General features: G+C 40.9%; 2 protein-coding genes across 5 annotated transcripts; one reads left to right on the forward strand and one right to left on the reverse strand.

The window, feature by feature from the left end:
- Positions 1-23,580: 23,580 nt before the first annotated feature.
- CEP44 (centrosomal protein 44) lies at positions 23,581-34,928 on the reverse strand. Of its 3 annotated transcripts, none has more exons than XM_035114069.3 (11): positions 34,809-34,928; positions 33,882-34,025; positions 32,995-33,142; positions 31,440-31,586; positions 30,277-30,429; positions 28,604-28,753; positions 27,654-27,866; positions 26,586-26,661; positions 24,895-25,019; positions 24,640-24,677; positions 23,581-23,792 (listed from the first exon to the last, which is right to left on the reverse strand). In XM_035114069.3, exons 2-11 carry the CDS (start codon positions 33,968-33,970, stop codon positions 23,744-23,746), a joined length of 1,188 nt encoding a protein of 395 aa, XP_034969960.3. In that variant the 5' UTR covers positions 33,971-34,025; positions 34,809-34,928; the 3' UTR covers positions 23,581-23,743. The 3 variants fall into 3 exon arrangements, with proteins under 3 accessions (XP_034969960.3, XP_088515876.1, XP_034969959.3); XM_088659750.1 differs by having other exon boundaries at positions 34,823-34,915; XM_035114068.3 differs by having other exon boundaries at positions 34,562-34,853.
- A 244-nt stretch (positions 34,929-35,172) lies between these two features.
- On the forward strand, positions 35,173-52,014 carry FBXO8 (F-box protein 8). Of its 2 annotated transcripts, XM_060278710.2 has the most exons (7): positions 35,173-35,420; positions 38,369-38,496; positions 41,935-42,271; positions 46,160-46,286; positions 48,451-48,569; positions 50,397-50,593; positions 51,378-52,014. In XM_060278710.2, exons 3-7 carry the CDS (start codon positions 41,943-41,945, stop codon positions 51,563-51,565), a joined length of 960 nt encoding a protein of 319 aa, XP_060134693.2. In that variant the 5' UTR covers positions 35,173-35,420; positions 38,369-38,496; positions 41,935-41,942; the 3' UTR covers positions 51,566-52,014. The 2 variants fall into 2 exon arrangements, with proteins under 2 accessions (XP_060134693.2, XP_034969305.2); XM_035113414.3 differs by lacking the exon at positions 38,369-38,496 and having other exon boundaries at positions 35,256-35,420.
- The last annotated feature ends 20,075 nt before the right edge of the window (positions 52,015-72,089 follow it).

A 72,089-nucleotide genomic window follows, 5' to 3' on the forward strand; every position in this document is an offset into this window, starting at 1 on the left:
CTTTCTTTCTTTCTTTCTTTCTTTCTTTCTTTCTTTCTTTCGGTGAAGAGAGACCTCTCCAAAGATGATTGAACTACATTTACCAAAGCACTGCTCAGCTCCTACCAGCAGATCAAGGTTCTGGCAGAAGATGACTCTTGTCCTCCTTCATCCATTGGGCAGCTTTTAGAAATGATTTGCCTACTATTGAGAGCAATGAGAAGAAAATCAGAGGGAGAGATTCAGACCAGCTCCTGTAGTGGTCTAAATTTCTGCCCCGTCGGGGTGTGCCACTCATTTGAGATTGCTTTGCATCCAAGTCATTACCCCGTCTCTCCTGGTATTTCCCACCCCACCCCACTTTAGGCCCTAAGACATTGAAGCTCCGATGTCAGTTCTGCCAGGATATCAGAGGTTCCCATGGCAACGGAAAGGTGGTGTCCAGTTTTGAATGTCCCTCAGCAACACCAGAGTGCTTGCTCTCTCTCTCTCTCTCTCTCTCTCTCTCTCTCTCTCTCTCTCTCTCTCTCTCTCTCTCTCTCTCACATATATATATCCTATGTCCCTTGGAGTGCTCTTCCAGGGCTCAAAGGATTGCATCACAGAAAGCCTGGTTCCAGCCCAGCAAAATGCTGACATTTCCTGGATTCCATTTATCTTTAATTTATTTTAGAAGATTTTCAGGCCACTTTTCAGTAAAACTTCCATGGTGACTACAGTTCCCTACTCAGTTTGCCATGTTGCATCAGCTGCTCTTTGCATAGGGGCAGGAGATAAGTTGGGCCCCTTTCGGGTCTCTTTGGGTCCTGATCTGTATTTCCTTGCTGATTTTGCTATCTCTTAAGCCAGCTAGCCAACACAATGCATTTGAATTAATACATCAGAAGAAATCACATGCTGGCAACTGCCTCTGACATAGAGCTGACCTTTGTTCTTTCCTGCTTTATGTTTATCTTTCAAGTAAAGAATAGTGAAGGGAGAACTTTTTTTCCAAATCAGTCAGGAAAGTGAAGTAACTAGTTGTATTTCACAAACAGGAAAGCTACTTATCTTAATTGAATCTCTAGAGTACTCTGGGTGTAAATGTCAGCTGGGCACACAGATTAAATGGATTTCAGAGGGATAGCAATGTTAGTTGCAGCAATTTTTTTTTAAAAAAAAAGTCTTGTGCCACTTTAAAGATAAACGCTGCAATCCTATGCATTTTTAGTTGGGAGTATATTCCATTGATCTCAGTGGGAATCACTTCTGACTATGCATGCATAGGATCGAGCTGTAATTGATTGTGGCAGAAGCTTAAATAGATAATCTTGTTTTCTATTAAAGTTGAAATATTTGTCAGCATGGATATCTAAAGGGGTATTTAAATCACATAAATGAAAATAATTTGGACTTGTCATTTTAAGAAAAGGGAAACCTCAGCAGATTTGAACATAACTTTGCAGCTAATTCACAGCATTTTATTTATACTTCACAATTTCTTACATCAGCTGCATGTAGAGCACGTCAGCATTTCCCCTTGTTATTTTTGAAGAATCGTGCATAGTTTTTTATGCAAGTCAGAAACCAAATGGAGGGCAAAAGTGAGATGGAGGGAACAAAATGTACTTTTACATGAACCACAGCAAAGTGCCTTACCTCTTAACCTCCTCATTTTCAGGCTGCTTAAATTTAGCTTTGGGAGGATGAAGGGGGGGAGGAATTAACAATTCACACTCTAAAAAATGATAAGATGTTACATTTAGAGCTCTGTAGTTAATGGAAGAGTAACTTTTGTTGGTGATTTAATCACAAACCCCTCTCGGTCAGCACTAACACTCTATGGGAAAGAATATGGACAGGTAAATGCCTTGCTCAGCATCTTGCTATTAAAAGCAGAGCAATAAATTTAAAATATCTTTAAAGCACACATACACAGACATTTGGGTATCTGCTGTACCACTGTACAGGGAAAGTGAACAACAGGGATAGGGAAGCTATGTCTCTCGGCGCATTGCTGAACACCAACTCTAATCAGCCCCTGTCAACATGGCCAATGGTGAGGTTGATAGCTGCACAAAAGCAAGAGGGTTGCAAGTTCCCCATCCATGCTTCAGGGATAACTGAAGTATACCTGAAGGAGTGTCTCCACCCCCATCCTTCTGCCCAGACACTGAGGTCCAGCGCCAAGGGCCTTCTGGCAGTTCCCTTGTTGCGAGAAGCCAAGTTGCAGGGAACCAGGCAGAGGGCCTTCTCGGTAGTGGCACCCACCGTGTGGAACGCCTTCCCATCAGATGCCAAAGAGAAAAACAACTACCAGACTTTTAGAAGACATCTGAAGGCAGCCCTGTTTAGGGAAGCTTTTAATGTTTGATAGACTATTATATTTTAATATTCTGTTGGAAGCTGCCCAGAGTGGCTAGGGAAACCCAGCCAGATGGGCGGGGTATAAATAATAAATTATTATTATTAGACCAAAGAGGTAGCTTTATTTATGTTAACTTTTAAAAACTGAACTCACAAACAGAGCTTCTAAATGCATGTACAGAGGTGGGAGGAGGTCTCTTTTGTCCATTTCATAGAGCCCTCAACACAGAGACTTTTTAAATTATAGGGAGATGGTCCATTCCCATTTGGAAGTATGGAACCCTGAGTTGGTGTAAGCACATTACAATGCTGCACGTGATGCACCCAATTCTACGGCTTATTTGCTGGCTCAGTGGATGAAAGATGCGGCCTCGAGGACAATAAAGGCATGAGTAAGACTTTCCCAACATCTCCTCTGATTAATCATAATTAGCTCGGAGATTATTAAGCACTGAAACAGCTCCCTGAAACTCTCCCCTGAAACTCAGTAATCACCTCAGTAAATGGTCAAATCTATTACTATGTGAATCACATTTCATAATACCTGTAATACTTTTCAATTAAGCACTTACACCATATAAAATAAGCATGATTATGTGATATAAAAATGTGACATTGTGGGTGCTATAAATCTTTAATTGCCATTAGCTTGCCACAAGACACGTGGCAGAGCTCTAAGTGACTCATGGGGCCTTCATAAACACTCTAATAAAAACTTTTGGAAGGTTTGTTTTGTCAATTTGTCCTACTTTTATCCTTTAGCCTCTCCACTTTTCCACCTTTGAAGTTGCTTAATGACTGTGGAAATGATGATGTCATAATTCTGGGCAAAGCTACATTAGGTAAATCTATAACTGCATTGAGTCCACTTAGGTAACATTTTTATTTTATTTTTTATCATTTCATTTCTTTTCAGATTAGGGTCAGAGAGGACTCTGTATTGCTAGTGGGGTTTATAATGCATGTTGGCTACATCAGTAGAATGAACAATAACTGGTTTTATTTCTTGGTACACGTTTTTTAGGTTGGCACCCATCTTGAAACAACTCCAAAGAACACAGGCCTTGAGCATGCTCAGTTCCAACTATTTTCCTCTCAAAAACACTTTTGCCTTTTATCCTGTAGGAGGCAAACACATAACCCGGAAGTGTGCAGGAAAAAACGAGACATCCTGTTTTCTCGTACGAGAGCACAGTGGCCATTTTGGGTGCCATGTTCTTGCATGATTTCGCACCAAGTTCTTGACCTGAAAAAGAATGCCTCCCTCCCCCCAGGAAAGCACTGGGGGGGGGCTGTGATCTCATGCAGCACCCCAAAGCACATCTTTAGGACTCCATAATCTCAAACAGGACCACGGGCAGGAAGACTTCACTTCTTCTAAAGCAATCCAGGTGGTGGTCATCACCGCCTCTTGTGGGAGCAACTTCCATAGTTTAACTGTGAAGAAATACTTTCTTTAACCCGTCCTGAATGTTCTAGTATGCACCTTGAGGGAATTTTACCCGACTCTATAATATCCTTTTTGAGGTTAAGCAACCAGAACCTTACGCAGTATTCCACATGCGGTCACACCATACATTTGTATAACGGCATCCAAGTTCTAGTCGTGAAAATATCTGTGGTTTCTGCACATGCACACCTCTGCCTCTGTCTAGATAAGCCTGAGGCATTCTCACACTTCGAGGAAAAGCCCATTGGGCAGATCGCCGAAGAATTGATGCTTTTGAATTATGGTGCTGGAGGAGACTCTTGAGAGTCCCATGGACTGCAAGAAGATCAAACCTATCCATTCTGAAGGAAATCAGCCCTGAGTGCTCACTGGAAGGACAGATCGTGGAGCTGAGGCTCCAATACTTTGGCCACCTCACGAGAAGAGAAGAATCCTTGGAAAAGACCCTGATGTTGGGAAAGATGGAGGGCACAAGGAGAAGGGGACGACAGAGGATGAGATGGTTGAACAGTGTTCTTGAAGTTTGACCAAACATGAACATGAACATGAGACTGACCAAACTGCAGGAGGCAGTGCAAGACAGGAGTGCCTGGCGTGCTATGGTCCATGGGGTCACAAAGAGTCGGACACGACTAAATGACTAAACAACAACAACAAAAGCCCTTAAGGAGGATGGGGCTGAGGGGCATGGCTTTGCAAGAGGGATGTGTCATCTGGGTAGGGTGAGTACAGAAAGAAGAGTTCTGGAAGGTCAGATAAAGAAGTGTGAAGAGCCACATTTGGCCCCTGGACCGAATGTTTTCTGCACTTGATCTAAAATTACCTGATTACACCACTGACCAAATTTGCATAGCATTCCTTTCATCCTTTTGAGGCATGATGGTCTAAAGAGATAGCTGTAGGCAATTACTCTTGCTTGCTTGCTTGCTTCTAATATGCAGTTAGATGTAAGAATGGAGAACAGTCACATTTTTTGGCCCTGTCCTAACAGCCATTTCATTTTTACATTGTCTCTTGTTTGAGTGAAGGGGCAAGGCCATTGGGCAGGTCCTCTGCAAAAGCCCCACTGAATTGAGGACTTACATGAGAAAGTGGAGCAGGGCGAGGCTTTGCCTACAGTCGATTAAAAAAAAAACCTTTGCAAAAAGATAAAACAGTACAATCAAGAAAAATTCACAATCCTACTTTAAAACATAGAAAAGTTAAAATACTAAAACAGATTAAAAAATACCTCAGCCTTCTAAGCATCTGGGTCAACTGGCTTAAACAAGAATATTTGTAGCAGGTGCCTAAAAAGAACAGTGAAGGTGCCTGCTACATCTCCATAGACAGGGAGTTCCAAAGTTTAGGTGCTGCCACAGTAAACAATCAAGTTCTCATATGCTGTTATATGCTGACAACGCCTCACTCCTCTCAGCAATTGTACTGCAGCGTTCTGCACTAACTGCAGTTTCCGAATCAAGCACGAGGGAAGCACCACATAGAGCGCATTGCAGTAATCCAGGCTTGAAGCAACCAACGCATGAACTACTGTGGCAAGGCTTTCCCAGTTCGGGAATGGCCATAGCTGTCAAACCAGCTGCAGCTGGTAAAATAGCACTTCTAGTCATGGAGTCTACCTGAGTCTCCAATGACAAAGCAGGATTCAAAAGTACCCCCGACTGCAAACCTATTCCTTCAGGGGAGTGCAACTGACCAATTTCTCAGGCACAGGAGTAACTCACCCACAGTGCCTCTGTCTTGCCAAGAGCCAAGCTCAGCTTGATTTTCCTCATCCATTTCACCACTGCATTCAGGCAGTGGCCAGGGACTGCACAGCCTCTTCTGATTCAGATGTTATGAGAAGTAGTGCTGAGTGTCATCAGCCTGCTGATGGCACCTTGCCCTGGAATTCCTAATGACCTCTCCCAATGCCTTCATGTGGATATTAAATAGCACTGGAGATAAGATAGTCCCCTGTGGCACCCCAGCTGCCTGGGGGCCAAAATACACTCTCTCCGTGCTACTCTCTTGACTCAGTCCTGAAAGCAGAATTGGAACTATTATAATACCTTCCCAGCTTCAGCCCTCTGCAGCCTCTGAACTATACCCTTCTGCAAACCACTGTTCTAAATCTATACTGTCCTCCAGTTCTCAGGAAGGTTCAGGAGAAGGGGGAGGTGGTCCCCACCATTCCTCCTCAGTCCAGCCCTTGACAAGCACACTGTAAAGGAAGGAAGGCAATAAATGCAATAAATAGTAATAAATACCTTGAAGGAGTAGAATGTCCAGTGTTTTGGTATTTTTTCACTCTAGCCTCTTAAAGTGTTTGGTTTTCTTGTTTGGCTTGGCATCTCAGCCCCTTCTTTTGAAACTCCTGACTTCATGCTACAAAGATGCTCAGATAAGCAACAGGCATGGGTGACCTAACACTACTTCAAGGTTTCTTTGTTTTTTGTTTTTTTTTAAGGTGCAAAGAGATCTGCATTCACTTTTTTAAACTCAGGATCCGCCCGTATACATATATATATTGTGCCATCTAATAGCAAACACAGATGACGCGTGCCGACAGAATCCAAAGACAGAGTCCAGAGGAAGGTATTTCTACTGAAGTTTTCTGTAGAAGAAAAAGAAAGAAAGAGGGTACAGGAGGGAGAGGGGGAGAAAAGCAAGAAATAAAATAACCCAAAACAGCTCCCTGAAGACTGAGGGTGCTTATTAGCCACAGAATGCTTACTATCAGCTGGAAAAGAAAGATGGGAAAAAATTTGAGGGGGCGAGCAGTATTTGCATGCACAAACACATGACATGCTTCATAACTTGACCCTGAATAAGAAATTGCCCACACATAAAGAGGAACAAACTGGTTTGACATTTAAAAGAAAAGAAAAACCCCAAACCAGATCCTCAGTCTGTAAAAAACCAACAACACCTCAGAGCAGAAAGAAAAAAATGATTGCTGGCTGCCAAGCAAGAGGCACAGGAGGCTATTTAAATGTTTATCAGACTTTGATACAGTCATACCTCGGTTTAAGTACGCTTCAGGTTAAGTACGCTTCAGTTTAAGTACTCTGCGGACCCGTCTGGAACAGATTAATCCACTTTCTATTACTTTCAATGGGAAAGTTCACTTCAGGTTAAGTACGCTTCAGGTTAAGTACAGACTTCCGGAACCAATTGTGTACTTAAACCAAGGTACCACTGTACTGACTTAGCCTTCAGAAATTTAGCTGCTATGTAGGTCTCTTACTTAGTTATAAAGATTCCTCTATTGCCACCTAGTGGCACTGTTCATATATGTAGCCAATATATTCCCCTTGCCAACTGTTATTAAACTACCCAAAAGGAATTCTTCGTTTTTCTCCAAAGTTTTCTTCTAATGCCTTCCTCTCTTTTAAGGTTTAGACAATGTGCAGTTGCCAACTAATTAAAATATTTATTTTAGTAGACTATGTTGCTTTTCTACAACGGGTTTCTGAGTTAAAGCCAGGGGCGTTTGCTGGTTCGTTTAGCAGGGGAGTTTAAGGGGTAGGCCCCCGAGTTCTGTCTCTTGGTGTGCATAGGACAGGGGAACACCTGGCTTACTCACAGTACATGTGAAAAGGATCTAGGGGTCTTGGTGGACCACAAGCTGAACACGAGACAACAGTGTGATGCAGCTGCAAAAACAAAAAACAAAAAACCTAATGTTATTCTAGGCTGCATCAACAGCCTAGTGTTGTGTCCAGAAGTATAGTGTCCAGATCAAGGGAAGTAATAGTACCACTTTATTATGCCTTAGTCAGACCATACTTGGAAGACTGTGTCCAATTCTGGGCACCAAAATTTAAGAAGGATGTTGGCAAGCTGGAATGTGTGCAGAGGAGGGCAACCAAGATGATCAAGGTCTGGAAACTAAGCCTTATGAGGAACACTTGAAGGATCTGGGTATGTTTAGCCTGGAAAAGAGGAGACTGAAAAATATCTCAAGGGCTATCACATGGATGAGGGAACATGCTTCTTTTCTCCTGCTCTGGAGGGTAGGACTCGAACCAATGGCTTCAAGTTGCAAGAAAGGAGATTCCGAACAAACATTTGTAAAAACCTTGACAGTAAGAGCTGTTCAGCAATGGAACAGACTCCCACGAGAGGTAGTTTTTAAACAGAGGTTGGATGGCCATCTGTCATTGATGCTTTAGCTGAGATTCCTAGGTTGGACTAGATGACCCTTGAGGTACCTTCCAATTCTGATTCTACAATTCAATTACTCCTGTTTGAAACTCTATACAGGAGCAGATTTACTGCAACCTGAGCCAGCTTAAACAAAGGGAAAACAAGCCTTTAAAATCCTGATGGCTAAGCCAGGATGAGGAAGTTATGCCAGCATAGCCCCAGGGAAATAGCCCACAAACTGTCTATTCCAAACTTGTTCATCACAGTGGAGCTTGAGTTAGATTGCACTGTAACAGTGGCAGACCTTGGAGTCTAAAATTCCAGGGGTCCCCTTTGCAATTCCAAAATTTGGCACCCTCTGCCTCTCACACTCCATTCTAAATCACAGTTGCAGCATTCCCAGCAACACCTTCAAGGCTCCTTGTAGGCCCTCCAGATGTTTTGGCCTACAACTCCCATGATCCCTAGCTAACAGGACCAGTGGTCAGGGAAGATGGGAATTGTAGTCCAAAACATCTGGAGGGCCGAAGTTTGGGGATGCCTGGTTTAGACAGATCTTTATCATCAGTTTTCATTGACAAACACCCACACCTACAGTTTGTGATCATGCTCAAGACAAAACTGCAAAAGAGCTGTATCTTTTACAATCATGCCTCCCATCTACTCCATGATGCAGGGTATATCAAATCTATTCAAAGTTTCCTCCTGGACATGAACAAATTACAGTGCGTTGTATAATAAAATGGCTTATTTCCACATCACCAGTTCAAGCAGGCAGCAAGCAAATATGTATGCAGATCAGAGTGGCTAATTAATGCATCATGGGGGAAAACAAGAAGAAAATGCATCACACAAGAATAGGACACAGATTTGCATAAAGTTTGCCCTGGTTAATGTATACATATAGATGCAAATGACTGTAATTTTCAAAGAAGTATGATATATCTCATCACAGTGAAGAAGACTTTGACCAAGTGAGCTGTGTGCCTGCTCAGTCTCCTGTCCAGCTGTTAAATGCTGGTGGGCAACTTCAAGACCCCTGCTGATCTCACGTCATATGGTTCTTCATCTTTACACTGGGTGTGAAACAGACAGCCCTTCAAACAGAGAACTGTCCTCTGTATAGTAGGCTACGCTGCCATCCTAATGCAGATAGTATTGTCAGGGGTTACAATCCAGCACCTTTGGGTGTCATGGTACCTGCAAGGACCTTCCCTGGCATCCTCAGCCAGAGCCCCAGAATCTGAGCTTTCATTTCTATAGCCCTTGGAAAAATTACCAGTATTTGGATGAAATGGCAAACTGTGTTTCCTTGTTGGTTATGATCAGACATACATCTGCATGCAAAAGAGAGTGACGGGGGAGTACACAAGTTCAAGGTTCCCCGTGGAAGAATCTCATAAAAGCCAACCAACCAGCCATGGCTTGTAATTATGTCTTTAGGAAACATGTCCTTCTTTTGCAGCATACCATACTTCTGCTCTGATGCCGCAGGAAAACCTTGGCTAACTCGATGGCTTCCAGATATATTGGGCTACAATTCCCATTGGTTGTGCTTACTGGGGCTAATGGGAGTTGCTGTCCAAAACCTGGAGGTCAACTGTTTGTGAAAGGCCACCATCCTTCCTCATGTGGGTTCCGTTCTCTCTCAGGCTGTGAAGCAAAGCTGATACAGTACTGCTCGCTGTTCTCAGGGCGTCGTCTTCTGCTACTTTACAGTGTGGGCGACAGAGCTTCCCAGAAACAGAAGCACCTTCTGAAACTGAAAGCGGAAGGGAGAGAAAGAGAGAAGAAAGAGGAAAAGTGGAATGCTGAAAATGGCAGTTCTCACATCACAAGGAGGAACATGCTCCTACAGTAGAAAAGGTCACGCATCTCACCAGAAGATATAATACAATTTTTTAAAAAAGATATTACACAGCAATGCAAAGTTCTCCTGTCATGAATTTAAGTGAGTGCCACATTCTCCTGTCATGAGAAGAATGTGTTCCTACAGTGGAAAAGGTCATGCATCTTGCCACAAGATATTGTTGTGAGTTTGAGGGTAGGGGCAAGCTGTATGCCTGAGTTCCTTCCAGTTCCTGGCTCCAACAGAGAATCAATTGCTGGAATAGCCAGGCAAGTTTATTGGTAATGGCCCTCCCCCTAAGCATGGGTCCTTAAGGTAACAAAAGAAGTGGCTTTGGGCCAGAGAGCAAAAGGGTGGGGCAAGCACTTTAGTCAGACGACCCTCTGAAGTAGCATTCCTCAACCGTGGGTCCCCAGATGTTGTTGGACTACAACTCCCATCATCCCTAGCTAGCAGGACCAGCTAGCAGAATGATGGGAGCTGTAGTCCAACAACATCTGGGGATTCAGGGTTGAAAAAGACTGCTCTGGAGGATTCAATGTTGTGGGTGTGAAGGAATTCTCCCTCAGGCTGATGTTTCCGTCATCTGCCTTGTGAATGAACTGTTAATGGTAAATGATAGAGCAGAAAATAATGAGGATGAACTTTGTAACCATAGGAAACTGCCTCACACCAGGTCAGACGAATTGATCCACCAAGCTCAGTAATGTCTGCACTGACTGGCAGCAGCTCTTTAGGGTTTCAGGTAGGAATCTCTTAAAGCCCTACCTGGAGATTTTTTTGGGGGGGGTGGGAACTTCTGTGTGCAAGGAGGATGTTCTGTCACTGAGCCACATCCCTACCCCTTTAACTCTGTAAAATATTTCTATGTCCATTTGACTGGATATGCTTAAAATGGCTTTTTCAGCTGCATTCACATTCACCTGGAATTGCTCCAGCGTAGGTTTACCCTATCCCCCCATTAAAACAAATCAGTCTGGGTTTAAGTACACCCATCCTGCGAAATAGTCTTCAGGGAGCATAAGCAAAGCCACTGGTGATGAAATGTATGGAGATTTTTATTGCGACATTATCACATTATTGCCCACAGCAGAAAAAGTACTCAACTCTCATAGACATTAGAATGCTGCGAGGGAGCCATTTTGGAATTGTTCCAATTTTGTAAGCATCTCGGTCAAATATGAGACCATAGAGATTATTGGGAGGGGGGGAGCTGGGGGAGAGATATTAACATTGAGGCAAAGCTTGATTTACTTGAGAGAGACGACAGCGATGGCTGTTTAGAGACGCTCTCGCCAAGGAGGTGATGACTAAAAGGGGAGAAAACATAAAATTGAACATTGTTTTCCCTGCCGCATGGCAAAGTCTGCTTATCATCAGTAGAGGAAACAGAAACCAGGTTGCACTGTTTTCCAGAGAATGATAAAGATGCAACTGAGGTCATAAAATAAAATTAAAATGGTATATTACAACACACACACACACACATGTTAATAGCAGGAAAGCTTTATGGACTTTAGTAAGGTTGTGTGTATATGTGTGTGTGTGTGTGTGTGTGTGTGTGTGTGTGTGTGTACACACACACACACACACACACACACACACACACACACATTAATGTAAAAAGCAGACATTCTAAGCTTAGTAAACATTGTCCAAAAGCTCCTAAGTATCACACACACACATAATTTGACCCTTCGCCATGAAGAAACAGAATGCTTCTTCCCAAATGCTAAAACAGGTGTACTGATCAGAATCATACACGCAAAAGCAAAGGTGATTTATAGAAGTGCTAGACCTGGATTAATAAGAGTTTATTTCGCTACATTTGTGGCTATCAGATTCAGAGAAAGAAGAAAGAACCTGGTCTTTTAGAAAACAAGATAGGTTTATTTTATCCAAAAAAAATCAGCATTATTATTTTTTAAACACTGTTGTTATAAAGTGTAGTAATTAATTAAATAGGAGACTTTTTATAGCTGGCCATGGATTTATCTATTAAAAGGCTCACAAATGCTTTAACAGTGTCATGGTTTTTCATTCACTAGGGTCACAGTCACCCCATTCATTTAAAGTGCTATGATACCACTTAAAACAGTGGTGGCTTCTTCCAAAGAAATATGGGAACTGCAGTTTGCTAAGGGTGCTAAGAGTGATAGGAGACCTCTATTCCCTTTTCAGAGCTACAGTTGGGGGAAGGTGTGAGCACACTGTGGAAATAACAGAGAGAGTAAATTGGCAAATGTGTTCAGCCAAGATTCATACACAACAGGAGGCTTTGAAGATGCAGCTTGAAAGAGCAAGCAACTCTGGAATAAATTAAGAAAAGGTTAATCATTAATCCCGCACTATGTGTGTTGACGGCACCCTATAAATAATACATATCTTGAAGCTCCCACAAGATGGTCTTCAGGTAATGGATTAGCTACTTGAACAAACATCAGATTCTAAACCTGGCCATCTAATCGAGAAGTGAAGTCTCCTTGTAGAATATTGTAATCCAAACTGGATGCAGTTAGTAGTTCCCAGAGTTTTTACTGAAGAGTTTTCTTATCATTCAAGAACTCCCATTTTGCGTTTCAGTTCTCAATGCAGATGTGAAATTCCCGGTACCATCTGATAAGCAGAGAGGCAAAGTAATAAGGGTCTGTGATCCTTTGGGGAAAATGAGGCGCACTGTAGTCTACAGTGTCTTTGAAATATGATTTCTTTACACCAGAAACTTTCAAAGGAGAGAGATTTCACAGCATTCACATCTCAGAAGCAGCACATGTCCTCCACAGCAGCCCAGCATTGGATTCCCATACATCTCTATCCTTCTCTCCCAGTCTGCCAGCTTCAGCCAGCCTGCCAATATGGTTCTGACCTTGCACAGCAGCTCATTGAGTTATCTCCATCGTCCCCCAACCTCTAAATTTCAACAGGATATGTTTTTTCCTGTGTGACATCACCCCTCCTGGAACCTCACCTCCCCCAACTCAACTATTTACCCAGAGTTCAGGCAGAGGGTCAATGACTGGCCATTGCCTGGTAAGTACACCTTGAAGGCCCTTCTCCCCAAGGATTTCCTGGTTTAGCCTGCATTTTACACCTCATACCTGGCATCTTCGCTTTAATACTCCAAATATTGTCTAAATGCTACCATTTATTAATTTCTAACATCCCCTAACTCTACCAGCCCTTACACCCCCAAACATTGTTACCGGAGATCTGTAACAATATGATTGACCGAATGCAGAAAAGCTCCCCCACTGCCCAGAATAAGGCTGTGATGATGGAGAAAGTTTCACCTGCTGTAACATTATAATTATGTTATATTACAGTGGTACCTCTACTTACAAATAACTTTACTTACGAATGTTTCTACTTACGAACGGAGCTCCGTCCGCCATCTTGGATGCGGTTTAGATAGGATTTTTTCTACTTACGAATTTTTAGATAGGGTTGCTTAGACTTACGATTTTTTTCTCCCAATGCATTCCTATGGGATTCGACTTACAATTTTTTTCGACTTACGAATGTGCGTTCGGAACGCATTAAATTCGTATGTAGAGGTACCACTGTAGTAGGGGCAACTACCCTGCTCACTTCTTCCACAAACCCTACATACCTGCTCTTTGCCAACTCCCTGTCTCTTTACACCTGGTCAGCCCCCACTTTACACCTAGCCCCCCCCCAAACTTCCCTCCTTTACAGTTTGCCCCCCAAACCCACTCCACCCTCTTGGCCTCCCCTTGGCTTTACACTTTGCGCCCCCCCCCATTACACTTCACTGCTGCCATAGGCAGGGGGAGGGGAACCCTCCAAGAACTAAAACACATTTTCAGTTAAAATGCAGGCTTCCCCCTCCATATTTCCTATAGCAATTTGGGGGTGGGGTGGATGAAGGAGAGAAATAAGCCCCAGAGGAGGAGACAAGAGAGGGCTCGACCTCTTTCAATTGCAAATGCATTGTAGGTCTTTTAAATATATATATATTTATAATTTATCCTAATTTGTTAAGAGAAGGTGAGGAATCTTTCTGCAATACAGATTCATTAATAATTGTCATTCTGTCTGCGCTGTATGTTCTTTGCCAGAGCTCAGATAATTTTTCACTTCATAAATGGAGAGCATCAATGCTGTCACATTACCCGGAGCTGTGAGTCATTTGCATATAAACTATAAGCAGCTTTCGGTATTATATGCACAATTTTGGTTCCCCCTGGATTTAACTTCTGTAGCAGAACAAACAGGAGAAAACACTTAGTGCTTCATAGACAAATCACACTGGATTGATTTGGATCAGTCGGAGTTTAAAGGAAGAATTATTAATCTTCAAAGTTTTCAAAATATTTTACCCTCCCTGTCTAAATTGACTCTCAGCTTGTTCACAACATAAGAATAATGCAACATAATACTGGAGATTCAGCTGTGCATATTTAGACAGCATTTGGATAGGTGAGAACAGAAGTCGCTCACCCAAATTGATGGGCATTGCCATTCAAATGATGTGTGTGTGCTGTGTCTTGTGATCAATTAAGCAGGATGGGGCATACCTGCCCCTCCTAATACTTCGTTGAAGTTGGCACCCCAGTTACAGGTCTTCTCTTTTCCTCTGGAGTTCCTTGTCCTGTGTCTAATAACCTTTGGATGGGTGGTATCTTATACCCAAATTGCCCCTACTATTTATTATGCTGCAAAGGCATGAAAGTCTTATGTGCAAAGGATGCATAGACAGACACCTTGATCTGGGTCAGACTATTTGTCCAGCTTTGAAGACAAAGAACATGCATTGATGCAACACTGAATTCTAGATTCCCAGACTTCTAGCTCTATTGCTGCCTCTCTCTTTTCTCTCTCACATACTTGTCAGTCCACTTACTTTAGCTGGGGGTAGGGGGAGAAGGGAGTGTCATCTTCCTCAAGTTCTGATAGGTCTCTAATTCCTGACCATCTCCTAACCAGAGCTCCCACGGCAGAAATGTCATCAACTAACCACTCTAGACTACTCTTAACCAGCAGTCTGCCTAGGAGAAGAATGACAGGCCAAAATGCATAACACCAAGGTGCAAAGAAGACCTGTAACAGTAAGGGAAAATGTCTTTGCTGACCCACATCCTGCCCGACTTTAGTTTAGTATCACCTGGTCAAAGCAAATTGCATTGCCTCTTTGAAAGGCAGCCCCAAAGATTGCAGTATACAGAATCTGGGTGGCATTAAATGCTAATCCTACCCAGAGTAGATCCATTGAGGTTTATGGGCATGACCAATTTAGGTTTGTTAATTTCAGTGTGTTTACTCTGAGTAGGGCTTAGTTGAATACAACTGAAGTGCCTTCCTGGACATATATGCCCTCTCCAAAATGTCACTCATACGTAGTTGCATTTAATCTGCCACATGACTTTGTCATGCTATTAATGTTTAGACCACCACTGTCATGGAAATATAGTCATATCTTGTAATGCTTATTTAAGCATTTGCTTCAGCATTTATTTCAGAATTGATCCCAACACTGCAAACACACGGGTGGCACTGTGGTCTAAACCACCGAGCCTCTCGGGCTTGCTGATCAGAAGATCATCAGTTCAAATCTCTGCGACGGGGTGAGTTCCCATTGCTCTCTCCCAGCTCCTGCCAACCTAGCAGTTCAAAAGCATGCCAGTGCAAGTAGATAAATAGGTACCGCTGCAGCAGGAAGGTAAATCGCATTTCCGTGCACTCTGGTTTCCGTCACAGTGTTCCATTGCTCCAGAAGCGGTTTTGTCATGCTGGCCACATTACCCAGAAAGCTGTCTGTGGACAAATGGCAGCTCCCTTGGCCTGAAAGCGAGATGGGTGCCGCAACGCCATAGTCACCTTTGACTGAACTTAACCGTCCAGAGGTCTTTTACCTTTTACCTAAACATTTATTTCAGAATTGACCCCAACACGGCAAACAAATCGGAGGGATACCATGGAAATCAATCAATGAGCATTTGTGTTAGAAAGAAGAATACAAATGCTTGGACTGCTTGTACATAACAGTTGTGCTTCAGTTTACAGGTTTTCTTGGCTGTCACAGGCCAAAAGTCATACAAATGCTTGGACTGCTTGTACATAACAGTTGTGCTTCAGTTTACAGGTTTTCTTGGCTGTCACAGGCCAAAAGTCATACAAATGCTTGGACTGCTTGTACATAACAGTTGTGCTTCAGTTTACAGGTTTTCTTGGCTGTCACAGGCCAAAAGTCATACAAATGCTTGGACTGCTTGTACATAACAGTTGTGCTTCAGTTTACAGGTTTTCTTGGCTGTCACAGGCCAAAAGTCATACAAATGCTTGGACTGCTTGTACATAACAGTTGTGCTTCAGTTTACAGGTTTTCTTGGCTGTCACAGGCCAAAAGTCATACATTAAGTCTGGTTCTACAACAGAAGAAATCAAGAAATGTGTGCATAGTAGAATACCTGCTGATGGCAACAGGATTAGAAGAAAATATTTCCATTATTCAGAGTGAAATACACACAATGAAAGGATGAAAAATAAATTTGATTATTTCTAGTTGGAACCATTATTGAAATAAAAATGAATAGCATACTAAAAATGAACAAAGGATACCAAAGAATGACTTCATGTTTATTTTTCTACAAAAGTGAGTGCAAGCCTAATGTAATCACTATTTTTTTTAAAAAAAATGTTAATGAATCATTAAGGCATTTCTGACATTTTATTTTAAGCCTTTTTTGTTGAAGTTTTGTTCAGCAATACATTAACTCTTACACTAACAAGTGCTAATGTAGATCCTGCCCTCTCTCTAAAGAGCTATAAAACTCTAGAGCTTTCAGGATTTAAGCACAGTTATAAATCTCAAAGCCAGGTGTTTCTATATCATTTTCTGTAATCTGCAAATGATACTAGACTTTCTCAGCTCAAGCCAAATATGACTGTTGCACATGTTAGTATTAAACGTAACCCGCTTAAGAATGAATATGGAAAGCAAAACAAAAGGCACACAGACAGATTTCACCTTTGGGGAAAGAATGTCAAACGACCTTGAAAATCAGATTTGAAAAGCCAGCCTCAGAAAGGTATGCAAGAGTGATAAATGAAAGGTAAAACACCACAAACTAAGCTGGACAAAATACAGTGGGGACCTGATTGCCTACTTCAAGTAGCATTCCTCTTAATTTATGACCTACCAAATGTCTTCCAAGTTATGTCAGCATTGATGATGGTTTGAGCTGGATTGGGTTGCTTTTTAAGTTTCAAGCCACCTCCAACATTGTGAATGTAAACTGTGAGTGTTGTTTTTGTTTTTTTTAAAAAAACTGCTTCTGAAAAGCAAGCAGGGAAACTGTAAAAAGCTGCCAAGAGGCCAAAACTCACTCATTCCTCCTGCAAGCCCTGTATTCAGTTTTCATACGGTTCCATGCATTTCTCTGCCGCCATAGGAAAACCTTCCCTCATTACTCTGACTGATTACTTCAATTACCAACCGAGCAAGGCCTAATGTTCTAGGCTTCATTCCCAGGAATGCAAAAGGTTCAATGATATGCTTCAGATCCATCCAATTAGGAGGGAAATTAACGCTAAATGCTCCAAGAACACACGTGCAGTGCCAGCTTGTAAGTATTTGGCCAAATAATCTCCACGTACTATCTGCACACCTCTATGTTTTCAGTGACTATAGCTTTGTTTACTTTGTATATTTATTCCAGAATAAGTGCTGATGATTAATGGAGCTTTCCACTGGAAAGGGCGAAGAATTAAAGATGTGTGGATGGCAATAGGCCAAAGACTGGGACAGAAATGAGAAGAAACATTACAATTAGCACACTAATGCCACTACGATTTATACACAGGCTTAACTTTCCCAGCACAAAGAATTCTGTTGAAATAATTAGCTAAAAAGTATTTTACTGTGACAGGGTTGTAAAGATTAGAAGTCTGTGTCGGTGTAAGTTGGACAGCCTGCTCTATGCTACACAGAGGAGCAATTTGTTGTCCTTATTATTGATTTTATTGTCTGGTATTATTACCAGACAATTGATGCTTTTGAATTATGGTGCTGGAGGAGACTCTTGAGAGTCCCATGGACTGCAAGAAGATCAAACCTATCCATTCTGAAGGAAATCAGCCCTGAGCGCTCACTGGAAGGACAGAGCGTGAAGCTGAGGCTCCAATACTTTGGCCACCTCATGAGAAGAGAAGACTCCCTGGAAAAGACCCTGATGTTGGGAAAGATTGAGGGCACTACTGGTAGGAGAAGGGGACGACAGAGGACAAGGTGGTTGGACAGTGTTCTTGAAGCTACGAACATGAGTTTGACCAAACTGTGGGAGGCAGTGGAAGACAGGAGTGCCTGGCGTGCTATGGTCCATGGGGTCACAAAGAGTCAGACACAACTAAATGACTAAACGACAACATTATTACTTTGTTTAGAGCATTTTTAGCCCACATTTCAGACTCATTTTTAGCCCACATTTGTTTATGCAAAATAGAAGCTGAAAACTGGTACCATATCAAGTTACTAGAAAATTCAGCTAGAAGTTCACTTTCAAAACACAGGACACAAGTGGAGCTTCCTGACATCCTGTTTCTTGAGCATTTGTTTGGATACGTTTGATGCTGCTGCATTTTTTTTTTTTTAAAAAAAAGTGTTCTCGCACACTTTCCAGTTTCCATTTCCCCACCATTTTCCTTGTCACAAATCTTTCAGGGAACATTCAGAAAATTATACACCCAGCATTGGGAAACTTCTGTCTGCAACATGGATAGCATTTGTGTAGCCCAGCCTGCTAAATGCCTCAGGGCACCATGCATCTGTTTTCAGTCATAATCTTGTCTTATCTGACATTGGGCATCACGCAAATGCTGCAACACAATCCTACTGCATTCCTGGGAGCTCCGCTTCACAAGAGCCTTCCTACCCTGTTCAATGCACAAAGACAGCTGTTTGCATATACTGTAGTGTTGTCACACCCTCCCAGGTTTGACCAATGATGAAGGGAAAGCCTTGCTAACACAGCCTTGCTTTATGTGGTTTGTAGTGCTTCAGAATCTGGTTAGAGCATAGATTCATGTGGCCATGCATTTTCATTAGGAACAGCTAACTTTTTATAAAGAAAAAGAAAAATGCCACGTTTTCCCTTTGATAAATTACTTAAATCAACTAACTGCACTGACTAATTTATTAATGCTTTCAGACTCACCACAAGTATATAAAGACACATTTAAAAACCGACTGACATGAATATACTTATTGTGTAAAGCTACATTATTTTCAAGGCACGAGCACTTCACCGCAAGAGTATTTATTCCTTGGCACTTCCTCTCCCTCTCTCCAGCCTGATTTATAAGGTCCTGTAGTTAATTTGATGTTAACATACTGCCTTACAGCTATGCTGGTATTCTTCTTCAGGAAAACATTTTCCAGATTGTCACTTTAGTCATAAAGTACGATCAGAATATTTCAACTCCAAGTGCTGAAAGTCTAAAGGGAAACTTTTGGTGCCTCCATGTTTATTGAGAAAATTCTCTCACTGGTCTTGTATTTTCTGGTTTAAACCCAGAACTGTATTTCAGTAGACTCACTTAAGTGATACCAGTTACTTGACATTTATTCCCACCCCACTGTGAGTGCTATAAAATGATCACTAGAGTGTCGACATTCTTTCCAATATTTTAGACCATAGCTATGCAAGGTACTAAAATAATGGTGAATGAATTCAAATTTTATTTAATGGTTGAAATTTCAGGAGTTGGGATGATTTGAATTCAAACTCACTCAAGGACGTTAGGTACACTTTGAAACAGCAGCCAATGCCGTTGTGTGGGAGATCAATACAGATCAAAATGAGATCAATACAGATGAAACTAGACTGATGAGAGAACTTTTTCATTGTGTCCTTATTGAATTCACATCATTCCCTTCAGTTGTTTACTCTAAGCGTGGCAAGACAGAACAGGTAGAGTTCTGTATGCAGCTGCCTCATTGATTACTATTATTTATTGATATACCAATGAAGGTCAAAATAGGCTTCGAATACTCAAACTACTGCCATGAAAAATCAGAAAAAGAGATATGACCCATTGATTTCCTCATATGCAGTTCATTCTTACGCACTGTGCTACATCAGCTCATTGACAGTACACCCTCCAATGTGGTTTATCAAGAATCTATTTTTCTCAGTCAAATACTAGAATTTCCTGAGTTACTTTTTCCCTTAGGAATTCCTTAGATCAGGGAAGCTTTTAATTTGTTGGAAGCCACCCAGAGTGGCTGGGATAACCCGGTCAGATCGGGGGCATATTTATATTATTTATATTTATTATTTTTATTCCCAACTATAGGCCATGATGGCTGAGGCTGTTGGGAGTCCAACAACTTCCAAAGGGCCACAAGTTCCCCATCTCTACCCTAGAGCCTAAGAACACTTTTGCTTAGAAAGTTTAAATGCAATACAATCCTATGCATGTCAGTTCAGAGCTGAAGAGGTCAAAGGGCTGTGCCGGTGCCAGACATAGGCAAACTCAGCCCTCCAGATGTTTTGGGACTACAACTCCCATTATCCCTAGCTAACAGGACCAGTGGTCAGGGATGATGGGAATTGTAGTCTCAAAACATCTGGAGGGCCGAGTTTGCCTATGCCTATTGCCTATGTGAGACAGGCAAGTTATGAGAATGAACTGAAAGAGTTGCTGGCAGATTACTTTGGTGACCCAACATTACTTATGTTGCATGTGGATGAGAGACAAAAAAATTTTTCAGACACCACATTTAAAAGATTTGGGAACTACTGCTATTCCACAACAAAAATGATAGGAACTTTCCTTGTACCACAAGGTGGTGCCAAAATCTACTATATCTCACAGGTTTTCAATAAGATGCTCTTTTCCAGAAGAAATTAGTTATAGCTAAAATCAAAAGATCATTTACTTTTCAAGAACCCCCCTCCCCTTTCATTGCAGCCCATCACATTCCCTCAAGATACCTGAAAGATATGAGACTCTCCAGAGTGAGATTTAACCTGTTATTGAGACGATGCAGCTGACAGTAGAAATAAATAACTATATTCCTTAAGTCCCACCCTGCATCCTGAGCAGTCCAGAAGCACTTTCTGCTTGCACACAATTCATTTTTAAAAAAGAGAGTAGCCCACGGGTTCATACAAATAACAAACAGCAAAGCACCACCAGTTTAAAACCAGTTCAATGGCATGCTGATATGAAAAGGTCTTTACTTTGAGTACATGGCATAAGATACTTATCAGCAGGCATGCCATAGGGGTACTCCAGGTACTCTGCCTAACCTCAACAGGGGGACACATTGGGGGTCTCCAAATAAATCTATTAGGTAGGCTTGTGTGGGTAGCGATTATCTGTCAGATACCTATGCACGAATTTTGCTTAGGGTTCTTTGTATCCAAAGCCATACAGCAGCTGTTGCAAAAAGGGTATTCTATACAAACATGTACAATTCTAGGAATTATTTACATGCATAAATTTGTTTTTCTTTTTTTTTCTTTTAACTTGTTTTTAACGTTTGAAGTTGTTATTGTTTGGCTTTATGTTTTCATATGGTTGAAATGTAACTGTGATATATTTCCATGATACAGGGGCACAGAAATATTTGAAAGAAAGCAAGAAAGTTCTACTTTAAATAAGCACAACATCAAAATGACAATGTTTACTCATAGGATTCCTATTAGTGAAAATGCTGTTGGGGGGGGGAGAAGAGTAAGTGTCCTTAATGCAACAAGTTTCCAAACATGTTTTTAGAGGCAAAAGGACTCAGAACTGAAGAATACTATTTTAATATATTAATCATCACTTTTTAAATATTAATAACAATATTAATGGGTGGTTTTTACTGTCAATCACTTGAGTGGATGTCAACTCAGGTCATGACAACTGTTTATATAAAGTGCATGGTTGTCCCATATAGCACAATGAGAACTATACTAGAGACTTTTTAAAATGAAAATTCCCCAGGATTCAGTTTCCTTGAGCACTGGGAAGCCTATTTAAAAATGAGAAGAGAAGCTAACCATATTGCTTATGCAAATGAACATAAAATAGCCTCAAGGCCTAAGCTTCTTGCAGAGTTTCCCTGCCTGCAACCTTTCTGCTTCGGATTACCCACAAATGGCTGCCCTTCAAAACACATTTTGAACTGCGTAGAAGTATGTGGATGTAAGACAGAAATCCAGAGCAAATACATCTTTGGGCAGATAAAGTGTTAAGCGATCTCTCTTCCCTAATGGTAGGATGAAAGCCCACTTAGCTACTTTTTATTTTTTTGAAGGCTACAGGGAAAATGATTTAGCTAAAATTGGATACCTGGCTAGTTAATTTCCAGTAAACATCCCCTACCTTTTTCTCCTCCAAGCAATGCTCCACTCTTTCTCCAGTCCAAATTCCTAGTACCCAAAGCAGCTTCCCATTAACTAAAAAAAAGAGGATAATTTGGGCTTATGCTTATCGTAGATAGTTCATCCCAAACTCACATTCCATGAAATATAGGTCCAGGCGAACAAAGTATTCATTTTTATAAAGGGGTGAAATATTAAAAGAGGCAGCTGTCTTCATGCCACTTCATGTTGTGCAGTTCTAATCCCACACAACAGGCAAAGGTAGCAAATGGTAAAGGTGTGTAGTACAGATAGAAAAGGTGTTGACGAAAATCCAACTTTAGTTATTGACAAATATATATTCACATCTTCCTCATGAAAAACACTGAAACATCTAAAACCTTAGAAATGCAAAGTGCTGGGGCAATATTGACCTAAAAGAGAGTGAATAACTGGAGGTAGAAAGATTAACTCCCTAGCATAGTTTAGGAATTTTTATATTAAGATTTTTTTAAAGTTTATGGAATGGAAATCTGCTACACCAGTTGAGACATTTTCATTTAAATTTAACTTAAATCTGCTTTTTGAATTCCTACCCCAGCTCATTTCGTGGAGCTCACATATGCTTTGGAAAAAGACAAGAAAGCTTAAGAAATTAGCCATGTTTTACAACAAAAAGAGAAAAACTGATTTCTCATCATCCGCTAGCCACTCCATAACAAACCTGTGATGTCGAATGCTAATGCGATTTCACTGCGAGATCTTATCATAGGAAGTGGTGGAATTAAGGCTAATACTTTCTGATTAAATAGGTCCCTGTGCAGGACAGATAAGTATGTGGCAATTCTGAGATCCAAATATCTCAAGTTCCTTCCTGTCCCCCACCATCTACTTTTCACCCAAGTACATCATATTTATGTCTGCTTTACATGAACTTTCCTCTTCAAAGAGACATTTTATATGGCTTCAAAATCATAAAACTGTTGTGTATCTCTGTATACTGACTGGATGGCCTCCAGCTGTGCCAAGTCTTAAAATGTGTCAGGTAATACAGCACTAAAACGCTCAACACATTTCCCAGTCCAAGCCTGTAGACCTACTTACCGTACATATTTTAGTGTTTCAGACCAAAATGGCCTTCACTTTGTTAGTCTTAATGGGTGCTACAACGTGTTGGTGTTTTCTGACCAAGCATGAAAATGTATATTTTTCAAAAAGGCTTTAGAAAGTACACATTTACAATATGGTGTACTTGGAGTTTTCGTTAAGGCTTCTACAGCTTTACAGATGGAAGGCATGCAATTCTCTTGGGTGCAATATGAAAGCCCCAGCTGGAGCATTTCCAACAGGATGTAAACCATGGTCCTTTAGCTGCCCTTTCAAAAACATATTACTTAGGCCAGTGCTAGCAAATGTCAATACGAAAACAGAGTGCAAGTACTGGAACAACTCTGCCACGTGCACAGAGGGGGGGGTTGTGCAGAAAGTAATTAAGCACAGTTAGGTGAAAATTGCATCAATGACAAAGATATTACAAAATATTTATTTTCATAAAAATAAATAGCTTTAAATAATTTGAGTTACAAAATATCACAAAGAGATTCAGATAGCTCTAAAAATTTAAAGGCATACATAATTGCTTGCAGATATCTGCCTGTGTAGGACAGAACGTTCTCAAGAGGTGTTTCTTGAGGTCTTCAACAACTCTGAAGTTTCTTCAATTCTGAAAATATTATCCAAAGAGGTTAGATATGCCAAACAAAATAGTCTACTTGCAGAATGGTGACAGTGAATAAGCACCAATTGCATTTTCACAACTATATTGAAGGGGGGGAGGAGGGAATCAGACTAAAAGACAATATGGAAATATGGATTATAGAAAACACACATTCCAAAATATCAAGCACATATTCTTAATTTTCCAAATTAACTCAAAATATATTGAAAGGGGGGGAGGGAATCAGACTAAAAGACAATATGGATTATAGAAAACACACATTCCAAAATATCAAACACATATTCTTAATTTTCCTAATTAACTCAAAATTTTGCACATGTTATTTCTCAGTAGGAAATTATTTTAGAACAATACAAGTAGGGGTGGGTGTTAAAAAGGAAACCTGTTGAAATAGAATTATACTGAAGGAAAAAACAAACAAACAATGATAATGTAAAGTTTCACAATCAAGCATTACTACATCAAAGTACAATGCTCTTGGGTGTGAAAATGATCATGGTTTTCGTTTTGTTTTTTAAAAAGAGAAACTCCTTCAGCAAAACATTACCAAAAAAAATCTAATCACTAATAAACATATTTAGCACTCTAATCTCTAGCAGCCACCAGTAAATTCACTTAATGTTGTATTTCGGAAACAAAAATAGTGACTCATCCCACAAACATGGAACTGTAGCTCGATTTATTATCCAGTGCAGCCTTAAGGAAATGCCACACCTGATGCAAAGGCCTTTGAGGTTTGCAAAACACATGTACTTTCTAGATATGTTTTAAGCCAAAGCAATTCCCTGCAGAGAAATAAATTTGTCTCTCCCCCCCCCACCCCATTACTTACATTTTGCTTATTCTCTCCATTCTTTGTACTGTTGTCTCCTGCAATTTCAAAACAGGCTAAATTAATTCTTTGAAGTCCGCATTTTTCTAAGTTTAAAGGCATGAAGAGAGTAACTTTATACAAGCACTTAATTTTTATCAAAAGTGCTTTGAAAAAGTTTGCTGTTACCCACCCCCCAAATAATAATAAAAATCAACCAACATCTACAAGCTCTTCCAAAGCAAATCAGCTAGCATTTGCTGGTTTTTAAAGTACCTTTGAAACCTCTGACAGACCGTGGTTATTAACGGCCGTGGCTTTGGGAGATGGGTCTGCAGATAACTGTGAACTGTATCCAGACGACTGATGAAGAGTCTCTGGCAGCTCCGCCTTCTCCCTATCTGCAAAGAAATATTCATTTTAAACATCACCTTTGCCTTTTTGCTCTCTCATATCAGGTCAGCCATCACACAGTTTGATTTACAGAATATATTGACAAAGGAAACTGAGGGAGATGAATTTGCAAAGCTCCGAGATCTTACTCTCACGTTATTTCACAACCATATATTGCAATTATAACATAGACACTACCTGCTACGATTAACCAGGTATGCCATGATTCCTAGCAATGTAAGCTGTTGCAGATGCCATTACTCAAAAAGGTCATTACTTGAGAATAAACTCTTTCCTGAGAGCTAATGCTTATCCAGGGGGAAAAACCCCCAAAGTTTAACAACAACTTTACAGGCAACACAAATGGCATCAGGGTTCTTCCAAGCCCTTCTTAAATGCCACGCTGTTCGTGTCATTAGGATCTTGGCATTACCCTAGAGAGTTTTTATAGGCCAACAAAAAAAACTCTTTGCAGTGAGAAAACATCACATTGTATAAAATATCCTGTTGGTAGATCTCAGAGCCAACAGAGAGAGCAGCTGTACTTTATCATACAATTAATCAGTTCCAACTTACAGGGACTACAATGAGTTGATTGACAAGTATTCATACAGCAAACCAACCATATACCGGTAGTTAATATACATTTTAGATAAAATGAGAATGGGTGTGGAAAATTTCCTGTCTGTTCTGCAGTTCTAAGGCATGGTGAAGTTTTAAATGTGTCTCTTGCAATCATGGTCTATAATTTTTCAAAACAAGATGTTTTCCAAAACACTTTACACAAACATAAACATACAAATAAACTATATTACAATTTTAAGACAAGTCTAAAAATGTACATTTCAAAACACTACAAAATATTATTAAAACTAGCATGAACATGACCATAAAAAACAAAACATAAAACAATCATGACCCAAAACCAGTCATTTAAAAGGATCAGTAAAAAGATAGGCCTTGAAGGCTCATTTAAAGGTCCTGAGGGATGGAGCCTGCCTAACTTCAAGCAGAATTTAGTTTCTCAGTTGGGGGGCCAATGCTGTAAATGTACAAAGAGAGGACAAGGCAACACTCCCAAAAGTGACTATCCACTTTTGGTCTGGATCCCAAACTGGGCATCTCTCTGAGGGCTACCGTACTTTTGACAGGTGGGAAGATCTGCCTACCTGTCAATCACCTGATATCATAGGACATCAGGTGGCTCTATGTCCACCAAAACGCACCAAAACGCATTTGGTGTTATTTAAATTTGGTGCAGAATATAAGCCCCAAAGCCCCAATTGGAATCTTCCAGTTGGGTTAGGTTTTGGAATTGGGCCCAAATTTAAATAGCGTAGAATGCAAGCCCTGCTGCAATGGAACAATCAGGATTTCTTCCAGACAGCAGGTGACATTTGAGTGTGGTTGGCCAAAAAATGGCTGCATGGGCCAAACTGGTGGCCTTAATTTGACTCGCAGGCCAGAGGTTTCCAACCTCAACAGAAAATGAAATTTAAATAGACTGCATTTCAGTTTGCAACAACACATTTAAACTGACAGCATCACTGGAGAAAGCTACATCAAATACTCACCAGAAGAAACTGGAGTCATATTTCTGCTAGAGGTATTTTCTTCACTCACGTTATTAAAATCTGCAGATAAATCAGCCTGAAATTATAAGACATTTCCCCCCCTTTATAACGGTGCTCTTCAGCAAAATAGCTAGCATTTCCTACATCTGGTTAATGATCTCCTTCAGTACGTTTCAGTGAATAGGTTATAATACACTCCCTAAAACAACAGTATCAGCAGCATATAGACAACATCTCTTTTCAAGACACTACCTTTTAATTAGGAAGATACCATGGGTTCATGTATGCCAGTTCTATCCCTCGTTTCCTCCCATCACAATCATCCGAATTTGGCAAACAATGGTCTAAATTAAGCCACCAATGTTTCTTGCACATCACATTGGGCTGAATCCATTGCTGAAATTCTGATGATGCAACGGCCTTTCATGTGTACCAACAGAGCTCCCTCTCCCTCTCCTGTCCCTTCTAGCACTCCCTCGCAGCTTCAAAATTAGCTCTAAAGGACTGGGGACCATTCAGGAGGGAGATGAGAGAGGAAACAGAAGTCCCATTGCGCCAGTGGAACTAGCTCAATTGGTAGAGCATGAGACTCTTCATCTAAGCATCATGGGTTCAAGCCCCATATTAGGCAAAATATCCCTGCATTGCAGGGGATTGGACTCGATGATCCATGTGCTGCCTTTCCGCTCTACAATTCTATGACTCTATGATTCTATACACATGGTGTACATTGAATGAAGCGCAGTTTATTTCTTGCTAAAGTAATCAAGAGTTAATCTTTAGTTATATCTCACAATTGGAAATTTATGCCCTATACAATTGACATACAACAGAATAAAATTCAAGGTGCTGGAGGTAAGAATAAATAAAAAATAAATACAGTAAAATAAGTTAAGTTGGCTCATAAGAAGAAAGGCCACAGTTGAGCAACAGCTTTACTAGAAACAATCCAAAGGATACCCAGCTGGTAAGCTAAAACAAAACATTATTATTATTATTATTATTATTATTATTATTAAGCTCAAAGTGGCAAATACATCAACATAGCTGTAGGTGGTAAAAGCATACCTTTTTGGACTGCAGTAACAGTTGTGTTTCAAGTAGTAACACCCGGCTCAGTAAATTATTCCACTCCTTTTCATCTATAATAACCTTTCCCTGTAGTTTATCTTCTAACGCCTGTAACTTTTCTTCTACCCAGTCCAGTTTATTAAGCTTCTCCTGCAGTTCATCAAGTTGGCTCTTTAATTCTTGCATTTCATTGCTATTTTCCTCCAAGACCTGTAAATAATATTTCATTCATCCAAAGTTTTAGATAATCTTTTAGCCCCCTTTATGCCTTAATTCTCTCCGACAAGAGGCAGTGATGGCCACCAACCTGAAGTGCTTTAAAGAGGATTGAGGGTTAAAGAAATGAATGGAAGATAGCCATCATGGCTAGTGGCCATGGATAGTCTTGTGTTCCACCTCCACTTTATGCCTTTGATACCACTTGACGGGAATCACAGGTGACGGGAGTGCTATTGCTCCCAGGTTGTGCTTGAAAGCTTACCACAGGTATCTTTCTGGGCACTGTCAGACTGGAGTGCTAGACTATAGACTAGACAGGCGTTTGGCCTTATTCACAGGCTCTTATGTTCTTAAAGGATGGGTGCAGCCACACTTTGGGCCCTGCTGTTATGATGAATGGCTCAAGGGGGCTGCTGGCAGCATTATGTAGATTGTATTCCCACTAGCTGCTTTTGCTATTTAATCATGTGTCAAATTTATTACTATTTCCTGTACCATTGGAACCATCTTTCCTCTCCCTCCCCCACTGTTCTAGTGGTTCTTTCAACACCCCACCAGAGAAGATTTGGGGGTGCACAGGGGAAGAAAAGCCCTGATGTGCTAGCGGGACTCTTGCTGGCTCCCACTAGCACACCTCTTTAGCTGAATCCAGCCCATAATGATGCACAAGATGTATTAGCTGATTATTTCAACAGGCAGGTGAGTAAAGAAAATTTAAATGGTCCTACCCGTTCATATACACTGTCCGGACCATCAGCAATACAGACAATTTCATCCTGCTCCTCCTGCTCCTCCTCTTCTTCCTCCAGTGCTTCATTGATTATGTCTTGAGGGAGTCTTGCGCTTAACATACTTTTATGATGTTCTATTGGATGATTCTTTGCCATGTAAAAGACCCCACAAACAAAGTGATGCAGAGAATATTAATAAAGACCTTATAAGTAACAGCAGAGCACCTTTTAATTGAACCTGGCTATGTGCATGTATGTGCAGCATAAAATACTTGAGGCATAAAATACAAAAACTTAGAAGTGATTTTGAAAAGATGAAAACAAAACAAAAAACCACTCCCAGACAAGAAATCTCAAGTCTAAAGGCCCCACCCTCCTATTGGTTCAGCATTAGCCCCATTTTTAATAAGTTGTGAGAACCAGAAATTGAGTTTCTAATACAACTTCTGCAAACTGTTTTAAAGGACTGTTTTAAAGAGGACTGTTTTAGAAACCCTCTATCAATGGTATTTGATGCCTTATTAATACACAAATAGGGTCTGATAAATGTCGTAACTGTGGATTAAACAAAACAGATCACATACACATTTTCTGGAATTGTTCTCAAACAAAAATATTCTGGAAATTCATTCAGACTAGTATCTCTGATATGTTAATATACCCTTGGAACCTAAAGTATTTCGGCTTGGTTATCAAAAAGGTTTTGTTCTGTAAAATGATATAATGAAATAATGTTCAACTTTATTACTGTTGCTAAGATTATAAAAGCTAAAATTATCTGAATGGATTGAAAAACTTTGGTCCATAGTAGCTATGAGTAAGCTAATTTATTATAAAAGACTACATATAAACCAGCCTAACAGATTTATGGAAAAACTGGGGTTTCGTAATGTTTTTCGTAATGCTTTGGAACAAGTTCAATAATAATATCCAAGTTTATGCTGCTTTCAACCTGCTGTAATGATATTTCTTTATGTTATTTGAATTTTGTTTATTTTGTTTCATAAATTTCTTTTTAAAAAATATATTCCTACAGACACACCAAATTACTGAGAAATCCTCCCCAGTCATACTGATTCATGGAGATGGGATCCGTCAAGATTGCATACACTAGATCAGGCATCCCCAAACTTCAGCCCTCCAGATGTTTTGGACTACAATTCCCATCATCCCTGACCACTGGTCCTGTTAGCTAGGGATCATGGGAATTGTAGGCCAAAACATCTGGAGGGCCACGGTTTGGGGATGTCTGCACTAGATGAGGCCAGGAAACTTCTGTATTCAGTGGTTGAGAGCATGAGCACAAGCAAAGCAGGAGTTCACTGTAGGCAACTCCTTTACCCTGTCTACCAATCATGAGTTTGGCAGGATAAAGGCTCTTTAATGAGACCTCTGTTTCAAGTTACAATGCTGTAGAGGTTTGCTTTGACTAAGTACTAAACTATAAAGGGCGATTCTGAAAGGTAATCTTACAGTGCCAGGTTGACAAGCCTAGAAGGCAGTGGCACAAAGAATCAAAGAGCTATCTGAACCCAGTTTCTGGTGAGCATTTTCCAGACAACTTGTTCAGTAAAAAAGATATTGCTGCTGGAAACAGTTATCTACAGTTTTTTGTCTAAAATAATTGTGAATTTTAATTCTTCTTCTAAAATAATGTTGAGTGCTCTTGCCTGCTGAAAATCCATAGTAGAGATTGTTGCAGAATCCGAAAGAGTGGGGAAAGGATTTGTAGCACAGAACATTGTAGAATCAGGAACACTGGGACTGTTTGCTTGTAGCTGAGGTTTAACTGGATGGGTTCTTTTTCTTGTTTGGGATTTGACCTATAAAGCACACAGAAATCCCGCCCAAATAATTAGTGTTTTCCTGTTTTTAAAATATGAAGTATATTCTAACAACATTTTGTTGATGTAATAATGCGAGTACAGTGGTACCTCGGTTTATGAACACAATTGGTTCCGGAAGTCTGTTCATAAACTGAAGCGTTCATAAACTGAAGCGAACTTTTCCATTGAAAGTAATGGAAAGTGGATTAATCCGTTCCAGACGGTCCGCGGAGTAACCGTTCATAAACTGAAGCGAACTTTTCCATTGAAAGTAATGGAAAGTGGATTAATCCGTTCCAGACGGGTCCGCGAAGTACTTAAACTGAAGCGTTCATAAACTGAAACATGGGTGTAATTGGTTCTGGAAGTCTGTTCATAAACTGAAGCGTTCATAAACTGAAGCGAACTTTCCCATTAAAAGTAATGGAAAGTGAATTAATCTGTTCCAGATGGGTCCGCGGCGTTCATAAACCGAAAATTCATAAACCGAGGTGTTCATAAACCGAGGTTCCACTGTATATGAGCTCTAATGGAAAGATAAACACATACAGTACACTGTATCCTCTCAAGAGTGATTTTGAAGAGCAAATTGTAGCAATCCAATCAAATCCAAACATAGTATTACACAACTTTGCAAAAAGTTGTAACTGAAATTAAGTCAAAGTATAGCACTATGTCATTTTAACTGCCTATAAACTGATGTGCAGGAAGAAGAAAACTATTGGGGGAAAATGAGAATTATCTGATCTCCCCATTACCCATAGACAACAGAAATGGGGAGTGGGGTCCACACCCAAACCAGAGCCAGTTCAGTAAGACACCCTGAGAGTCATTCATAAATTTTGTTAATTAAAATAATAAACTGATAAATGGAGCAAACACAAAGTTTTCACACATCCAAGAAACTGTAATAACAAAAATGTGCTGGTTATTTTACTTAGACCTTAAAAGATATTGACATTTTTATTTCTCAGAAGTATGAACTAAATTAATAACTTTATCAATACCTTATTCATATTACTTAATTCTTTATGCCTTTTATAGACTGAATTAATAATGTCACAAACAATCTGTATTTTTCTCTCTGCAAAGCCATATTGGAGGAACTGCTGTTTTGATAAGACTGGCTTATACTGAAATTGATCTCGGAGAACCTGCAAGGAACAGAGAAAAAATTAATTGCTTTCATAGTCACTATAACTGTGGGTTACAACTAGTGCATGAACACCCAGGAAGTGCTTTTTGCATTCCTGTAATTTCTAGGCCTGTCCAGCAGTTGAAACCATATCAAAAAAGAGAGACCACTGTGCTGCTTTTTTGTTAACTTCTGTTCATTAGGATTCCTATTAGATACCTAAATGTACAAAAAGTCTATACTTTTTATTTGAACAAGAGTTTAGAGATGTAATTTATCCCAATTTCCCTATGCCAGTTTGGCTTGTAATACACAGGTCTGTGGATAGCTTTTACTGTTGATATATTGCATTTAATGGTAATGAGACACCTAGTAAGTAATTTTAAAAATACAGTGGGTCATGTTCTATTATGCATCAGCTTACATACAGATCTCATGCCAACCTAGCAGTTCGAAAGCATGCAGTGCAAGTAGATAAATAGTTCCGCTCTGGCGGGAAGCTAAACGGTGTTTCCATGTGCTGCTCTGGTTTGCCAGAAGCGGCTTAGTCATGCTGGCCACATGATCCAGAAGCTGTATTCTGGCTCCCTCAGCCAGTAAAGCGAGATGAGCACTGCAACCCCAGAATCGTCCACGACTGGACCTAACAGTCAGGGGTCCCTTTACCTTTATATACAGATTACTTGTTACCTTATCTGGCAAGTGTAATGAGCACCAGCCTTCCTTCACCTCTTGGACATGGTGAGAAGGGCAGATTCCTGCCTGCTCCCCAGCTCAAAGGCTGAGAGTAAGGCCAAGAAGTCATTGTTAAGTGTGTGCTGCAGCACTTCCACCAAACTCTCAACGTCTGACACTAGAGGAAGCTTCTTTGGTACAGCTAAGCTGGGGTTGGGGGGATTTTTCCTTCATAGTGTGAGATCAGTGAAAACAGTAGTGACAAGGACCTGGTAACAGGTTTTAGCTTAACTAGTAAGTTCAGCACTAAAACCATAGATCCTTTAACTCACATGTGAACAAACCCCATCTTATCTCTCACTTAATATATCATACAAGTTAGAACACTGCCTATAAAACATCACAACATAATACATGCTGAGCTCATACAATCATGTGAATGCTATAACAATTTATGTTTGTAACCTCCATAATGCCACACAACTTTTTCAGAAGACCTTTACACCATGAATGTTGCTTTAATATTCTACTTTTGGACGTTCTAACTTACGTTTTAAAGTAGATTTTCCTTTTTTAATTTTGTAAGGGGCTTTGAGACATGTGGTGAAAGTAAAGTTTATCTGAAGAAGTGTGCATGCACACGAAAGCTCATACCTATGACAAACTTAGTTGGTCTCTATTTATTTATTTTACTTTTCCATTATTCTCAACAAGTGGTGGTGTCACAAAGGACACTTGAACTATATAAATACCTTATAAACAGCATCAACAAAACGCAAGTCATTCTTTGCCATGAGTTTCACATCCGATTCTACTAGAAGTTCTGCAATGTACGTTGAGAAGGATGTGAAGCAATAGCTGATAATGGGCAAAAATGCAGATGGATCCCCCTTTGCCAACCTGTAATAGAGAGAAAAGCTAGACAGTAAGAGAATATTGTATTCCACTGCACCAGCTGTTCTATTTCTGTTCCTCTAGAAACACTATATTAAAATCAGAGTTGTAACTATTTTACAGTGTACTCACATTTTGGGTGCTTTCAAATTTCCAAGCATATCTCAGTCCTTTTTCTTGTTAACTGCAACCAACATTTTGTAAGAAAGTTTCTACTTGATAAGCATCTTTGCTTTCCATTTAAAGACACAGGAAGGGGAGGCAGGGTAACATATAAAAAAGGGTCCCTTCAGACCACTGTTTTCTGCATGTCTATTCTGCATTTGTAGTGAATTTAAACTGCAGCATCTACACATCATTCAGCTTTATTAGACGTTCTGCAGTGATGATACAATACCCTGATACAATTATGAGCCCAAGGCATCATGATTGCACATTTAAATAATGCCCGGAAAGACCCTTCCCCATCCAACGTCAGACTATATGGATTAATATGCTGCAGATAGTTGGTTTTAGCTGCCTACCCGTGTTCTTCTATTATTCAAACAGGAATACAAGCAAAATTCTTGCCTATTCTTTAACAAGTCAGTTTACCATACTGTATAGTTTTTTTAACTGGTCCACAGTCAACACAGAAGCAACATTAAAATAACATGATTCTGATATGAGAACTGTAGATACCTTTCCAGAAAATCATGTTCTATAGAAACAATGAATATTATAAAAAATATATACCTGCACTTACCCAGCATAATTGACATCTCTGGGATAATTTAAAAGTCGAAGTCCTTGCTCTATTTTACGCAAGTTTCCTTTTAAATCTCCTGTAGCCATGCTATCACATTACAATTCCTTTTTCATTCAGATCATAAGAAGTGCTCAGTACAGACTAGAACACAGAACAGTTGCATTTTAGAATTCAAATGTATTGGTTAGTCATATTATATGCTCACATTATAGAACTAGCTCAAAGCAAAAATAGTCTCAAGCTTCATTGTATGAAAAAAACTACGGTATCCACTTTCAACCTTGCACATGGGAAGGACACATTTCATCTTAAGTGGCATTTTTAGGGTCATGAAAACAAAACAAAGAATTGTTTTGCAAATACCACACTTTCACTCTGGAAACCCAGGCTACAACTGTACGCCCATTAAACCCAGTAGGACTAGCTTCTGGAGCATGAAATAGGATTGCACTGGGAAGGTTACAGCCCTGTGCACACTTATTCTGCTTGCAATCCAAACCCACTTACCTGGAAGAAAGCCTCATTGAATTCTATAGGACTACTTCCGAGCTGACAGTTAGGATTCTGCTTCCCATTGAGCTCATTTCCACGAAAATCAGGTGTAGGATCAGACTGCAATTCCCCCCCCCTTTTTTTTTTTCTTACACAGACTGCAATCCTACACACAATTAATTTACCTGCTGTTTAGCAAGCACCTACTGAACTCGGCGAGGCTTATTTCTGCAGCTGACACATCGCTATTGCTATTAATCAACAGCAACGTCAACGGCGCCTTATAACCAACAGGTACGATAGGCTCCTCATAGTCAAAAACAGACTCGGGACAACAAGAAAAAGGAAGGGGGAAAGAGAAGCACAGGTATAGGGGAGAAGTATAGGCGGTTATTTCGGTTACACGTGCATAAGGTTGCAGAGTCAGCTTACCGGCACCGACCCACCTTTGGCCTGACGGAGGTCGGAGCCCCGCCCACTTCCTCGCGCCGCCCCCGCCCTTTTTTCTTTCCTTCCTTCTCTCTGTTGGCGGCAGTTTGAGCGCTCCCGCGGGAACTCGAGGCAGCCTTTCGCTCCGCTCCGGCAGATTTCTCACATATCCCCCCCACCCCCGCTGAGGCTGCTAGCCCTATTGGCCTGCCCCGAGAATGTGCTGTGTGGGAGGGAAAGCGCCAATCTTTCGAAATAAAATAAAATAAAATGAAATAGATGTATGTTTTATTTTCGACCCCCGTGGAAGCGAATCTGCCGCTGCGAACTCCGCGTCGGTCTCTCTGGGCCAGGAGGGGCCGACGTCACTTCCGGTAATAACATATGCTGCGGCGGCAGCTGCAGCAGCAACAACAATAAACGTTTCGACGCTCTGGGGTGTGTGTGGAAGAGGTGACGACTCATGTTTTTGCGTAGGGACCCGGAAGCCCGTTTCTTCCACCGGCTGCACGAGGCCGCCTGACGACGGTCCCTTCCCCCCGCTGCTTATAAGGCTCGCGCTCCCGATTTGAACACGGCTCGTCGCGGCGGCGGTTGGGACTGGAGCTAGCACAGGTAAGGGGAGCCTTGAGCGCGACACCGGGGGGAGTGGCATTTGAGGCTAATTGGGGAGGGGGTGGGGCTTTGCTGTCTCTCATCCGCCCCCGAGTTGGGATGCGGTTGGGCAGCATCTCTCTTTGAGTAGGTTTTCATGGCTGGGAAGTTGCCACAGCTGCCTGTGTCCTTCATAGGGTTAAGTTCCTCCACGCATCCCTTCCTTGCACAAGCTCTGGCTCTTCACAGAGTGTCACACGCCTGAAATCGCCCTGGGAGTAGTTCATATGTGGTGTAATCTCGCCCCCGGCAGCCCTTCCGGTGCACTTGCATGGAAGAAATTAATAATAATAATTTTTTTAAGCCACCAAACCTGTTTAATAATTTAGGTATTTAGGAACCGAGGAAAGTGATTGTGTAATAGGTAACTTCTGGTTAAGTTAACTTGGGCTACAGTCCTATTGCATACTTTGGTTGGAATAAGTCTCGCTGGATTCAGTAGCAGTTTCTCAATAGACATTAATGTAATTTTGCCATTGGATATGTGCCTCTAGCCAAAGCTGTCTTCCTTTCTGCAGTTCTACTCGTTTTAAATTTTTGCAGTTTGCCTTGAAATCATCAATAAAGGAAAGTTTATAGATGATCTGACTGGTGTTTCTCTCCATACAAGCTTGTGCATGCCAAAACAAGCAAAATCCTAATTGGAGAATTTTTTGCCATTTCTGCTTTAAATCTAGGTCTCCAAATCACCAGTACATTGAATTGTTGGCCTGGCCTATGACATGCCACTTTTCTTTGCCTTCATGCATCATGGGACCCTGTGACTCAGGACTGACCCTGTGCTTAGGCTGGATGAGACAATTGCTTGAGGCAGCAGATACCATTATTGGTGTGGTGGTGTGCTTGTCTAGTCGTGTCTAGCCGTCCTCAGCCCTTTGACACTTCCCTATCGGAGATCACTGCTACTGGTGCCACAAAGGCTTTCATGTACCCCCTAAACTTAGCCTGTTGCCTGTTGCCAATGTTGAAGTATGGTTTAACTGCCAGTTGAGCCAGCTTCCAAGTATGGCATGGACAGCACCATCTTGACCTTTGCCTTAGTCAGCAATATGTCTTGGGCAGGTTCTGCTATGGTGCCCCTGTTATGGTAAGGGTTTAGAGAGGATGCAACTCAGTGCTACAGCACATGCTTTGTGTGCCTAAAGCCCTCAATTTAAGTCCTTGCATTGCTGCATTTAACTTTTTAGGTTTCGAAGATGAGATCTTAGATTGCTATCTTGAGAGTCAGAATGGTCAGAGATAACAATGGATTTCATAGATTGAACCCTACGTTACACACATTACTTGAATGCTGGTTTTCTTTCCTTACACATTAGTGGAGGGTGAGTGTGGCATGTCACTGGCACTTGTTTGGGCGTGGATTAATTATAATATTCTAACATTCATACTTTCTGTATACAACATTGATCTTGCATCAGATGGGATTATAGTTACATTTGTCCATGGAAAGGAGTGTGACTTTCGGTGCTGTTCTTTCATCACTTTCTCTGCTCACATCTGTGACATCTGCGGTGCAGTTGAACTGATGTCCGGTCAATGTCTCCTGTGTATGTGTGATGCTGGAGCTGTCCAGTTCCATCAGTGCAAGCTAGCAGCTAATGATTTGCACTTGACAGGAGAACTTGTCTTAGACACTCTCCTTTCCAGCTCCCACATAATTTGAGAGTGGATAGAATGTAGCACTATGTGTGCTTTGTTGTAATTTAGATCTGCAGCCTGCTTAATATGCATAGTTTTGCCTAAAATTAGGGTATTCATTATTTATGCTTTGTGGATTTTACCTTCTGTGGTAGCTTTCATCAGTTTGAAGTGTGATTAGGCACCTGTTCGTGTTTGCACCTTGAGAAATGCCATTTAGGCTTTGGTCAGATATTGTTCAGTTAGTCATATAGTTTTAGCATTTATTTAGCTGTTTGTCAGATTTACTCAGGGTGAGATACATAAATTAAACATTCTAAAAATTAGCTAAGCTAAACATTGATAAAATCAGAATCAGATATACCATTAAGATATTATAAATACAGTAGTTATATTTTAATGCATAGAAATAGAGTAGCAGCATAAAAATGTATGTTATAGATAAGTATTAGTATCTTCCTTAGCGGAGCTGAATTTATTGTGGTATTTATTCTTGCATTTCAGGCTGAAGAGATAAAACAAATTGACGTATATAACTACCAGCCAACTGCTGTAAAACCAAGAGCTTAAGGCTCTCTGTAGCTTTTCAATGCTAACCTAGGAGTAAACTCTTAATGTGCTCAGTGGGTATTAGTTCTGAGTAGACATACTGTATATTCCTGCGTATAAGACTACTTTTTAACCCAAGAAAATCTTCTCAAAAGTCGGGGGTCGTCTTACATGCTGGGTCGTATTTCTTATATGGCGAGTATATCCCAAACTCTATATTTTAACTGGAAAAGTTGGGGGTCGTCTTATACGCCCAGTCGTCTTATATGCCAGAATATACGGTACATAGGATTGCATGTTAGTGAAGCAAATTTTGAAATGTCCTCTGTTGAAGTTACCTACTGTGTATAGGTTGTGTCTGAAAGGTGTTGCTGCTTTCCCTATGCAAACTTCAGAATAATCCATAATGTTGTTATTATAGATGGGCAGAGCAATCATGTGGAGATGAAGTGGGGCAGAGAGTCTATGGCAGAGGAACTGCTGCTGCTTATGCCCTGCTGGCTAGGGTGAAAATTGGTGGGGCAGGGCAATTAAAAGAAATTCTGCCATGATCAACGGTTTGCTTATATTTTGCTGCAACTGCCTGTTTGGAAAAAAGAAATAACTACGGTAGTTCAATGGTTGGCATAGTATGGTGCCCAGTTTGGGGGAATGGAAGGACTTTAGATAAATGGATCCAAGCCCCCACCCTCATATTTCCCCTTTTCGTCCCCCACTGATAGGAAGGGTGTGGTGGTGAAGAAGTCTCTGGCAGTAGAAAATGTCCTGCTCCGACTCTCTAGCCATGGAGGGGAAGGCTATGGCATTCTGCAGCCCATTGGCTGCCCACCCTGGCAGCTGAAGGGGAAAGGTGATATTGGCTTTATTAATGTGTGTGGGAGAGTGCTGAAAGACAAATTGCACAAAAACATGTGCTTTTCATTATTTACATCATGCTCTTTTTTGCTATACTGTATGTTTCTTCCAATGGGCATTGTTTATTACAGGATATGAGGTTTTATCCAAGATGTTCCAGTAGTCAGCTACTGGAATGTCCATCTCAGGATTATTGCTAAAAATAATTGCTTGGTAGGAAAAAAGCAGAGATAAATCCTTGGAAAAGCTACAGAGAGCCTTAAGCTCTTGGTTTCACAGCAGTCATTGGTTGGCTGGTAGTTATATATGTCAATCTGGTTTATCTCTTCAGCCTGTTCAGTTACTACTTACTATAAAGGAGAGCACAACCTATTTTTTTATAAATATTGTTGACAGGTTTCAGTAGTTACAAATAAATTTTATTAGAGCCTCTCTTGTGAAATGTTCCTATGTTGTGTATGAAATCTTAATTTTCAGTTAATTTTAAATCTGTTACCCATTTTACAGTCTGATTTTATGCATTTTCACTGAATTTGTCTCCTAGATAAGTATGCATGGTTTGCAGTCTTATAGCATTAGTTGCCCTTGCAAACAGTATATATGGCAATATAGGCTCTTTTCAGTTTGGATAGCTGCTTTACAGTTTGGATTTCACCAAAGCCTAGCCTCTAAACACTTCACCAAAGCAATGCAACATCTTTATTTAAGTAGGCTTGTATTAATAGATGAAGTGAAGTGTATGTGGTATTTAAGTTTTGTATGTTTTTGCTTCTTATTGCCTATGTTCTTGTTGTCTATCTTGAACCTAAGAACAGGTTAATTTCATAAATAAAAATGAAATTTTGCTCTATTCTTCAAAGGTGAGAAGCATGTTATAAAATTGTACTGAATACTACTGATTGTTGGAATGCAAAACAACTGGCATAATTATTTGTTCTGAAAAGCGGAATCTTTTGTTCCGCTCGTAGTCATTACAAGTGTATCTGTTGTTCCTAGACTATACACAGCTTGTGATCTGCTGCAGATCAGAACACTGTGTTACAAAAATAAGTCAAAGTGCTTATTTGAGTTATCCGTTGTAAAAAGCATGATTAATAGTAATTAATATTATCATCAGCTGAAATAGTTTAATTCTTCAATACCAGTTCTGGGCTGCATCAATAGTATAGCATCTAGATCAAGGGAAGTAATATAACCACTGTATTCTGCTCTGCTCAGACCTCACCTGGCGTACTGTGTCCAGTTCTGGGCACAACAGTTCAAGGAGGATACTGAAAAGCTGGAACGTGTCCAGAACAAAAATGGTCAAAAGGCCTGGAAACAATGCCTTATGAGGAACGGCTTAGGGAGCTGGGTATGTTTAGCCTGGAGAAGAGAAGGTTAAGAGGTGATATGATAGCCATGTTCAAATATATAAAAGGATGCCATATAGAGGAGGGAGAAAGGTTGTTTTCTGCTGGTCCAGAGAAGCAGACACGGAGCAATGGATTCAAACTACAAGAAAGGAGATTCCACCTAAACATTAGGAAGAATGTTATAATAAATGTATTGGTCTTCAAGGTATAGCAAGACACTTTGCTTTTAGGGTTAGTCTAGGACAGGCATCCCCAAACTGCGGCCCTCCAGATGTTTTGGCCTACAACTCCCATGATCCCTAGATAACAGGACCAGTGGTTGGGGAAGATGGGAATTGTAGTCCAAAACATCTGGAGGGCTGAAGTTTGGGGATGCCTGGTCTAGGACCTGCCAAGCTGACATTTGATGACAAATAACTTGCCACATCTTCTACCGTAGTAGGTTCTAATCCTACTACACTTCAAAGCTTTAGATCAGGAGTAATTCTTGAACATGAGCTATGAACATGAGTTTGACCAAGCTGCGGGAGGCAATGGAAGACAGGAGGGCATGGTGTGCTCTGGTCCATGAGGTCACGACGAGTCAGACACGACTAAACGACAACAAATTCTTGAAAACAGGATACTTTTCTGTGTGCAAAACTTTTTCATTGATGTTACTAGGTTAGATAAGCTGGGGTTTTCTTAGTTTCTCTACATCTGTGTTTATAATATGAATTTTATTATGGCCTGAAGAAAAGCTATTGGTGTTTTTAATGAGTTTTTCACACCATCACATTTGAAACTAACATGGCTCACATTGAAGGCACTTGCCAAGACTAGCTCTGCAGTTGTGTGTAGAGTGATGCCATTTCAGCTAACAGTGTCTTGAATTTATTGGGGGGAAGCAGAAATACTTACAACAGCTAGTTCTTAATTTTTGAACCACTGTTCAGTTTTTCTCTTTTCCCACCCTACCCCCTCCCATCGTTGCAAGTAGTGCATGCCATGTTTGACAGGTGTTTTTCTGTCACTGTCCCTACCTCATGCTATGAAAATTTGTTCTGTCTTCAGTTGTGTCATAGCAATGAAAGAGGTACTGAAGGTGTATCTGCTTGTTGAGGAATTTTATGATTGATGGCCCTAATTGCTTCCAAACAGTCCCCGGTCCCCATCAGGAATTCAATCTGCTGGAAAAATAGACAGCACACTCTATAAACAGTATCAGTAAATATCATAATCACAGCATCAGTCATCAGTGCCTGCTCTCGGAGTTCATTTAAAGATTAAAGATAGGCAGTCCTGTATTGGGAAGGTTTTGTTTTGTTTTGTTTTTTGACGTTTTCTTATGTTTTTATATTTTGCTGGAAGCCATCCAGAATGGCTGAGGAAACCCAGCCAGATGGGTGGGGTATAAATAAATAAATAAATAAATAGTAGTAGGAATAGTAGTAGTTTTGCTGTGTGAAGTTTTGAACCCTGTGGAAGTTTTGTAAATATTAATTTTAAAATATTTTCTGAAGTACCAACCAACCCAATTGTAAAACAGCCTCATGAGTTTTAATAATATTTGTAGCATCAACTTGATGACTGTCTAAAACAGGGATGGGGGACCTGTGGCCCTCCTGAAATTGCTGGAGAACAATTCCCGTCAACTGCATTGGGAATCCAGTCATATATGGAGGGCCACAGATTCTCTACCCCAATGTGTAACCAAGACAATATATTACAAAAGTTCCTTAATGAGCAGCCTTCTCCAACCTAATCCACCAGTGTTTGGGGCTGCAGCTCCTGTCAAGCACAGTCAGCATGGCCAGTAGTTAGGATGAATGAAAGTTCTAGTCTAAAACATCTGGAGGGCACCAGGTTGGAGAAGGCTGTTATGGGTTATGATTGTCATGCCTTTCATTTGTTTTGTAATCCTTTGGGTGAAAATCACCTTAATACTGTGCACTGTTTAAGCATAATTGCATGTAGAACCCTAGACTTTATTTGCTTGTTCTTACAAATACGGTATGACTGTGAAACTGTTGCTTCTGTTGGTTAATGAACTAATCTGGGTGTCTTCTTTTGTTCCTCCCCCCCTTTACAACATGCAGGCTTGCAGATGGGTCAGGGGCTGTGGAGAGTGGCCAGGAACCAGCAGCTGCAACACCAGGGATACGTGGGGCAAAGCTATCTGTCCAGAGAGCATGGGAGAAGGATAGCTGCTAATAATGTTTCAAATGCAAACCATCGGAAACATGCCCAGGGAGGCATTGACATTTACCATCTGTTGAAAACTCGGAAGTCAAAAGAACAAGAAGGGTTCATCAACCTGGAAATGTTGCCTCCTGAACTTAGCTTTACCATTTTGTCATACCTGAATGCAACAGACCTCTGTCTTGCTTCATGTGTTTGGCAGGATCTTGCTAATGATGAGCTTCTTTGGCAAGGGTAAGTTAATGAGAGGTCATGAGCACAGGTTACAGCAGTCAATTTAGATCCAGGATTTCTTGTCCAAACCACTTGCTTCTTTAAACAAAACATCAGAAATGAAAAACTACTGTGTAATTGTAATTGTAGCTAATTAACTAGGCTTTTTGAGCCTCCAAATTGCAACTTAAATCCGATAAGGAGAGTACAGAGTGATAGAACCTCAGGAGCAATTAACTTAAGTTTTCAAAGGTGATGGTACTTCAGAAAAGGAGTGTGATCTCAGGTCATGCAGAGGCATTTCAGAAATGGTTAGTGTTCTTGCACGTGCTTCTTACTCTTGTGGAAACTGTAATGGCTCTATTAGAATACTTGGTACATGATGGTCTAAAGCAGGCATAGGCAAACTCGGCCCTCCAGATGTTTTGGGACTACAACTCCCATCATCCCCAGCTAACAGGACCGGTGGCATGGGTGTAGACAGGGGGGGCAGGAGGGGGCAGCTGCCCCCCCCTAGAAGCAAAAAATTATTGTATTTTACAGACCATAACCAATACTTTGCCCCTCCAAAAACTGAAGTGGAAAGGGCTTTGCTTTAGCAAGAGCAGCTCTCCACTTGCTGGGGGCGGGAACACAGCTGTAACAAAAATACATCAAATAAATAAAGCAAAGTGGCTACCAGTACTTAAGCAGTTAAGACAATGGAGCAGAATATCCCTTCAGGCAAGGTCCACCCAATTCACCCTATTGTTATTCAGTGGGAGTTGTTAATGGGCATTCAGGGATCGCATTAACAGTTCTATTGGCGATTTAATGAGGGTGCAGAGGATTCAATTTGACTAAGGTGGCCCTGCAAGGCTAAAAGGAAGTGAATAAGAAGGGGGGGCTGTAGCTTTGATAGACACAGTGATGTTTATAAAAAGCATTGGTGTTCCAGTCTGCCCCTCCTCCTGCATCTGTATACTGTAAATCAGGGGTGGCCACCTCCCAAGAGACTCTGATCTACTCACAGAGTTAAAAACTGGGAGTGATCTACCCCCTTTTGGGGGGTTCAGGTCAAAGCTGTTGAGTTTTTTTAAGGAAGGGAAGCCCTGTTTTGGGGGGTTTAGGTCAAACTTGTTGAGCTTCTTTTAGGAGGGAGGGAGGCCCATTTTTGTTTTTAGGGCTTCAGGTCATAGTTCAGCTTTTTTTAGGGAGGAGGAAAAATTTGGGTGAGCTTTTTTTAGGGGTGCCAGTGATCTAGCAGTGATCTACCACAGACATCCAGTGATCTACTGGTAGATCACAATCTACCTGTTGGACGTGCCTGCTGTAAATCAAGCAGAGAGAAAGCTGCTTACAAGGCTCCTGTACAGGTGTACCGGTATCTTCCTCTTGCTGCAGAGTTCTAGCATCACAGCATCACCCAGAGGCACCCACAAATGTGAGTTATCCCTCTCTCTATTTCTTCCTTCCTTTCCTCCCTCTTCCATCCTCAATAAAATACTGGGGGGGGGGGCAGATAAGCCCCACATAGAAAGCCCATCAACATGGGGGGGGGAGGACTCTTTAAAATACAGTATTTACCAGTAATTTCTTTTGGGGGGGAGGCACCTAGGCCTCTAGGAGTTGGCTGCTATGCCTAGGACAATTCAAGAAAGCAGAATCATGCATATGCTATGGTAATATATCAATAGAATCATGGAATTGTAGTCGGAAGGGACCACAAGGGTCATCTAGTCCAACCCCCTGCAATGCAGGAATTTTTCCCCAATGTGGGGCTTGAACCCACAACATGGTTGAAATATTATGCTGATATGCAGCAACGCCTCGGAGCCATCGAGACTGCGGCCCTGTCTTGCCTCGCCCTCGCCTGCCCTGCCACCCCCTCTCCCCTGCCCGACCCTCCCATCCTCTTGCTGCAGAGTTCCAGCTTCACAGCATCACCCAGAGGCACCCACAAATATGAGGTATCCCTCTCTCTATTATTCCTTCCTTCCCTCCCTCTTCCATCCTTAATAAAATACGGGGGGGCAGATAAGCCCCACATAGAAAGCCCATCAAAATGGGGGGGGTGACTCTTTCAAATACGGTATTTACCAGTAATTGGGGGGGGGGCAGAGGCCTCTAGGCCTCTAGGATTTGGCTGCTATGCCTAGGAGTAGGACAATTCAAGAAAGCAGAATGATGCATATGCTATGGTAATATATCAATGGAATCATAGAATTGTAGTCGGAACTGACCACAAGGGTCATCTAGTCCAACCCCCTGCAATGGAGGAATTTTTTCCTAAGGTGGGGCTTGAACCCACAACATGGTTGAAATATGCTGATATGCAGCAACGCCTCGGAGCCGTCGTGACTGCGGCCGTGCCTTGCCTTGCCCTCGCCCACCCTGTCACCCCCTCTTGCCTGCCCGACCCTCCCGTCCTCTCCAGCCAAGCAGGGTAGCCGCCGCCGTTGCCAGCCCCAGAAGCACAAGGTGGCCGCTGCCGCCACCACGATGTCGTCAGGCCAGCTGGCCCTGTAGCCCCGCCCACGTTCCCACTTTGTGGCCCCGCCCCTGAATGATCATGGCTTGCCCCCCCCTAGTTTTGATCCTGGCTACGCCCTTGACCGGTGGTCAGGGATGATGGGAATTGTAGTCTCAAAACATCGGGAGGGCTGAGTTTGCCTATGCCTGGTCTAAAGATTCTAAAGAGAAACTACATGTTTGGTGAGAGCATGAAACATAATACCGAACTCATTGTGGCTGCTTCTAGAACTATTCTTCAGCATAGCTATCGCAAGTATCATTCAGTTGTTCATGAAAATTCAATTCCTACCCTGGTCTACGTATGGCTTCCTGAATTTGGTAGTGCAAATATTTTTGAGATCAGCACTTTGGACTGCAAGGTTATCTTAAATGGAAAGGACCTGTTTCGGCATCAGTCAGTAATGGCATCAGTCAGTAATGTTTCCAGAAGCAGAAAGTTAGCCTTCTCTTCATAATACTCAAAACTACTGCTTGCCTGGCTACAACTTGACTAACTGGTCACAAAAAGGGGAGAGTGGAGAAAATGAGCTTTGTGTATGCCACTTCCCAACATGTGGGTGTGCATTAATAAGATTTTGTACAGGGTAAAGTTAAAAAACCCTTTGAAAGGTAAAAGGAATGTGTTGACGACCCATGCAATTGGAAATATGTATTGAAAAATAAATTTAATAGTTCAATTGCACCCTAAAGCACCAAGTATATAGTTCTTTACTTATTATATACTGTCTAAAGGATAGGCAGAACTGGGTTGTAATCCTGCATGAAGCATGCAACCACACACTGGATGACATTCCTTCTCTGTGGATTGATAAATTCTCTGAAAGTAAAGCTTCCCTCTCTAAATGCCTGGTAGGTTTATTATTTTTTTAAGGTTCAAGCTTGGGGTCAACTGATGTTTACATTTACTTACCCGGTTAGTCTCTGAAATATTAACGAGACTTTTAGGATGAGAAGGCAAGTACTGGATAGCACCATTCATTAAGCCCCTCATGCTACAGAAGCTTACATGTACTTACAGTTATCTGTTTGACTATTCCTGTGTGAAAATTTAGGCATGTATACGTTTGGAAGATTTTTGTGCTGATACTACTTGCGTTGGCAATGATGCAGTACAAAAAAATAAGTCATTTTTCGGTAGTTGTGCGAATCCTAGGTATTTAAATAGGTTCACTCATGTTTCTTCATCAAACATAATAAAAAGTATCTTTCAGACTACTTAGAGAACTCCCATTAAAGTCTGTGTACTAAGTTATATAACTGAAACATTAAGTGGTACTTTTCAAGTACTACTGTCATATCTGGTGGGCTCTTAGAATCCTGAAATCTTGGACCTGAAAATGAAATAGAGCATAACCTTCTGTTTCCATATTGAACATGCTTTTTCCATTTTTGTAGATTGTGCAAATCCACTTGGGGTCACTGTTCCATATACAATAAGCGTCCGCCTCTGGGATTTTCATTTAGAAAATTGTATATGCAGTTGGATGAAGGCAGCCTCACCTTTAATGCCAATCCAGAAGAGGTGAGTTAAGTTGTGATGACAATAGTAAGTGTTGGTGATAGTTCTGGTGCTCTTGTTGGTTTTTTAACTGCTGGGCAGATCTAAAGTTAGTGGAGCACAGAAGTGCCCACTAGATGTACAATTGAATAATAATAATAATAATAATAATAATAATAATAATAATAATAATAATAATAATAATAATAATATAGAAGCATACTTTTTGGAAGTACATTTTGTTGAAATCCATTTGTACTTCCTTAAAGCAATGTTTTAGGATTAAGGTTAACAGAAAGTACATTATTTTTACTTCGCCTTTGACTTCAGGCTTATGAATAAATGTCTCATTTGTAGAAAAAATAAATATATGCAGTTGTGGCACAAAACGCTAACACAATCCAGTGTAGTAAAGCTGTTCATTAGTTGGAACTTCAGCTTTGTTATGGAATTTAGAAACAAAGCTTGACTCACAATGATTGTTTTACTTTAACAAAGGACGGAGTTGTCTCTGATCACTTTCTAATGCTAAAACAAACCTTAAATCTAAAGTTTGGTAACTGAGAACTTTGGTTAGCAGGTGGGTTTTGCAGTTGAAATTCTCCAAATAAATTAAATACAGTGGGACCTCGACTTACGAGCTACTCGACATCCGATGTTTTCGAGTTACGAGCGGAAAAAGGGGCCGCACGCTTACGATTTTTTCAACATCCGAATGGAAAACCCGTTCGCGGCTAGATGCGGTTTCCTTACGAATTTTTCGTTTCCAATGCATTCCTATGGGAAATCACTTTTCCTATGGGAAACTCGACTTACGAAGTTTTCGACCTACAAGTGTGCATTCGGAACGGATTAAATTCGTAAGTTGAGGTCCCACTGTACTGTTATGTGTTACATTTATGCATCCTGTGTGTGTTTAGAGCCTTTAATTTTTTGATCATGTTCATTTTCTAATTTTCTGTTTGCTTTTTCTGTCTTGTAAAACTGTTTTGTTTAAATAAAGAAATGTTAGGTAATCACCCCCCTGGGCCAACTTAGGTGGGCTGGACCACCCACCTGTCAATCCTCATTATGACATCAGGTGATTGACAAATGAGGGTTTCCCATCCACTTGTCAAAGCTAACCTATTGGCTTGGGGGTGATAAAGATCTGGCCTGCTGGGCCCAAAAGGTTCCTCAGACTTACACTATAGGACCATCAGCTAATCTGTTCTTGTCAGTAGCAAACTAGTTAGGCGTTCTTGCTCCTTTTAGCAAGGACCATCACTGATGAAGTAGCACAAGCTGCTGTTGGGAGTGGGTGCAGTTTCCAGTGGAAGGATACCAGAAGTGCCTTGTCCAAGCGTTACGTTTCATCATATATTTTATAATTTTCATTAAACGTGTGTGAGCGGTTTTCCTCTTTAATCTAAATGATCATGTAGATAGTGTTTAGACTGCAGGTATGGGCAAACTCGGCCCTCCAGATGTTTTGGGACTACAACTCCCATCATCTCTGACCACTGGTCCTGTTAGCTAGGGATGTTGGGAGTTGTAGTCCCAAAACATCTGGAGGGCCAGGTTTGCCTATGCCTGGTTTAGAGCAAGAATAGCCTAGAAAATTTGATCAATATTTCTGTAATTTGATTATAAAAACTAGACAAATAACATATTTTACGGCTCATGCTGGTCTGTGAGTTTCCTGAAATATATTTTTTAACATTTAGAATATGTTACGTGGTTTCATGACATGTGCAAGCTAAACATGCCTGCATTTTAACATCTTAAAAATTCAAAACCATGCATTCATTTGAATGTGATCTTGTACACAGCAGGACATGAAAATGACTGTTTTAAAGTGAAATGAATGCTAAATAATAAAGGCTGACTAAAATTTCAGCATGATGCCCAGTTAGGAAATGAAGTATGGTTCCACAGCAGTTTTAAATTTCAACCTAGCATGACACACACCATCAAAAAAGAGAGAAGGTGCATGTTGAAGGAAGTATGTTTCCTGCTGCTTTACTACATATAAAATCTCATCCATAACTACACTAATGCATGTTTTATTTGCATATGGATGGCGTATATTGAATGTAGTTCTGAAGATAGAATTTCTTCATCATTATTAGGATTTGTTCCATTCCAAATTCCCCTGTTGAGCACAAAAACCTAATATTGCATTATATAAAACATCTCTTTGTCCCAGGGAGTCAACTATTTCATGTCCAATGGAATACTGGATGATTCACCAAAGGAAATAGCTAAGTTTATCTTCTGTACGAGAACACTAAATTGGAAGAAACTGAGAATCTATCTTGATGAAAGGTAACTTTATTATAAACTGGGAAGCATTGTATTCCCTTTTATTTAGTAGAGTTGTATTTTCTTTTGAAACACGGAAAGAATGGGGCATTAGTAATAAAATACATAGCAATTTAGTGACGGCAAAGCTGAGGATCTTTTTAAATTCTTTTTTTGGCACTTTACCAGTGAAATTTACCCAGTAGTGGAAAAATGTGTTGATAGCAAGTTTCTTGCAATAGAAATCTAGCCTTAATTGGAATGATGCTCCTCTGCTCTTCATCAAACACTTCAAATTCTGGAAAGGAAAGTAATTCCTTGGTTAAAATCTTATTCAAGTTGCATCTGACACCCTCTTGCCCCAGTTATAGAATCGTGTCTTTAGCCATGTTAGGTTGAAACTAGTAAGCACTACTTGCTACAGTGCTTGAGCAAATTCAGATGTTCTTGATATTATTTAAAAAATATACTATCCATATATGGTATGGAGGATTTCCTAGGAATAATTTTTTAACATGCTCAAGACTATCTCTGGGTTGCTGCCCTGGGACAGCTAACTTGCAGAAGGTATTCCAGAGCTGTTTTCTTGATTGCTAACTTTGGTATTTATCGGCTCACTATGTATGTCTGGAATTGTGGTCTCTGCTGATTATTATGATATTATTATTATTATTATTATTATTATTAACAACAACAACAACAACGGTGAAAGTTGTGATTCCGTTTAAAACGTATCTTAGGAGAAAAAGTGAGAGCCCCTCACTTCTATTGAGTCCATGAAAGTACATGTATTCTACAAAATGTTTACACCCTAATAAATCTATTCCTGTTAAGGTACCACAACACTGTTGATCTATCCAGGGAGTTTTCTTTTGAACTGAAGCAAAGGGTAAAGTAATGAAAGGCTAAAAAGAGCCAAGCAGATGTAGGAGTAGAAAAAAGGAACATGTAAATAGGCCCTTAGAAAGAGAAAAAGCAAAGTGTACAACAGAAGAAACCCAAAAATGTTCCATATACAAAAACCCATTAACAAATGTCAGAAAGGATATCAAAGTGATCTGAGGATGAAATGAATTTTAGAGTTTTAGAGACCACTCATTTTGGTAAAAACCTGGACTGTATTTGGAGGCTGTAACTAACGTATAGCAGAGGTGCCTGTTGTGACCTTCCTGTATGCCTCTTCCATCATGTGATCTCTTCCTTTTATCCGACATTCTCCATTGTAAATGTGTTCATATGAAATTTATTCTTGTTTAACATTATCTGCAGTTGGCTTTTTTTATTTGTCAGTTGATGGCTCAGGTGTTTGAAATATTAAGGTTTCAGTTTTGTACATACATACCTGGGATGTAAGCTCCTTGGAAATTGTCTTCCTAGGATTAGGTTCTAAATTGTATTGGAAATATTTTGATACATACAGACTTGCAATGCAATATATTTTTGTCATTCTATATCCACAGAAAGAAAATAACTATACATATTGCAAAACCCTTTAACGTGCTACCAATGGACAGGAATCATAATACTTTGGGGTTCTTTATAGTACAAATCACACCTATTGTGCTAAATATATGTTAGGTTGAACTGTATACCGTTTGTTCTGGTTTGTAGATCTTCCCTTATTAAGTCTTGATGAAATGAAGGTTTTAGAAAGGAAAAGTAAAGCCCCCCCCCCTAAGATTCTTATGGTTACAGTTCTATACACACCTGGGGGTAGGTTCCAATGAATTCCCTGGGACTTAGATCTGAGTAGACTTATGTTCATAGGTTTCGCTGATAATTTTCAAATATGTGTCTTGCTTAATGATCACTTGTCTTAAAAGGCTTTTCTTTTTCCTTTCTTTTAATTAGGCGAGATGTTTTAGATGACCTTGTGACATTACACAACTTCAGAAATCAGTTCTTGCCAAATGCACTAAGAGAGTTTTTCAAGCACATTCATGCCCCTGAGGAGCGTGGTGAATATCTTGAGACTCTTATTACAAAGTTCTCACACAGATTTTGTGCTTGTAACCCTGATTTGATGAGAGAACTTGGCCTTAGCCCAGGTAAGAAGAAATGGCCTGCAGTTTAGATGGTGTGGAATGTTGATTTGTAGTATTAATCAAGTCCTAAGAAATACGCAAATGTTTCTTTTTGGGTCTTGCATGATTTAAGAGCTCTGAATCTGCATATCCTTATGGCTTAGTAATGCATTAATGGAGTTTATTTCCCAGTAAATATATTTACTGTAACCCAACACAGGCTTATGTTCCTTTTAAGGTCAGATTGGTTTTAGTGTGATTTGAGCACCAGTAACTTAACTACACAGTGGATTGTTCTAGCTTCTAGTAATCATTGTGTACAGCATTTCAGGTATAGAGTCATAGTCTCTGTGCTCCATTCCTTTACCTGTGATTGTTTCTTCTTTAACTCAAAAATATTGATGCATCATAGGTGAAGCTTGTTAGACCAAGAGACAGGACTATTTGGGAATTGGAAGCCCAGTTATAATAGAACACCTCTCTAGAAAGATACATGTAACAAAAAAGAAGAAGCCCACCAGACAAAGCCCTCTTTTTTTTCACCCAGCCCTTTAAAAACACTTATGATAATAAAAAATGTTTTAAGTACTCTTAGTTGATCCAAACAGTCGTGCTTAGATTTATTTATTTCATTTCATAAAATTTAATTATGTTGACTGTTTAAAAAAACAAAACCCAAGAAAAACATTGGCAGGGCCATGCCCTAAAAAAACATTTGTTTTAAAAAAATGTTATTGTGAAAAGTTGTTGTGTTTTCTTAAAATGTTATCTGTTCAAAGTCATGACTTTTTCTTCCCTTTTCCCTCAGATGCTGTCTATGTACTATGCTACTCTTTGATTCTGCTTTCCATTGATCTAACTAGTCCTCATGTGAAAAACAAAATGTCAAAGAGAGAATTTATCCGAAATACACGCCGCGCTGCTCAGAACATTAGTGAAGATTTCGTTGGGCACCTTTATGACAATATCTACCTTATAGGCCATGTGGCTGCCTAAAAAGCACAATTTGCTAGGACTTAGAATTTATAGTTTAAAAGGAATTGGATCTTCAATGAGATTTGGGTTTTGTTTTGTTTTGTTGGTAGATATGGAGGTTATATTAGTGCTGGTCATTCTAACCTCCGTCTGCAATCAAAAATGGACATGAACAACTTTTTTTAGCAATTTACCATGGGAACTGAAGAATTTTGGATTTTCTAAAAATTTTGCTTACAGTTTGCACAAAAATTACCATTAGTTTGACATGTTACAATTTCTGAATGTTAAACTGACATGATTTTAAACTGACAAGATGGTGGACTTATGCAGTAGATTTGCTTGAACACTTTAACCAGTTTATTTGTTTTTTAAACACCATGTAATGTGTACATATTTAAAGAGATTTATAACCATAATTATTTTATTGTAAAATATTTTAACTAAAAAAATTTCCTGTCTCTAGACTAGACTATGTCTTTTTGTATTTATTTATTTATTTATTTACTTTATGAGGCTGCTCTGGTTCATTTTGCTGTTGCCTTTGTTTAATAGCATTTGGTGTGCACATTCTTCAAAAGCTAATTTAAAGACACAAAGCATTTTAGATTTTAAACTGCCGTTTACAGCCACCGGCCTAGCATAACTGGATAGTATCTGGCTGCCTTTGTGCCTCAGTGTTTAGTGCCTTAAAACATGGGACATTTTTTGTAGCTATGGCTCCTCAGGGTTGGGTGCCTTCATAGCGGCTGCCCAGTAATAATAATAATAATAATAATAATAATAATAATAATAATAATATCACTGAAAATCATGGAGATTATGCAAGAACAGTTGCATTACAGCCGATTCATTTCACTTCCACTTAGGCAGGAGACATTCTTGGTGAATTTAACCTAGAATTAGTGGCTGGGATCCTTTGCATGAACCTAAGGCACTTCTGTTTGCATACTCATTTTCCACCAGTTCCTCCTGTTCAAGTCCTGACCCAACTATTTAGAAAGATCCATGATGCTCAGGAATTCTTGATGTGGGAGAAATGAGAAAACCGCTTGTATGAGAAATGAGAAAACCGTTGTATGTGTGGAGTTCCACTCATGCAATGTTAACAATTAAATCTCTCTCCTGCCTGGAGTATCCCAAAAGTGCCTTGCATATGGAAATTTCTCCTTTCTCAGTTACTTTCTGCTGCTACCTACTACAGCGCCTGTGAATAGGTTGTGAGAATTATCTGAGCAGTATCTTTCACCAACAGCAGCACAAGCAGTACTTGAGCTGGCACAGGTGAAACACAACAATCTTAACTCACAAGTGGGAAAAGGTCCACTTGTTATAGCCCCTCAGTTATAGCTGGTGTCCATTTTTCCATAGAATAGCCCACCCAAGAACTATATATGCTCATGGAGTTTCGCAGTATGAAAACTCGGGGTCCTAATTAGGATAATGAAATGTTAAAGAAGATATTTAAAAGCTATGGAAATTAAGCAGCTTGGGTTCCTTTCATTCCTGCACAAATAACTGAATCTGCTTTTATTTCCTTTGGCCAATCCCGGTGTGTGGAAATGGGCTATTTTCTTTTTGGGGGTGGGGGAGGATACAGTTTTTTTATAAAAATCTCGTAGGGATAGTAGTTAAACCCTCTCCATCCCTTAATATAGGCATAACTAAAGTCAGCTTTGATATGGAATATAACTCCTGCTATAATGTAGACATACATTAGCCACAGGAAAAGTTTGAGTCCCAATATAAAAACTTACCCAGGGCCTCAAAATTTCCGTAGAAAACCCAGACATCCAAAAGCAAAGAAATGTGTTCAGTGTGTGAATTTCAGTTCCATGTTTTGTAGATGTTCAGTATATCAGTTTCATTCAGTTTTATTTTAGATAGAAAAAAAATCTTGTAAAGCTGCTATTCCTTGTTTTCAGGGCTACTCTGTATCTTTTTGCAAAGCAAGTTAAACCCATCCTACATTTAGGAGGATACATTTAATAATATCTTTAAACATGCAATAAGTTAAAACATTTCTCAAAGCTTCAAATAAAGGACAAATTTGAAGAAGAATCTAGTGACTGATCTCGACTGACAAAGGCCGAGTGTGTCTGTTTTGAAAGATTTAAAACACCACTTGAAGTAATGTGGTGTTGACAGTGCTTGATAATGCTGTTTAATTCATTATAATTGATTTTTCCCAATTACTAGGATTCATGATTTATGCAAGCTACTCATTTGTAGTTCCTTAGCTTAACAAACCTGAAACGGGTATTACTTTTCAGCCAATAGCTACACCATTTAGAAGAAACTCCAAATTACAACTACAGATTTCTTTAAAAAGAAAAAGGGGGGGGGAAGGCAGGCAGGCTTCCTAGTGAGTTGCAAATGAAGACATGAAATGCAAATTGAGGAATATGTGCTCCCCTTTTATGGTTATTTTAAATAAATATCTCACTCAATAAGCTTAGTTGATTACCAGCTTTTTTTACTGCTTTTAGAAAATCGTCCCTAATCTCCAAAGCATTATTAAAATGAACAAAGGACAGACTTGAAGGATTTCCTGTTTCCCTTGCCATGCATGTTTTGGCTTCATTTTCATTTAAAGTGTAATAGGATACAAACTTCACAATCTGCATGCAAATCTGTCCCACTGTGCTAAAAGGCTTTTAATATTTCTATAGTGCAGTCCTAAGGATGTCTATGCAGATGTAAGTATGAAGTTCAATGGGATGTTAGCCTTAACTAGATTATTATTCAACTGATGAATAAGAGTCCTTCAAATAGCATGCATGTATAGGTATAAAATCTAAGCTTGCACTTCAACTATTTTGACGGTGCTGTTCTTTTAGGAACTCCCTTGTTAAGGGTTTGTCTGCAATGCACGTTTGTGATCAAATAGTCACCCAACTATTCTGTGGCTCTGTGAGCCACATTTTCAACACAGTTTGGTTGTGAAATTGGACTTTTAATTTTGCAATGAAATTTAAATCGTTTGCACCCTTAGTCAGAAGACAGGCATAGGGTTAACTAAGAGCTGCAACTTCATTGACATTTAAAACAAGCGATTGGCAGTGGTGCTCCAGCTGTGCAGAACTGAAATCTGCAGATCCTTCCAATATCTCTGAAAAGGGAGGAACCCTTTGGCCATACCTTAATTAGTATGGCAGCTTTAGTTGTATGCTCCACACAAGCTTCCAGAGGGTTGCCTACCCTGCCCCATGGGGTTCAAAGCCCTCATGGACAAATCTTGGAATACAGGCAACTCCCATTTTACATGGGGGTTACGTTCCGAGGCATCACTCACATCTGTGAAATGGCATATATTTGGAACAGCATTGGAAAAGCCTGCAAACTCTCCATCCCACCCCTTTTTGTGACATTAATGGGTCACTTCTGGGTTTGGGTTGATGCGTGTGTGCACGGACACACACATAAATGGGGAGTTGCCTGTAATCTATCACCATAAAGGTGACTTGGGGCATTCCCTGGTAACTCATCTGCTCTTAGAGTAAGTTAAAGAGAGAGAGGGAAATAACCAAACACAGCTGGGATCCTCTAGGTAGTACGGAACAACATCCCCGCCCCTGGAGGAGAGTGAGTGGTCACGTGGTCCACCGCAACTCCTCCCCACAGGTAAGTGGAGCGGACTTGTGTTCCCTCTGTCCACTGTGTTCAATGACACCGCCAACCCACTTATTGTTTGGGGCATGCTGGAACAAGGAGCACACAAGTGGGACAGAAACTCTAATTCTAGTGTGTCCATGGTGCTATGTTCACTTTGCCCTCAGCTTTTCATAGAATGGAGACACAGTGAACAGATTGATTTCAGCTGTAGATTTCTTCCTCCTCTGCAGGTAAGGAGTCTCTTCATAAATAAGCTGGAAGCCCTATACTGTTGGAAGAAGAGAAATGGAAAAGGCTGTAACAGTGATTTTAACACCCCTAATCTGTTGCAATCCCTCTGGTTTATGCTAGTCATTTTTTGCTTCCAAATTCCAAAACACCATGTTTATATAGAATGAGAGAATATGGAGTGTGTTCTCACTGTGAAACCTCTTTCCACGGGATGCTCAGCAAAATCTGAATGCACAGCTGGCCCTACCATTACCTCAGGTGGCAAATGTTTCTTTGTGTGCAACATGGCCATCCTGCACCTCCCACAACTAGCTTGCTGTCCTTGGATGCACTGGAGAACAACATTTATATATCTAGTCAGTTTCCGTATGTGGACTTGAGGGGACAAGGAGTACCATTTTGCCCTGCACTGCAGGCACCATAACATACCAAAGTCCAGCCCTGTCATTATGAGGCCATTTTTCAGAAAACAAATCCCAGTACCCAAATTCAGCAGGTCTAGTTTGGTAAAACTTAACTAGATACAATGCTTGAATCCAGCAGCAATTAGTCCCTTTCAGAAATAATACTTTGCAGTTTGTCATGTTTTCATATTGTGTGCTTGAGGGGGGTGAAGCAGATTGAGAATCTAATAAAATTTGTGAGGAAATGGAGAAGAGTTTTAGCTGGGCCAGAAAATTCAGCCCATCACTAAGTCAGGTTAGAAACTGTTATTTCCTCTCTGTATGTGTCCTTCAAAATCTGTTTATTTGGAGAGCTACAAGGCTGGGATATTGGGTCTTTTTCCGAAGGCATTTTCATTTGTAAAAGTTAGCCTCCTTCTTGGCAACGAGGAGGAATGTTGTATTTAATTTAAAATGATTAATGAGATTTTGTCAGACTCCTGCCCTCTACCGCCACTGCAGTATGTCAGTACAACAACCTGGGAAAACGGACGCCACTCTGTCGCCCCAAACAGCTTTCCAGGAAAAATTAAAGCTGAGTAGCCAGCACCAGGTACTTGTCAATGGTATTGTCTTTTGGTTGCTGACAGTTAAATGCCAAGTTAAGATATTTACCTGTTTGGGGCAGAGGGACCTACATTAGTTACTTAAGTAGGTCTCTCTCATATACTAGAGATCAATATTCAATTTCTGTTGTTTTCTATAAAAAAAAAAGTGTGATGCTGGAATTAAATTGCATATCTGTTTTTCACCGACCCTCCCAATAACCAAACATATGACGGTCTTGTTGGATTTTAAGAGAGATAAGGCTCTCTCCCGGCTCACAGATTAGAATAGCAGACAGGAAAGCAGGGAATAACCTGCTTTTGAGGTGAGCCTCATACGGAAACTTTGCAGCAGAACTGTGAATGTGATCCAATTTTAAGATACTGTATAATAAAAATCAGCATGAGACCCTGCAGGTGATTGCTTTTGTGTCATCGTCCAGAACGTGGCACTCCAAAGAGACTGCAGAAACAAAGGTAACTAAAGCCTTAGCTGCCAACTCACTCTGTTATTCCTGGGAGAAAGCCCCACTGAGCTCCATTTGGCTTACTTGAGTAAACGTGGAGGATTGAGGTGCATCTACATATGTATGTACTGCCTTATTTAACTACCAGTGCAAACCAATGTGTTTGTCTTCTTAGTGGTGCAGCAATAGAACAGATACCACATTTGCAAAGCTAAGCAGTTTCAAATTGGATGGGAGACTGTGTTAAGATTCCTGCATTGCAGGTGGTTGGACCAGATGACCTTTGGGGTCCCTTTCAACTGCAATTCTATTCTTCTCCAAAGTGAGCCTCACTAACGACAATGGGATTTCATCACAAGTATGTGGGTATAGGATTACAGGCAAAGAATTTTTAAACAAAGCTTTTAGCCATCTAGAATATTTTCAGCTCTCCACTTCAAAAATAATTACATTTTTAATCCTTTTTTATTATTATTACTGCAGCTACAATTGTACCCAGTAACTTAGCGACAGCTGACCCTGTGGAGAAAGACATAACTATAGACACAATATCATAAGTTTGTCAAATGAATACAAGAAAACCTAAGCTTAAATCCATGCTCAAACAGAAATTCAGCATTTGGCCTTGGTTAAACCGCAGTCATTCTGGATGCATGAATAAAAGAGCATTTTTGATGTGTTTCATCTCAGGTTTGCACTCTCCGTTCTTTTCATCCTCTTCAGAAGCTTCTTCCTTGAATAGTGTTGTTCCTTCCCTCCCCTGAATTTGTGTGCATGCACCTATTCATATCCCAAAATGCTTTGCCACAATGGAAAATGAGCGATTCTGGTATAGAGCTAGCACAATAGGGCTTTCCTTGTTGAATTTATTCATGCTAGGCAGTTGTGAAACACCCACACCCACACCCCTAAATCTCAATTTTCTGTGACATTTTATTAAGTCGGCATATCACCCAAGGTTAGCCGGAGGGTGATGATTAAACTATCTGTCCTAGGTTTTTTCCTGGCTTTCTGACCCCCCCCCCTGTCTTACGCTTTCTCTTGTCATTTGACTTCTTGCAAGGTATTTGGAGATATTACAGCAAATCTTTCCCCCTGACGTCTCCAATCAAGGGGAGAGGTCTGTCTGCTTCCCCTTTGCAGAGCGCCTGCTGGTTATCTGTAGTAGCATCAAGGGCATGGGCAGCTGCTATAAAGCAGGGTTAAGCAAAGCAGCCTCCAGGGATTGCAACTCTGCCCTGGGAAAAATTAATCATCCTGTCCTTGCTTAGACTCTGAGCCTGGGAAGGGCCTTTGCAGTTAAGAAACTCACTGGTGAATAGGTCGATTTCATTTTTTAGCTGCAGTCTAAAAGTGCCCAGTTTCATCCTAAGATTCTGATCCTAAGCACAATTAGGAATTATTCACACAACCCATCAGATAATTTGTGGCCACAGGAAGTCTGAGCTGGGTGCATTGGCTCCCAGATAGTGGCACACACAAACCAGTCTGCACACAGGTGTTAGATCAAGTGGGTCCTGAAACAAAAGGTTGCATTATAGAGGGCTGTGTTGGAGAGAGAGGTTTAGAAAAGAGATTCCTACTCTCCAGTAGCAGAGTTAGCAGAATGGTGATTGCTCCAAGTGCATTAAAACTTGAGTTTGATTTGCATCTGCCCTCATCCACCTTACAAACATTCCCCATGAAAATACTTAGGCTAGAATAAATCATAGACTCTTAGCTTCACAAATAAGTGAATATTTTACTCACTGAGTTTTCAGAAGTTACAGCAAACAAGTCTCCATCGGTTGGCAGTAAAACAAAGATGAAAAAAGGTTCCAAATGACTAATAAAAAGAAAAGTACTTGGTTTCCTTTCAAAAAGGATTGTGCAATATTTGGGTTAGGAAAGCTACAGGCTTTGAAATATCTTTTTAGAGAGATTCCGTTCAATTTCAGGGAGCCATGGTAGTAGCATAGCTATTTTGCTTGTTCCAGGAAGCACAAAATGAAAAATAATGAGAAGCGGGGAGCAAATGTAGGGTTCCCCCACTCTTGGGACCCCAGCTAATATCTCTCCCTCTTGTCCATGCATAGTGTCATCTTGACTAGATAAGGATCCACACTTAAAGAATGCATCTGATCCTAAGAGATTGCAGAACATGAAAGTGGAAGTAAGTGCATAAGTTCAGCTCACTATTTATAGTGCCTTCAGTGTACATACCGTAGTGCTTCACAGAGTAATCTTTACAGAAGGTACCAGCCCAATGCGTGCAATTATTACAAGCAATCACCAGGATCCCAAGTAATGGTGTATTATTCTTATCAGAGGGGGTTTTCATTCCAATATGCCACAGTCAGATCATTAATACGTTTACTCCTTTCAAGTGCAGGAATTGCAAAAAGCTGGTATAAACCTGACATCACGTGACTGGGTTCAGTGGGACTTGTTCCTAAAAGGATGACCCTGCAGCCTTAAATTAGTTTTTGTATTTCTATTGCCTTGTCATTCAGATATAATGCATACATTGGCTTGAATTTACATTGATCTACTTTCAATCCTAATTAACAAGTGAAGTATTTGTATTTAGTCCATAAATTTTGGAATTAGAACCAAGGTCATAAATCCTTTGATACAAAAATCCACTTCTGGTTTCCCACAAAACATTCTCTTTCAACAAGGTTTTCTTTTTTTCCCTTTTTTTGCAGGGGGAGGGGGGAGAGTAGTTGTTAAAATTAGAAACCCATGGTGGTCTACAACAAATCACACAAATATCTACCAGTAGGTCTTGATCTACCTTTTACCTTACTTCTAGTGTAGAAAATGACATTGTGTGAAGTTCAGTTGTTCTTGTAAAGTGATAGTTGTGATAAGAAAAGTTGCACCTCGTGAAATCCCCTTTTCTTTGCATAGATACAAGAGCTGTTTTGCCACTGATCATGCAATTTCTAGGAATGGCGGTTTGCCATTTCTGATGGTGGGAACTGTTTCAAAGCACTTCACATCCAGTCTCAGTTTATGAGAACTACTTTTGAAAAAGAAACAATTACCAGTTACTCGGCCCTTTTGTGTTGCTGATTTTATGCATTACTTAACATTATGATATAGGCAATAATGATCTGATTAACATTTATTTACAATAATCTCCCTGTTATGAGAAGGGTATAACGCAGCCTTAAAGCCACCCTTAGATTTCCACAGATTAGCAATCATTTATTTTTAAAATATATATATGCTGCTATATTATTTTTAAAAAGCAGTTTACAATAATTTCCACATACAATTTTTTATTTAAAAACCCCCACATAAAATTTAAAATTAGAAATCATCAACTTAGCTGTTACAGAAAGGTGTCCTCCTAATTGTCTGCATAAGCCTGGCAGCAAAGAAAAGTTTTCAGCAAGCGTTTAAAGGTTACAACAGAAGGTGCCTGTTGATTCTCTATTGACAGAGCATTCCATATAAATCTTTGCTGTTGACATCCACTTTCTGTTGCATCAGGCAGGGTTTGCTAAACAGAGTACTTTGGTACTCAAGGTGTTAACCACACAACAGTGCAGAGTGAAGTAACCACACAACAGTGCAGAGTGAAGTGCCGTAGCAGGCACATCTATGCCTGGCCTTGTGAAAAAGTGAATGCTTGTAGTCTTCTTGCATTGTCTGAGAAACTGGGACAAACAGTGATCTGTTTATTGCCCTACTGGCTCAGAGCCAGTTCTCCCTAGTCCAGAATTCTGTCTCCATCAGTGGCCAGATCATAATAATAATAATAATAATAATAATAATAATAATAATATCCTTCTCATGCTTGGTATTTGGGTATACTCTCCATAATCCTGAGAATTCCATTTAGTGATCGGATTTCCATTTGTAATGGCAGCTAATCTCTAAAGACTGGATGTCGTTGGAGCAGGTGGTCATCACCATTTTGGAATACCAAATTCCATGCAACAAGATTACCCATTAATGAATGGGTAATCATCAGGAATCATGCTGATAATGCTGTTTTTCTGGCTATGCCATATTTATTCAGCATCTGTAGTGAGAAATAATCCTAGGGTTCCCATTAAATCCGAGTTAAGAAGAACTGGATTTGCTGACCAAAATTTGATTCTATTCAGTTTGGATTTAATCGGAACTGTGGGTCTCATTAAAGCTATGTTACATTAGCAAAACATTGCTAGAAAGGCAGTATTATCATGATGACTGGCCACTTGGAGCTTACATTGTAGCTCTTTTGTGCCCCAGAATGACATTTCGTGGCGAGATCTTCTCCATGGCCCCCCCCCCTGTCTCCAGTGGCGGATTTTGGGGTCTCAAATTCCAGCAACGCCCTCTATGACACCAAAATTAGCACCCCTATTTCTTCTGCTCCAGTCTATAGAATAGTTGTTGCATCCCCAGCAGCACCCCTGAGGCTCCCCACCTGGTGTGACCAAACTGGTCACGCTCCCCTAAATCCACCTCTGCTGTCTCCTTATTTGTGTTAACCAGATAATATTCCATGCATCTAATGAAGTGGGCTCTAGCCAGTGACTCTGCAATAGCTCACACTGTGATATACCCACAAATCCCACAAGGGTACCATTAAACCCTTTGCTGTTCTTGCTACTACAGGCTTCCCATGGAGGAAAGGGCTATTGATGGCTACTAGCTATTGTGGCTATGCTCCTCCTCCATAGCTGGAGGCAGCAGTGTTTCTGAATACCAGTTGCTAGAAACCACAGGAGGGGAGAGGGCTTTTGTGCTTGAATTGTGCTTTTGGCTTTCCCATAGGCATCTGACTACTTGCCACTGTGAGAACAGGACGCTGGGCCAGATGAGCCATCAGCTAGATTCATCAGGCTTTTCTTATGTTCCCTTCGAAAACAAGCTATCCAGTTCAAATTCTATGTCTTATGTAGGGAGCTATACGCCGGCTCCCTCGGCCAATAATGCGAGATGAGCGCGCAACCCCAGAGTTGGTCACGACTAGACCTAATGGTCAGGGGTCCCTTTATCTTTTTATGTAGGGAGGGAAGAATACTTTCTTTCGTTTTCACTAACCTAAAAGGTAAAAGTACCTCTGACCATTGGGTCCAGTCGTGAACCACTCTGGGGTTGTGGCGCTCATCTTGCTCTATAGGCTGAGGGAGCCGATGTTTGTGCGCAGACAGTTTTTCCGGGTCATGTGGCTAGCATGACTAAGCCGCTTCTGGTGAACCAGAGCAGCGCACGGAAACACCATTTACCTTCCCGCCAGAGCGGTACCTATTTATCTACTTGCACACAATGGGAGCTCACCCCGTCGCAGGGATTCAAACCGCTGACCTTCTGATCTGCAAGCCCTAGGATCTGTGGTTTAGACCACAGCGCCACCCGCATCCCTTTCACTAACCTACTGCCAATCAAATCCTTTGATTAATGTTGAATTCAGGAGGAGGGAAGAGTGGATCTTCTGTCCATGCCATACATATCTTTATCAAGCCTTCTGAATTTTGTTTTGTCAGGATGATGTCCTCATAGCAGTCAAAAACATATTTTCCACTCCCCTACCTGATCCATCCCTGTTTATATGTGCAATTTAGGCTTTAGCCCTATACCCTTGTTTGGGAGGAAGCCCACTGAACTCAATGAAACTTACTTCTGAAGTAGCCATGTATAGGATTGTGCTGTTAGCTGGTTTGTGCCACATACTCTTATCATATAGATGCCTCCGTATTAACTCAGATACAAATCCCATTTTGCTCACTGGTGCTTTCTCTCTAAGTAATTGTGTTCAAGTTGCATTGCAGTCAACTTGAAGTCATGGTACTCCAAAGCAAATAAACAAAAACCCTCCCCTTACTTCTCTGCTCCTACACACAATATAATCAACACTGTAAAATAGATTGGAATCTGTTCTTGTACCTATTAACCCCCATTAAATAATGGAGAATGATCACTAGGAGGGAAGTTCTGATTCTGTTGTGGCTGAAACAAAGGCTGCTGCCTCTGATTTTAATTTCAGCTCATGTGTGCAGAACATGTTAGCTTTTATGGCATTTCAACCTCTTGAGTAAATGGATCTGTTTCAGTATTTCAAAACAAAACACCAGAAGATTAAATGCTCATTTCAGAGGGAGTATCCTGTCCAGGAATAATTCTACATTCTTAACTGCTTTGAAGTTGACTAAGGGTTTGGATTTCAAGAATTATTTTGGATTATAAGGATATAAATATTTACACATCCAGTAGGGGGAAGGGGAGAGGGGTTCTATTAATTTCCAGCTAGCCATATTTCAAATACCCAGTCAAGACCTTTTCTCTCTATTTCTCTGAAGTGTATCAGTATTTTACAGACAGGGGGGGGGGGTGAAGCAGCAACATATTTACAGTCTTAGAGAAACAAGATAGCTGGAAGTCTTCTGAACAATTTGTTGCAATTTTTGGTTAAACAGATGGCACCCGGCAAATCTATTACCCGCGCAGGGCAACCCTGTTGTATCTTTACGCAGAAGCAGACTCTACTAGGTTCAATGGGTCTCACTCCTAAGTAAGCATGCATAGGATTGGTATCTCAGGCTATAATCATGATTCGTATGCCCGCATTGCTAGGACTGGGAGTTAGACCCATAGACTGTAGTGAGACTTACTTCCGAGTAAACATGCATACTGTAAACTACCCTTCACTATTCCCGTTAAGACTTGCTCCTTGCTTACACACAAAAACCTGCAGTCTATCACTCAGACTTCAAAGATATGTGAAACATCTTGACTCCGTAGCCAAACTCCGGATAAAACAGATTGATTACTCAGGTTACTCGGGAGTAAGTCCTATAGAATTCAATTCTATAGGCACATAACTGGGCCTGAAGATTTCCTTAGGATCGAGGTGTAAACGGGCCTGGGACCTGCGATTTAATTTGATTTTAAATCGGTTCGAATCTGAAGGCATTTTTAAACAATAGGCTAAGGACTGCTTTGCGCGAGAGACTGGTAACAAGGAGAGCTAGCTACTGTTGGCGGAAAGCGAACGTACTCTTTTTGTTCCAGTTTGGGGGGGCGGAATAGTGGATTAAAAATAAAAATAAATGGTCTATGGGGAAATCTCCCCCCCTCCAGTTTTTCCTCTCTTTCTGCATTGTTCTCTGAGACAAACAAACGATTACAGGAAGACACCCTTGAAAACAGTAAGGTCACGTTGCGGCAATAGTCTGGGCAGCATAAATGTGAAGTCTGGAAAACGATTGACAGTTTGTGCGTGAGAGTGCACAGTGCGTGCGAGCTTTTAGCAGTCTCAAAATAAAATTACACCCTCCCTTTGCAAACAAACAAAACCCCATTCGCCTAACAATAAATCCCCCGTATATCCAAAAGTTAAAACGCAGGGTTTTTGTTTGTTTTCATCTGTTTTGATACATCTTAGGTGAAAAGGCAGAGGGAAGAGCGAATTAGTTTGCTTGGTAAATTCTTCTGTGCTTCGTCGTTCGTGTGAACGGAATAACCTATCACTCCCGGGATAAAAATCCCGCAGCGATTGACACCCGTGTGAAGTATTCGAGTGGAAATTGACAAGAGTGAAACCCTGACGCGATTCTGTTAATTCCAAGATTTCTTATGAATGGTTTGTGGACCGGGCTGAGAAAGAAGCGGAATAACGTTGTGCAAGTTAGAGAAAAGGTAACTTAGGCTGTCGGTCGAAAAAAAATCCTGCAGTAACTTCCAAGGTTTAATTCCATTTTCACCAGAGCTGATTTCTTGAACAGGAGGCTTCAGTTGTAGCCTATTGTTTTTGCAGGGGGCATTATTTAATTATTCGTGTGTTTGGAATTTAGGCTCCTTACTTAGAAGTAAACGTCTTAAAATTGAATTTACTCTCGAGTAAATATACGTAGAATCCGGCCTGCAGACAAGTTCTCACCCACCCCCAATCTTAGGAAATTGAACAGAAGCTCCTTCTGCTCTTTCGAGTATTAGCGGGTCCCTCGGTTCATAAAAGAAATAAGGCTACAATCTTTTGGGAGTTGGTTCTGTTGAACTCGGTGAGGCTTTTTTCTAGGTAGACATGCATGCCATTGCGCTGTTAGTGATGCCCTTTAAGTATTAGAAAACCAAAAAACGGCCCCATTTCTCGCTGGCGACAGATATTGCCTGGCATATCAAGAGCTTCGCTTTTTTTCCCTTTTGTCTCACAACCTTGTACATGCTAGAGAGCTAAATCTGTCAATCTGCGATAGCAAGCCACAGTAAAAGGTCTTCTTGTTTTATGGAGGTAGCAAAGCTTTACCTAGTAAACCACCTATGCAAAATTACCTGAGAGCAAATCCCATTGAACGCACCTGAATTTGACATGGAAGGTTTCCCACACTTCCCTGGGGGTAGATTCCCTTTGAACTCAGCAAGGCTGACTTCTGAGTATGCGGACACGGAGTTGCGCGTGTTAGTACTCCTGGGGTCGGGTTGTTAATTGTGGCACCAGAGCTGAGCCTGCTGCAGGATGGCTCAGTGGGTTGAACATGAGACTCTTAATCTCAGGGTCGTAGTTCAAGCCCCACATTAGGCAAAACGATTCCCTTATTGCAGGGGTTGGACTAGATGACCGTGGTGATCCCTTCCACCTCTACCATTCTATGAGCTGTAAAGCTTCGTTGGCAGGTGAATGAATTTGGACTCAAAACTTCAGCGGGAAAATAGGACACGAGAGGGGCAAAAAGGTCTGTGACATTTCGACTCAAAAGTGTACGAGATAGGGTCAGTGACAATGGTCGCTAATCTTTTGCTCTGCTAGATTTATCATTGGTGTAGGGGGAGGGGTGGACAGTCATAAATTGACACAACTCAGAGTCAAATTCTTTCATTAAAAAACTTCTAATGGTGTTTATACACTATTTAATTAGTGTATTGATTGTTAAATTCCACGTGGGCAGTTTTAATGTTTATGTAAAAACTTTGGTTTTTGTATGCTGGCTGTTTAGCCGTAATAATAAACATTCATTCATTCATCCCGTGGAGACATTTAGGAAGAAAGCTAAGCTTGGTGTATTCAGCAGCCGATGCCAGCGGACCATTTGTGCGCAAGTTAAGCACTCGCTCAGGCTCCAAACCGACCTCCTTAAGTCAAAAACCGTCCTTGGGCACTGCGTTTTATCCACCCCAGTTCTAAACGCCTGAAGTGCAAGCTTAGTGCCACCGTGTTCAGTGGAAAGGATCGCTGCCCGAAAGTGTTTCTGTGCCTTTCTACGGGGACAATACCGTTCTTTCTTTCTTTTTTACTTGAGCAGGTTCCACCCCCACCCCCCAATTTATCCTGCTCCTTCTTCCAAAGCGCTCCAGGCGGTCTGCATCGTTCTCTTTGCAACGGCCAAAACTCACAGCAGTAGTCTAGGTGGGGAGAGACCGGAATTACAAAGAAAGTCGTCACCACTTGCATTTTTGTTGCCGGGCAGGAATTCGAACCGGGGTCTTCTCCTCAAAGACCAATACCCTAACCACTAGGCCACGATACTTAGATTCTTTTTTGTAAGCCGCTTAGCCTTTGAGAGCACCTTTAACTGGGAAGCGACTAGTCAGCGCGCAACACAGCTGCAGGGTGGCTCTACCCAAGCCTCCTTTGCTGCGCTGTTCCCTCTCGAGAGGCACCGCCTCGATGGAGTTTTAAAGGCTGGCATAGCGCCAATCGGTGGCCATCCAGCTCTCATCGCAGGTGGGGGCGAAAGGAAATGGACCGGCCTGGAGTTCTCAATCCAAACAAACGGGTCATTGGCTTGCAAAAGAGAGGCAGGAAGGGAAGTCAAGAGAGTGTCAGCTTCGAACGTGGCCTTCCCTGGTCTCCAGGACGCACCGGTGAGCGCGCGGAGAGTCTAGGTAGGCTTACCGGTACTAAGCTCTCTTGGCTTTCAAGACCCTGCTGCTGCGCAGTCAAGAGGGACAGGTTGCTGTTCGTGGTTATATTAACAAGGCTAGAGCTTCGCCTTCCTTCGTGGCACAAAGAAACAGCCCTGCTTGTAAACGTCAGGGCGAACGAATGGATTCCTTTCCTCCCTGTCCACTTGCCAAAACCTCCAAGATCAAACAAAAGGATGTTTGCGGGGGGGATCAGCTCCCATTCCTTGAGTGCCTCTCTTCTTCTTCCCTCTTCCTTCTAAGCCTTCGTCGACTGTAGGGGAGAAATTACGAAATGATCAGGCCACCTTGGGGGTTTTGTGGCGTGGTAGTGGGAAACGATGGGGTGGAAGAAGGACGATGACCGCCCCCCTTAGTTTTATTTTATTTTATTTTATTGAGCGATGGGGAGATTGGGTATGGATGTGTTGCCAAAATCAACACGGCAGCGCAAGCAACTCCGGAGTCTGGCAATCATTCCTTCTTCTGAAGATCAAAACTCGAGCTCGTCAACAAGCGGCGGTCAGGTTTGGATCTGGCTGCCTGCATGACATCATGCCAGTTGCAACTCTGCGGAACCCGGATGCTTTCCTTGTTAGTCACTTAAAGCTGGGTTTATGTGAAGGCTGGTGTTGCAGCCGGGAGAGAGGGCTCTTTGCTGCTTTGGATTAGGGCAACCTCACGCAAGGGATCAGCCCAATATACATATCAGGCAAAAGAAGGAAAAGACAAGCGGAACAAGCCCCCACCGCCTGCAAAACAAAAAACAAAAACTCTCTGAAGCTGTGGGCAATAATAATGGGCCCGAAAGCAGCTCTTTAAAAAAGCGCCAAGCAAGCCATTTCATCGAGGGTAGAACTGATTCTGATTAAACGCGAAATTCTAGGATTCTTGACTGCACCAAGTTAAGGTTATTACTTTTTCCTCTCAAACGAAGGCGGGGGGGGGGGGGGAGAGCCAGGACCTGGTTCAAGTTAGTTGTGACCAACAGCACTATCTTATACACATCTGTTGAAAAGTAAAGCCCATTGAGTTCAATAATTCTAACTGCGTGTAGAATTGCAGCCCATCCAACTCAATGGGCTTTACTTTCGGATTGCACTGCAGGGCAATGAGGATCTGTATCCTTTATTGAGAGGAAGCCACGTTTGCTTTCCAAGGCTGCAGAACGGATTGTTAGCCTGTTTCAATAGTATCTAGTCACAAATTCAAGTAACTTTAGCTTAAATGGAATCTGTTATGCCCCCTTTTCTATGCCATAGTAGACAAAGAAAACAAGTGGTGCTTTTCCTTTGCCCCCAAAGGAAGATTTTAGACTTTCCATGCTAGGCTAAGGTTACTAATCAGGCATATGGTTACTGATCAGGAATACAGTTGCTGATTGGTCACATGTTTTAAACTGGTAGAGCTTTAATTTAATTTCTGAAAGGGATGAGGCTATGCCCAAAAGATACACAGGTCATTAAAATGCAGTACTTTTCTGTATGGCCAAGCGTTTCGGTTGATAGGTAATTAATTATTTCCCCCAATTTCAGACAATATGTGGATTCTTAGTCCAAGTGACCCCTTTGAATGGACAGGTCAGTCTAGGTAACAGGTCACAGCCTCCCCAATCTTCACATTCCTCGAATCAGGGAAAGATTCCTAATACCTTTTGGAAACGGCACATATGTTGTGATATTTCAAGTCAAAAATAACTCAACCCCTGAATGATACCAGAACATCACCCACAGATACTAGCTGAGGCTGTAAGCAATATGTACTTGGAAAGAATCCTTTTTAAAAAAATAATAATTACTGATGTCCATTCTAAAACAACAACAACAACAACAAAAAACAGTGGTTGGTGTTACAGGATAAAACACCTCCCTCTAAAGATCTACAGCAGGCATAGGCAACCTTGGCTCTCCGGATGTTTTGGAACTACAACTCCCATGATCCCTAGCTAACAGCGCCAGTGGTCAGGGATCATGGGAGTTCCAAAACATCTGGGGAGCCAAGGTTGCCTATGCCTGATCTACAGTACTGTATACTTATAAATGACATGCTTTGACATTGTATTACCATCATCATTTCACTCTTTACCCAGGTGTGTACATGGGATAGCCCCCTCTTTATCCTCACAGACTCATGAGGTATTGTGACTGACCCAGGGAATTTTATTATTATTATAAACATAATTATTTGCCTAGTATAGTAATACTTGGCGTAGTGTCTTTGCAAATTATGAAAATGCTCCGCATATACTCTCTCTGTGATCCTTACACAACAGCCTTGTACGGTAGGCCAGTATCAATCTTTTCCTGCTGCAGATGGCTGGAGGTGGGGGCTGAGGCTGAAAGATAGGAGTGTGCAAAGGCCACTTGGAAAGTTCATGGGTAAAAGAAAAACTCAGCCTGGGACTGTCCTGCTCACAGTTCCTGGATGAATACTGCAATCTAATACTGTTTAGTGATGAGTAAATCCCACTGAGCTTCTTATGGTTTACTCTCAGGTAAGGTAGAATGTAGGGACACGGGTGGTGCTGTGGGTTAAACCACAGAGCCTAGGGCTTGCTGATCAGAAGGTTGGCAGTTCGAATCCCCACGACTGGGTGAGCTCCCGTTCCTCGGTCCCAGCTCCTGCCCACCTAGCAGTTCGAAAGCACGTCAAAGTGCAAGTAGATAAATAGGGACCGTAAACAGCGGGAAGGTAAACAGTGTTTCTGTGTGCTGCTCTGGTTCACCTGGCTTTGTCATGCTGGCCACATGACCTGGAAGCTGTCTGCAGGCAAACGCTGGCTCCCTCGGCCTATAGAGCGAGATGAGCGCCGCAACCCCGGAGTCGGTCATGACTAGACCTAATGGTCAGGAGTCCCTTTACTTTTAAGGTAGAATGTAGACTTAAACCGTATGATATGCTAGGAGACCATAGATTGTAAATGGGATCACTGATGATCTGTCCATCGTAACCATCCATTCTGATGTGACTCTTAATAGACACTACAGTATAGAGATCTAGAGAGTTCTTTCAAAACATCTTTATGTATTTGCTAGGCAACTGCAGTATAATGACTGCTTAGACATTTACTTGTAAATACTCTTTGAAAGCATTTGATTAAAAAACCAAAAAACCTAACAGTCAACAGCATGGCTATTATAAGGATGCCACTTTTCTGCAGAGCCATTGGAGGCTTGCTTGGTTCAAAAGGAAAGACTCGCCCCTTTGCAGAGGACCTCCAAGTTTCCACATGTTCAGCCTGACACCTTTCTGGCACTGCCTGGTTAGGCTGCAGGGTGAGCGGCCCTGAGTCCTGACACTGACATTTGATTTAAAGCTTGCTTCATCAGAAATAAAAATAAATAACAAACATGACCGCAGACTGACATGAGCTGCAGCTTAAAATGCTGTGCGTGGATGATAGAACCACAAAAGTAAATAAATCTTTGGTACCTAATTGAAAGGAAGAAGAAAGCTGTTTGTATAAATAGTGCTTCAGACGGAGGAAAAACAGAACCCAACACACGAGACAACTGGCGGTCCGTAGGCACATGTGCAGCTATGGGATGTCTAGGCGCATTGGAAAGCTGGCCTGGCCAGCTGGGATGGACTCAGCCTGTTCAAAGGGAAGGAACCAGCCCTGTTTTTCCTCACACTGTCATGAGAGAACCCACAACAACATTTCCGTCAGTGACTGAGGTACCATGAATAATTATCCTGATGCTGGCTTACGCATTTCCAAATTTTGACATTTGAGGGTATGTTCAGACAGTACTGATATGCCCGGGATTGATTTCCCAATGGTCGAGTGAGGTATCTGTGGGGAGGGGTCCGCTTTTGAGAAATACTCTCTAGGGCAGGTATGGGGGATCTAGATGAATAGTGCATAGATTACAAATGAGGATCAATGTTCAGCTCAAGGTCACATTCTCTTCTGGGCAACTTTCTGGTGGGTGAGGCCAGAGGCAAAAGTGGGAAGAGCAACATATGTTTTTTTGTGCATACATGCACCTCTGTTGTTAGGAGTAATGCAACAAGGCTTGCAGTAAATTACCTGAAGCAGGGGAGGATGGGGAACAGACAGAAAGGCAACCTAATATTCCAGTAACTATTTTTTTAAATTAAAAATGACTTTATTAGCATAATAATTTACATGAAATATACATCAAAGAAATAACATGAAATATACATTAAAAATACCACCCACACATACTTACATATAAACAAACAGAATACTAGAGAAAAAACATTAACAGATAATAACAAATAATAACAAAATCAGAATGATGATAACCAAATGCGATAAATAAGCCAAAACAAAAATCAGAAAGACATAACAATACATAAACCTACACCTTGAACTTAAATACATATAAAAAACATAATAAATCATAATATTCCAGTAACTATTTGTTGGTAACTATTTGTTCCACTCAGGCTTTACTTCCTTACTGCTTTTTCTCCAGGTTCAGTCAGTATGAGTTTGCATGTGTTAGTGTTAACTTCTTGGCTCCATCTTGCCCACATGCAAAGCTTGTACTGTACTAAGAACGGATTTGTCTGCTGTGAATAATAAACCTGAAGTTCTCCTTTATCTCTTCAACCAGCAGTCTGGTGTTGGGCAGGGAAGACCACTTGGGGAAGCGACTTACTGATCAAATTGCAACCCAGCCAGAAGCTTTCCCACCTGTTATTTGGCCTAAGATCTGATCCCAAAAGTAGCCCTGGAAATACTTGCCCAACTTTTCCTTGAAAACATCCAGAGAAAGAGATTCCATAATTTCCCTTGGAAACCAGTTCCACTGCTTGACTGTTTTCCTACCCTAGTCAGGAAGTTGATCTGATTTTTAATGTTACCCTCAGTTCTTGTTCTGGCCTCGGTGGACAGGTTTGAACAGCAATTTCTTTTCTCAAAAGGTAAGTGCTAGTTTATAGGACACTGGGGTTCTTTGTGGAACTATATCATGGTACTCAGGACAATGAGTCCATTCACAAATACATACCCAGGCAGTGCACTTTCAGTTTCCCTGCCATTGAGAGTTTAGCATCTTCTTTCTACTGCCAGGGAATATGGGATCCGTGGACAATTTGAGGAGCTGAGCTGGATTTTAAAGGGTTCAAAGGTGATTTCAAAAAGTGCACTGTACTACGGTTTTTAATTACTCTGGCTTTGAGACAATCAAAATGGGGTTCAGTGGGGGCAATTAGTATACACCTATAGCTTCTCTGGTGTTGTGAGTTAGGCAGCAAATACATTGAAGGGTATTTACCGACACCCAGACACTGATTAGGCCTGTTGTGGAGCTCAAATGTCTTAGCTGAACTCTGGCTCTTGCAGAAGCAATGTCTACCGGTATGCTATCTGGGAGCTCTCCTAGGTCCTGCACAACTCATCTTTTAGGGTAGATCCACACTATACATTTAAAGCATATTCAACACACAT

Source organism: Zootoca vivipara, chromosome Z1, assembly GCF_965207765.1.
Source record: "Zootoca vivipara chromosome Z1, rZooViv2.hap1.1, whole genome shotgun sequence".
Taxonomy (NCBI): Eukaryota; Metazoa; Chordata; class Lepidosauria; order Squamata; family Lacertidae; genus Zootoca; species Zootoca vivipara.

What these genes read in the sequence shown, in the direction of transcription:
- CEP44 (XM_035114069.3), bottom strand. Translation starts at nt 33,970, where the DNA reads ATGGCTACAGGAGATTTAAAAGGAAACTTGCGTAAAATAGAGCAAGGA. An exon ending in TTGTTGATGCTGTTTATAAG is followed by an intron (nt 31,587 to 32,994) that starts GTATTTATATAG and finishes TGTTCCTTGCAG; the next exon opens with GTTCTCCGAGATCAATTTCA. An exon ending in AATTAAGTAATATGAATAAG is followed by an intron (nt 30,430 to 31,439) that starts GTATTGATAAAG and finishes TGTGCTTTATAG; the next exon opens with GTCAAATCCCAAACAAGAAA.
- FBXO8 (XM_060278710.2), top strand. Translation starts at nt 41,943, where the DNA reads ATGGGTCAGGGGCTGTGGAGAGTGGCCAGGAACCAGCAGCTGCAACAC. An exon ending in TTAATGCCAATCCAGAAGAG is followed by an intron (nt 46,287 to 48,450) that starts GTGAGTTAAGTT and finishes TCTTTGTCCCAG; the next exon opens with GGAGTCAACTATTTCATGTC. An exon ending in AGAACTTGGCCTTAGCCCAG is followed by an intron (nt 50,594 to 51,377) that starts GTAAGAAGAAAT and finishes CTTTTCCCTCAG; the next exon opens with ATGCTGTCTATGTACTATGC.